At 44.8% G+C, this 72089-nt stretch overlaps 1 protein-coding gene across 1 annotated transcript; it reads left to right on the top strand.

The window, feature by feature from the left end:
• The first annotated feature begins 21323 nt into the window (after nucleotides 1-21323).
• Nucleotides 21324-33525, top strand: LOC127293934 (probable beta-D-xylosidase 7). The gene is made up of 5 exons (XM_051323654.2): nucleotides 21324-21807; nucleotides 29908-30189; nucleotides 30279-30448; nucleotides 30541-30638; nucleotides 32022-33525. The coding sequence occupies exons 1-5, from the start codon at nucleotides 21388-21390 to the stop codon at nucleotides 33377-33379; spliced, it is 2328 nt and encodes a 775-aa protein (XP_051179614.1). The 5' UTR covers nucleotides 21324-21387; the 3' UTR covers nucleotides 33380-33525.
• The last annotated feature ends 38564 nt before the right edge of the window (nucleotides 33526-72089 follow it).

The following is a 72089-nucleotide window of genomic DNA, read 5'->3' as shown; positions in this document are numbered from 1 at the left end:
CTTGGAGCGTCTGTTTGCTTTTGTTTTTGTTTTTGTTTGAATAAAATCGGATCCTAGCATTCCTTGTTTGGGAGAGACACACGCTCCGCTATTTCGTATGAACACATATGTTCTTAGCTTTATTCCTAATGTTCATTACGAAGGTTGAACTACTTCGTTCATTGTTATATGGTTGGAAACAGAAAATGATGCATGTGGTAATTGGTATAATGTCTTGAATAAATTGATACTTGGCAATTGTTGTGCTCATATAGATCATGTTTAAGCTCTTGCATCATGTACTTTTCACCTATTAATGAAGAACTACATAGAGCTTGTTAAAATTTGGTTTGCATGATTGGTCTCTAGAGTCTAGATATTTTTTGGTTAAGGTGTTTGAACAACAAGGAGACGATGTAAAGTCTTATAATGCTTACAATATGTTCATATGTGAGTCTTGCTGCACCGTTTTATACTTGAGTTTGCTTCAAACAACCTTGCTAGCCTAGCCTTGTATTGAGAGGGAATACTTCTCGTGCATCCAAATCCTTGAGCCAAAATCCATGCCATTTGTGTCCACCATACCTACCTACTACATGATATTTGTCTTCCATTCCAAAGTACATTACTTGAGTGCTACCTTTAAAATTCTATTCTTTGCCTTTACAATATATAGCTCATGGGAAAAAAGCCTTAAAAACTATTGTGGTGAAGAATATGTACTTATGTATCTTATTTCTTAATAAGTTGCTTGTTGAGAGGTAACCATTGGGGATGCCATCAACTTTTACACCTTTGTTGAATATCATGTGAGTTGCTATACATGTTCGTCTTGTCTGAAGTAAGGGCAATTTTCATGATCAAATGGTTTGAGTATGCATATTGTTAGAGAAGAACATTGGGCCGCTAACTAAAGCCATGAATCATGGTGGAAGTTTCAGTTTGGACACAAATCCTCAATCTCTTATGAGAATATTATCTGTTGTTGAATGCTTAAGCATTAAAAGAGGAGTCCATTATCTGTTGTCTATGTTGTCCCGGTATGGATGTCTAAGTTGAGAATAATTAAAAGCGAGAAATCCAATGCGAACTTTCTCCTTAGACCTCTGTACAGGCGGCATAGAGGTACCCCTTTGTGACACTTGGTTGAAACATATGTTATGCAATGATAATCCATGTTAATCCAAGCTAATTAGGACAAGGTGCGAGCACTATTGGTATACTATGCATGAGGCTTGCAACTTATAGGATATCTTATACATAACACATATGATTTATTACTACCGTTGACAAAATTGTTTCTATGTTTTCAAAATGAAAAGCTCTAGCACAAAAATAGTAATCCATGCTTCCCTCTGCGAAGGGCTATTCTTTTACTTTATTGTTGAGTCAGTTTACCTACTTCTTTCTATCTCAGAAGAAAACACTTGTGTAAACTGTGTGCATTGATTCTTACATGTTTACCTATTGCACTTGTTATATTGCTTTATGTTGACAATTATCCATGAGATATACATGTTGAAGTTGAAAGCAACCGCTGAAACTTATATCTTCCTTTGTGTTACTTCAAAGCTTTCTACTAAGAATTTATTGCTTTATGAGTGACTCTTATGCAAGTCTTATTGATGCTTGTCTTGAAAGTATTATTCATGAAAAGTCTTTGCTATATGATTCAGTTGCTTACTCATTGTCTTCATCATTGCTTCGAATCGCTGCATTCATCTCATATGCTTTTACAATAGTATTGATCAAGATTATGATAGCATGTCACTTCAGAAATTATCCTTGTTATCGTTTACCTACTCGAGGGCGAGTAGGAACTAAGCTTGGGGATGCTTGATACGTCTCAAACGTATCCATAATTTCTTATGTTCCATGCTACTTTTATGATGATACTCACATGTTTTATACACATTATATGTCATTATTATGCATTTTCCGGCACTAACCTATTGACAAGATGCCGAAGAGCCAGTTGCTGTTTTCTGCTGTTTTTGGTTTCAGAAATCCTACAAAGGAAATATTCTCGGAATTGAACGAAATCAACGTCCAGGGTCTTATTTTTCCACGAAGCTTCCAGAAGAACGAAAGGATTACGAAGTGGGGCAACGAGGCGCCGCCACACCAGGGCCGCGCGGCCAAGGGTGGGGCCACGTGGCCAAGGGTGGGGCCGCGCCGCCCTAGCGTGTGGGCCCCTTGTGTCGCCCCTAAACCTACCCTTCCGCCTACTTAAAGCCTTCGTCGTGAAACCCCCAGTACCGAGAGCCACGATACGGAAAACCTTCCAGAGATGCAGCCGCCGCCAATCCCATCTCGGGGGATTCAGGAGATCGCCTCCGGCACCCTGCCGGAGAGGGGAATCATCTCCCGGAGGGCTCTTCATCGCCATGATCGCCTCCGGATTGATGTGTGAGTAGTTCACCCCTGGACTATGGGTCCATAGCAGTAGCTAGATGGTTGTCTTCTCCTCATTGTGCTATCATGTTAGATCTTGTGAGCTGCCTATCATGATCAAGATCATCTATTTGTTATGCTACAAGTTGATTATCAATCTATCATATATGTTGTTTATGTTCTTGCATGCCCTCCGTTGCTAGTAGAGGCTCTGGCCAAGTTGATACTTGTAACGCCAAGAGGGAGTATTTATGCTCGATAGTGGGTTCATGCCTCCATTGAATCTGGGATAGTGACAGAAAGTTCTAAGGTTGTGGATGTGCTGTTGCCACTAGGGATAAAACATCGATGCTTTGTCTAAGGATATTTGTGTTGATTACATTACGCACCATACTTAATGCAATTGTCTGTTGTTTGCAACTTAATACTGGAAGGGGTTCGGATGATAACCTGAAAGTGGACTTTTTAGGCATAGATGCATGCTGGATAGCGGTCTATGTACTTTGTCGTAATGCCCTGATTAAATCTCATAGTACTCATCATGATATATGTATGTGCATTGTTATGCCTTCTTTATTTGTCAATTGCCCAACTGTAATTTGTTCACCCAAAATGCTATTTATCTTATGGGAGAGACACCACTAGTGAACTGTGGACCCCGGTCCATTCTTTACATCTGAAATACAATCTACTGCAATTGTTCTTTACTGTTCTTTGCAAACAAACATCATCATCCACACTATACATCTAATCCTTTCTTTACAGCAAGCCGGTGAGATTGACAACCTCACTGTTACGTTGGGGCAAAGTACTTTGATTGTGTTGTGCAGGTTCCACGTTGGCGCCGGAATCCCTGGTGTTGCGCCGCACTACACTCCGTCACCAACGACCTTCACGTGATCCTTGACTCCTACTGGTTCGATAAACCTTGGTTTCTTACTGAGGGAAAAATTGCTACTGTACGCATCACACCTTCCTCTTGGGGTTCCCAACGGACGTGTGTTAACTGCACGCATCACCATAGTGGTCTTGTGATAGGTGAGGTAAGATCACCATGTTACCATATAGGTGAGGCTACGAAAATCATGCGACCAACCAATCAAAGTATCACTTGAGTGCCACCCGGTGCAACACAGCCTACCAAACGATGTGCCATTCGTGAATCAGAGCTCGGCCGGAACGAGATGGGAGTCCCATCTCGCTGACACAGTGAGCCATGATTCTTGTGCATGCTACCAAATGCGCCCTAAGCTGTTGTAGACCGTGTAAGGGCATCTCCAACGGGGCGACGCATTTCGGACGCCCAAAAGTGGTCGCGAGCGTCCGTTTGCGTCGCCCCGCGGACATATTTTGTCTGCGCGTCCGTTTGTGTCTAGGTGTGCTCCCACCGGGGTGACCTATTTTTTTTAGATTTGCAACATATTTAAAAATATAAAAAGTAGTACATTTAAATGCATAAAAACTATACAATGTAGATCTAGAAGCCTAGACTACTTGCTTCCGGATGGGCCGGCCCCGTCGTTGCGTCGCTCCATCGCCTGCTTCTCCGCCGCCTCCCGTGCGGCTGCTATGGCTCGGTGCGCCGCCGCGTCCTCTTGCAAGCGCTGCTCTAGCCTCGCGTTCGCGGCGTCGTCCTTGAGCGTCTCGAAAGACTCGGCAATAGCCCTCTGCTCAGCCGCCCTCTCCTCCGGTGTAGGCGCATCAGGGTCATCGGAAGACCAAGATATCTCGGAGTCGGAGTCCTCTGCGGCTGCGGCGGCCGCCAGCCTACGCTGTTCCAGCTCGGCGTCGACCGCCGCATGGGCCGCTCGCTCCTCCTCTGCTTCCTTCTCTGCTTCAGCTAGGGCCGCGGCGTCCCTGACAGGGTGGAGGAGGTCGATGCTGTCTTCGGAGTCGACCTCCTCGTCGGAGCTCGAGGCCGGGGGAGGTGGAGTGGGAGGTGAAGGTGGAGGTGGAGGCGCGGTAGCCTGGCCGCGTCCGGCGCTGCTCATGGTGGATCTGCTAGGGCTGAGCGGAAGCGGCGCTACGGCAGCGGAGGCTAGGGTTTAGTGGGGAGGAGATGAGATGCTCGCGCCCCTGTTTTTATAGGTTGGAGGCAGGGCGACGGCCGCGCCACGCGGGGCATCGCCATTACTACGTGCGCAGAGGTAGGCGACGCCCGCGCGCCACGCGAGGCATCGCCATTTACGCTGCCGCAGACTGCCGAAGCGACGCCTCGGCGCCAGTACTGGCGGAGAAGACGCATCGACGCTGGGTCACTGCCTGGCGGGCCAGACAAAACGTCCGCCAGACGCGAGCGGACACTTTCCGCGTCCGCGCAACGTCCGCAGAGATGCATCGAGGCGCATATTTGGGCCAGGTTTGCGTCTCCGCGGACGGCCCGGTCACTTTGCGTTGTCCCGCTGGAGGTGGTGCGAGACGCATTTCCGATCACGGCGGACGAAAACGGTCGCTCAGCATTCGTTTGCGTCACCCCTCTGGAGATGCCCTAAAATGAATCGATCTCTAGTTGGGCATTAGGTGCATAGTGTACGGAATAGAGATCCATGATCGATCTATCTAATGGGCCATTATGGACTTCACAAGTGGGCTTGGGCTGTTCAGTCGCTGGCTCTTTAGAGGGGAGGAATGGGCGGAGACTAAGAGCATCTCCACTCGTCTCCCCGAGATGTCCCCCACAAGCTGTTTTTTACATCCGGACGGCGAAATCCGGCCCAGTCGCGCCCCCGGTTCCTCGATTTCGTCCGGATTTGGGCCTAAATTCATCCGGCGATCCCACGCCATCCCCAGCCCCCCGGGGAGCGCTCGGGGACTCCGGATGGAGCAAAACCAACCGCCCACGCCCACGTGTCTCCTCTTTCGTCCGGACTCCCTGGGCCATCCTCTTTTTCCCCGAGAAACGCCGCTTGGGGAGCACACGACTGGAAATATACTGCCCCCCATGCCAAAAATTGATCCAATCCGGACGAAAATTTCGCCGGATTTGAGCGTGGGGAGCGCCAACGAGTGGGGATGCTCTAAATACAGTGGCTAGCCAAGCTGCAAATTCATATCTGGGAGACCTAAACCTCTGTGCCTTTCGTCTTGAAATCCACAGCAATTGATCTAAGCCCTATAAAAAATAAATGTATTAGGAGTACCATGGTTTCAATTCCTCCACACTTGTCATGAAAGTCTATTTAATTATTTTCCTCAAAAATAATTTAAATAAACATGTTTTCTACTAACTCATTAGTAAAATGACCACTGACATAGCTATTATTGTTGGAAGGCTATGCCTAGGATAGTTATTTCCCTAATTGTTCCCATAAGTTGTCAAAAAAAATTACCTAAGAAATGAACGTCAACCATTTCTTGGTTTTTTTTGGAGCAAGTCATCAACATAAATATTTTCAATATATGAAGTACTTCAATGAGAGTAAACAGATAATAATGTCATTTTTATAATTAATGCCTCAAACTTCATCTTCTCAAATCACTGGTAGAAAAATGGCCTTTAGTCGCGGTTCGCAACTGCCATTAGTCGCGGTTGCGCAACCGCGACCAATTAGGCGCGACTAAAGGCCCCCCCTTTAGTCGCGGTTCCTTACTAAAGGCCCGTCCACGTGGGCGGCAGGCGAGCGCCAGGGCGGAGGACCTTTAGTCGCGGTTCTTCTGGCCAACCGCGACTAAAGGCCTCCGCAGGGTTTAGGGTTTAGCCCCCCCTCCCCCTAAATCTGGTTTCTTTTTAATTTGTATTGTTTTAATTCTTTTGGGTTTTAATTTTGAAGGAGTTTCACATATTCTACGGTACTACATACATGCATATGAATGTACAATTTCAAACAAATTTGAAATTAGAACCAAAAAGAATTCAAGAGGAATATACAATATATATTCAATATCGGATGACCATATACAATTTTGAACAAGTTTCCATCCATAATTTAGTGCATATGAAGTTCTACGTCCTCTACATAGTGTTCTCCTCTAGGATCGATGACTTCCCTCGCGAACCATCCAGCTAGTTCCTCTTGAAGTGGTCGGAAGCGAGCTTCTGGACTAAGCGTCTTCCGGAGGTTATTCCTCTTGATGTTGTTCTCACACTGCTGGTCCCGCTCATTGGTGTATCTCCGGATCCTCTCACAAACATAGTATCCACATAGATTGGTCCCCGGTGGCTGAATATCCCCAGTCGTCCGCACTGCCCTTTTAAATTGTAGCTCTTTTTTGAATTCACCGACCTTTTCATCTATGAACCGTCTCCAAACCCTACGAGGCAAAGAAAATTAAATGAACAAGAGAGTTATTAATTAGTTACTTGATATTAGGAAATGATGAACGAAATAGGCCGATCGATATAGAGCGCAAATGAATGAAAATAATTACTTTTGCATCATTTTTCTCATGTCGGCCCAAAGCGCCGCATCCATATTCAGAGAGTCGTGGACGAGAACTGTGGAGGTGTGAAATTGAATTACCATCAGAATCCAGTGGAACCTGCGGACACGATACATGCACAGTCATGCATAACTCATCGATTAGCCACATACCATGCATGGAGTAAACAAAAGAGAATGTGCTCAAGACAGAAACACTCACCCAAAATGGTAAGGAAATAGAATATCACTTTTGAGTTCCTGTTTTCTAAGAAATCGCGACAGGTCTTCCTCCACGTCGGCGGGGTGGTGTTCTAACACATATGAATTAACGATGTGTGGGTCAATGAACCCAACATCATGGATGTTCCTTATTCGCATTTCCCGCTTCTTCATTCTGCATAATAGCGTACACAACAAGATAGTTAGGACAATATATATATATATATATATATATATATATATATATAGTGCAGGCAATGAACGAGATGGGGTAGAAATTAATAAATCACTTACAGAACGTAGCAACTGATGATAGATTTGTCGAGCTCGCGCAGATTGAACAGATGGAACAATTCACTCCGATGAATTGTTATATAGTAATGTTTGAAGTGATGCTCATATCTAACTTCCGCATAAATATAGTCTTTGGCGTTTTTAAGTTTTATGTAACCCTTGTACCAATTTAGCAGACCTTTCATTTGTCGAGGTAGATCCTCTTCCTGCGCAGGCTCGACGAGAGGGCCATTCTTCACATATGTAAATACTACGTCCTTCATTGGCGCCTCATCAACGCCTAACAGTGCACGAAGAGTGATACCTAAGTCGGCCGCTTGTTCTCTGGCACTCGTTACAGTAAATCCATGTGCTGCCGCAGCTGCTATGATATCGGGGGCATCCGGACCGGCGGCTTGCACTATGAGTGGGGCGATCGATTGTTTACTTTGTTCCCCGAGCTGGGCAACTTCTTTCCCCCTTTCTAATTTTTTCTCGGCCTCCTCCAAGGCTTTCTTCTCCTGCTTCTCCGCCAACTCTTGGTTCCTCTTGAACGCGAGTGCTTGCCTATGAAGTTCACGTGCATAGTCGTCAGGCAGATTCTTCGCGGCTTGGGACGGTGTGTTCAAAAATGACTTAGCCCAGCTCTTTTCCTTCTCAGAAAATACTTGCTTGGGCTCGCCCTCTCTTTTCTTCTTGCAGTCCGCCTTCCATTTCTCATGCTGAGCAGCCACGGCCGCTGCATTTTCCTCGACACTAAGTTCCCAAGGTCTCGGGATGAGAGGCTTCAGTGATCGCTCTGGTATCTTTGTGGTTCTAGGTACATAAGGGTCCGGGTTAATAACCCAGGACTGCTTCTGCTTCTTCGCCGGAGGTGGATTGGGGGGCGGCGTCTGATCACCCGCCGGACGAGGACTGGGGGGCGGCGTCTGCTTACCCGCCGGAGGTGAATTGGGGGGCGGCGTCGGCTGACGTGAAGGAGGTGTAGGTGAAGCACCACCACCACCACCGCCACCGCCACCGCCACCACCACCACCGTAGGGGGGTGGACTTGTTGGCGCCTCGCCTGGAAACTTGATAAACTTCTTTTGCCATAGAATGAAGTGGCGCTTGACATCTCCAAGTCATCTCGCCCCTTCAGGTGTAGCAATGTCAATGTCCAGGTCCTCAAACCCTTGGACTATGTCCTCCACCGTGACACGAGCATAGCCATCTTGAATGGGGTTGTTGTGGTGGAGTGCTCCAGGTAAACATGGTAAAGCACTGCCGATGGCTACCTTCATGGACATGTTCCCGATAGGATAATACAGATGACATTCTTTCATCTCCTTTATATCGTCCACGGGGTAGCGAGGAGGCTCTGGTGCAGTAATTTCGACCACCAGAGGCTCCGGTGCAGTAATTTCGATCGTCGGTGCACCAGCCGGTGGCGCCTCCGTGGAAGCCACGCTGCTTCTTCTCTGCTGCTGGCTTCCAAGATCCATTGGATGATCTTCATGCTGCGCCCGAGCTGCATCTCTTTCGGCTACTAGTACACTCACGGTTTTCTTCATCACATCCATTTCCGATACCAACTGCGCCACAACATCTGCATCCCGATCCATCTTTCTCTTACGGCTTCTGTAACTGTACGGGTCATCGTTCTGGGGGAACCCTATTTTCCACGGAATGGGCCTCATGCCTCATACACGTCCTCCATGTTCAGGATTCCCGAGGGCTTTTGTCAGCGCGTCGTTCTCTCTGTTGAACTTGATCTTCCCCTCTTGAGCATCCCTCATTGCCTCAATAAGCTTTTCGGTGGGTTTAATTATTTTGCCCCGGTAAACACACTCCCCTGTCTCCGGGTTCAGCGATCCCCCATGCCCGTACCACCAGCTTTTGGCCCTTGGGTCCCATCCCTCCGTACCTGGACGGATTCCTCGCGCCCTCAGCTCGTTCTCCATCTTCTCCCACCTAGGCTCCCAAAGGCGATACCCTCCTGGCCCCATAATATGATTGTACTCCCTCTTAGCCGCATTTTCCTTATTTTTTTTCGATAGTTCAAGGAACTGCTCCGATTTCTTTTGCTTCACAAATTCTGGCCAATCATGTTTCAGTTTCTCATATTGTCCTTTGAAATCCGGAGTCTTGTTCTGGTTGACATAGTCACGGGCTAGATTTTGCTTGAATTTCCGGAATGCATTGGCCATCTTTTGAAGAGCGAACTGTTTGAGTAGCTTCCTCCTCTTCTTGTTTTCCTCAATCTTGTTACCCTCCTCATCGAATTTGTGGTATTCCGGAGGTAGGACGACATGTTCCATAAGCTTTTGCAAGCAATCTTTTTTTGTTCTCTTCTCGACAAAAGTGAAACCAAGACGTGCCTTCTTTGGCTCATTCCACTCCTGGACGGTGATCGAGACGTTGTCTCTAACAACGGCTCCGCATTGGTTGATAAACTTGGTGGCGTTCTTCTCGGGCTCCAGCGGCTTGCCGGTTGCACTGTCGACAACCTCGATGGTATATATTTCTCCTTGTTTCAGCGTCTTGGTTGCGCCACGCTTTGACGACGTACTCGATTGTTTCGATGATCCGGCCGAGGGCTAAAATAAGAAAGAGAGTCGCGCGCGTTAGTACACACATATTTATTCAAATCAGTTAGTTTGTATCACCAGAGGCTCAATGTATATATATACCTCGGCGCCGGAGGTGGTTGCTACTTCCAATTGAAGATCGTCGTTTATCGACGTTTCTTCGGCATCATCTTGCTGACGGCGCCCTTCATCTTCACCGTCAAGGTTCAGATAAGAAGAGAAATCATCTTCTTCTTGTCCGGTCGGCACATATAGAATATCGCCGTTTATGATGCTGAACATATGGTCTTCAGCGTCCGGATCATAGTTGTCCATAATCGGGTCAGCTCTATCGTCCGCCATATGTCAGTCCTGAAAACATGTAGTAAAAACAAATTAATTGTGTATATGCATTATCACATCTCTTCTACATATAAAGAGAGAGACCGGTGGCGGTGACCGAGAGGGCGGTGGCGAAAGGGGGGACGCAGTGACCGCGCGCGTGACCGAGAGACCGGTGGCGGTGACCGAGAGGGCGGTGGCGGTGCCGAGGACACATAACCCTCGCCGCCCCCTCTCGATCCCAAAATAAAATAATTCTTGTTAATTAAGTTAAAAAATTTGTTAAGTTAAAATTTTGTTAAGTCAAGATTTTGTTAAGTATACAAAATTTTGTTAGTATACAAAATTTTAGTTACAAATTTTTGTTAAGTATACAAAATTTTAGTTACAAATTTTTGTTAAGTATACAAAATTTTAGTTACAAATTATCAAGTTTTACTTTTTTTTGTTAATTTACCGTTTTTGTTAAACTAATTAACTAGTTAAAATTAAAAAGAACAAAAAAACACAAAAAAAGAAAAAAATCTGGCCCGGCCCTCTCTCCTTTCTGGCGCGCGGGCGGCGTCTGGCGGGCGGCGTCTGGCGCGTGCGTGCGGGCGGCGGCAGCGGCGCGTCTGGCGGCACGGCGGCGCGTGCGGGAGGCGCGTAGGGCGGCGTCGCGGCGGTGGGGAAGAACACGGCGCGCGGCCGCGCGCGCGCGACAGTACGGTAGGGGCGGGGCGGCGACATACGGGAGATGGCGCGACGAGAGGGCGGCGGCGACGGCGTCTGAGGCGACGGCGAGAGTGCGGCGGCGACGGCGTCTGCGGCGACGGCGAGGCGCGGCAGCCTGACGGCGCTCGGCAGAGAGACGGAGGCGATGGAGACGCGGAGAAGATCGATGCGGAGAAGACGATGTGGAGGCGACGGTTCGCGCGGAGTATTTATAGCCCCCCCCTTTAGTCGCGGTTGGGGAGGCGACCCGCGACTAAAGGGTACCCTTTAGTCGCGGTTGGCCAGACCAACCGCGACTAAAGGCTTTTTTCGTCGGGTTTTTCTTTCCCGCGCGCACAGACCTTTAGTCGCGGTTGGCGAGGCCAGCCGCGACTAAAGGTATTTTTCAAATTACTTTTTGTTATTCAGAATCATAAAATACAAATAATATATCAAAAAATTCAGAAAAATAAAACTAATTCAATTCAAAATGTTTAAAATACATATAATATATCAATAAATTCAGAAAAATAAAACTAATTCATTTCAAAATCATAAAATACAAATAATATATCAAACAATTCAGAAAAAAAACTAATTCAATTCAAAATGTTAAAAATACAAATAATATATCAAAAAAATCAGAAAAATAAAACTTATTCAATTAAAAATGTTAAAAATACAAATAGTATATCAAAAAATTAAGAAAAGTAAAACTAATTCAATTCAAAATGTTAAAAATACAAATAATATATCAAAAAAATCAGAAAAATAAAACTAATTCAATTCAAAATGTTAAAAATACAAATAGTAGCCCGCCTCTTTCTTCCCGCCACTTTCTTCCCGCCACTTTCTTCCCGCCTCTTTCTTCCCGCCACTTTCTTCCCGCCTCCTGTCTTCCCGCTCCCATTTTTCCCGCCATTTGTCACTACATATATGTAGCCCGGCTTGGCCAGCATTATAATCTCTACAATCTCTCATCAATCTCTCATGGCTTCCACCGCACCCACTCTAACCTACCAGCAGGTGGAGGAGCTTTGCGCCTCGAACTACCCTTGCCCACCGGGCTACCGCGTTCCCGCCGGCTGGAGCCTAAGCGCCGGCGGCGTGCCGGTCCCTCCCGTCCCTCAGGGTACTGCGCGCCGGGCGGCCATCACGAACCACTACTACCTCGACCTCACGCCGGAGCAGCGGATGAATCCCCGCTGGCATCCCGATAACCAGCATACTTGGGACGCCTTCTTCATCAATCGGCGTGAGAGGGCGCTCGCCAGGTATGAGGAGGACGGTCTGCCTCCTGGGAACTTCCACGAGGCCGGCCGTCGGCTATAGTGGTACGGCCGGACTCTGCAGAGCGTCATGGACTACATCACGGCCGGCGATATCCCCCGCCTGCACTACCCTCAGTTCGAGCCACGAGCGCCGCCCGACGACAGCGACGACAGCAGCGACGACGACGGCGGCAACCTAGAAGGCGACGACTACCAGTACAACGGCGGCGACTATGAAGACTACGAGTATGCATATTATACGCCTAGGCAGGAGTATGACTAAATCACTCCAAATTTCATGTATCATCAGTGCTATCTCGAATCAATCAAATCATTCGAAAATGGACACCAGAACACATCACGGATAATATAATTCACATGATCCATTCAACAAAGTTTGGTAAAATAAATTATTACACATCATTTCTTCCCTTGTGTCCCTGCTTGCTTACGATTGGGCCGTATCCATGGAGCATCCTCATCATTTAACTTAATGCTTGGGTCGGTGTTCACTTTGAAGGGCGGAATTTCACCAAACATATTATAATCTTCTGACATGTCTGTCTTGTCCTCCACTCCCACGATGTTTCTTTTCCCTGAAAGAACAATGCGGCGCTTTGGATCATCGCATGATGTACTGATCGTTTTCTTATTTTTCCGTTTCCTCTGTTTGCTACTCATGTCCTTCACATAGAAAACCTGAGTGATATCTTTCGCTAGGACGAATGGTTCGTCAAGGTAACCAAGATTGTTGAAATCCACCATTGTCATTCTGTATTGCTGGTCCACCTTTACCCCACCTCCTGTTAGCTTGAACCATTTGCACCAGAACAAAGGGACCTTAAAGGAGGGTCCATAGTCAAGTTCCCATATCTCCTCTATGTAACCATAATATGTGACCTTTTGCCCATTCTCGGTTGCTGCATCAAAGCGGACACCACTGTTTTGGTTGGTTCTCTTTTTATCTTGGGCGATCATGTAAAATGTATTCCCATTTATCTCGTACCCTTGAAAAGTCGTTATAGTCGAAGATGGTGTCTTGGCCAACATGTACAGCTGATTTACAACCTTATTGTCATTCATTAAATGTTTTCTCAACCAACTGCCGAAAGTCTCCATGTGGGCCTTCCTAATCCAGGATTCAGGCTTCCCCGGGTTGTCCGAGCGTAAAATATTCTTGTGTTTCTCAAAGTACGGAGCCACCAAGCTGGAATTGGTCAGAACTGTGTGGTGTGCTTCAGTCAGAGAATGGCCATCCATACATATCGTTGATTTCCTTCCGATCGTGCCTTTTCCACTTAGTCTCCCCTCGTGCCGCGATCGAGGAAGACCAATCAGCTTAAGGTCAGGAACAAAGTCAACACAAAACTCAATTACCTCCTCATTTCCATAGCCCTTGGCGATGCTTCCTTCTGGCCTAGCACGGTTACGAACATATTTCTTTAATATTCCCATGAACCTCTCGAAGGGGAACATCTTGTGTAGAAATACAGGACCGAGAATGGAAATCTCTTCGACTAGGTGAACCAGGAGGTGCGTCATAATGTTGAAGAAGGATGGCGGGAACACCAACTCGAAACTGACAAGACATTGGACCACACCGTTCTGTAACCGTGGTAGAACTTCTGGATTGATTACCTTCTGAGAGATTGCATTGAGGAATGCACATAGCTTCACAATGGCTACTCGAACATTTTCCGGCAGGAGCCCCCTCAAAGCAATCGGAAGCAATTGCGTCATAATCACGTGGCAGTCGTGAGACTTCAGGTTTTGGAACTTTTTCTCCGCCATGTTTATTATTCCCTTTATATTGGACAAGAATCCAGACGGGACCTTCATACTGCTCAGGCATTCAAAAAAGATGACCTTCTCTTCTTTGGTCAGAGCGTAGCTGGCACGACCTTGAAACCATTCCGGATGCCGGTTATCAGGGTCTTTCAAACGTTGCTGGTCCTGCCGTGCTTCCTTTGTATCATTTAAGCAGTGCGTGCATTCATTGTATCCCTTATTTGACAGTCCCGAAAGGTTACTAAGAGCAGGCCAATCGTTGATGGTTACGAAAAGCAACGCTCGTAGGTCAAATTCCTCTTCTTTGTGCTCATCCCACACACGGACACAAGGTCTGCCCCACAGCTGTAAAATTTCATCAACTAATGGCCTTAGGTACACATCGATATCGTTGCCGGGTTGCTTCGGACCTTGGATGAGCACTGACATCATAATGAACTTCCGCTTCATGCACAACCAAGGAGGAAGGTTGTAGATGCATAGAGTCACGGGCCAGGTGCTATGGCTGGAGCTCTGCTCGCCAAAAGGATTCATGCCATCTGTACTTAGACCAAATCTTATGTTCCTTGCGTCAGCTGCAAAATCTTTGAACTCTCTATCGATCTTTCTCCATTGCGTTCCATCTGCGGGGTGTCTCAACTCCCCGTCCGACTTACGGTCCTCTTTGTGCCATCGCAACAACTTGGCATGCTCTTTGTTCCTGAACAGACGTTTCAACCGTGGTATTATAGGAGCATACCACATCACCTTGGCGGGAACCCTCTTCCTGGGTTTCTGGCCCTCAACATCGTCACCAGGGTCATCGCCTCTGATCTTATAACGCAATGCAGTGCATACCGGGCATTCATTCAAATTCTCGTATTCACCGCGGTAGAGGATGCAGTCGTTGATGCATGCATGTATCTTCAGAACCTCTAAACCTAGAGGGCAGACAACCTTCTTTGCTTCGTACGTACTGGCGGGCAACTCGTTATTCTTTGGAAACATATTCTTCAACATTTTCAGCAAGTTTTCAAATGCCGAGTCAGCTACACCTGCATGTGCCTTCCATTTCAGCAAATCCAGTGTGCAGCCCAGCTTTTTCAGACCATCATCGCATCCGGGGTACAGCGCCTTTCTGTGATCCTCTAACATGCGATCCAAATTCTCCCTCTCCTTTTCAGTTTCGCAGCGTCTCCGTGCATCAGCAATGTTCCGACCAAGATCATCAACGGACTCATCACGTGCCTCTTCTTCAGCTTCCCCTTCACCTTCCCCTTCACCTTCAGCATCCTCCATGAAAGTATCACCGAAATGAGCAAGATAGCTTTCATCGATGAAATCATCCCCTTCTTCATCTTCTTCCATTATAACCCCTCTTTCTCCATGCTTGGTCCAACAATTATAGCTTGGCATGAAACCGTGCCGAAGCAGGTGCATGTGAACATCTCTTGAGGAAGAGTAACCCTTCTGATTCTTACAGTTAACACATGGACAGATAACAAAACCCCCCTGCTTGTTCGCATTAGCCACTACGAGGAAATCTTTCAAACCCGTAGTGAACTCGCCGGAGAGTCGGTTACCGTACATCCATTGCCGATTCATCTGCATTATTATAATATAAAATATATAATTAACCATCATGCATTTGTTAAACTAACTAGCTACAAACAATATAAATTAAACACTGAACTACACACATGCATATTTTATCAATGACACATGAAAGGTTCAAGTTGCTAACCGCGATCGAGGAGGAAAAAATAACTAAGGAAGCTCAAGTGTGGCTCCAACACTTCATATCATGTTTGTTTCATGCTCTTGGGGCATTTTTATCAAACACCTTGTGTGCATAAGGAGGAACCAAAAGCAAACCTACACCCCCTTGTGAAGCTTGTGAAGAGAAGTGGCACCAAATGGCTAAGTGCTGTGAGCTGAGGCCCTTTTATAGGGATGGGCCTTTAGTCCCGGTTGGCCTGGCCAACCGCGACTAAAGGCCTTCGGGCCAGGCCTGAGGACCTTTAGTCGCGGTTGGCCTGGCCAACCGCGACTAAAGCCCATCCCGTCCACCAGCTGGCCAGCGAGCGCGCTGGGCCCAGCTCTTTAGTCGCGGTTCGCCACCAGAACCGCGACTAAAGACCCCATTAGTCGCGGTTCCTATATTTTGGCGACTAATGGGGCTGGACGGAAGGCCATTTTTCTACCAGTGAATTACCCATTTTGTTGATGGCGTGCTCTAAGTGTAGATGGCGCGCTCTGAACGTTTATGCACCTCCTTTATGGATAAGTCTGTCTGGATCACAAATAACTGAAAAGGATCTTGACACTGCATATAGCACAAAAAATAAAGAGGAAAGAAAAAAAATCTCTTGTAATTTATGCTCTATAAAATAAAGAAAAAGTGAAGCAAATACTCAAAGTAAAAATAGCTAGTTGTAAAGCAGTTTGACTAATAATGAAAAAAAAAAAAAACAAGCAAATGAAAACAAGATGTCGTGATAGCCTGGAGTCGGAGCCTCGGAGGTGTAGATATTAGGTACGTGTCCTCTTCCCGACCTCCTCTTTGGACAGATCTGAAATAACCATTCACACGAGAATAAGAAGACATGTTGTATCTGTTTCCATATAGGCCATACAAGAATGGAGAATAAGAATGCACACAATGGCCGCAAAAGCACATACACACAGAAACATGCAAAGCACATGGTCACTCACCATCCATGTTGGGTAAAACTTATTTGTTACCTGCTCCATGTAAGAGCATCTCTAGCACAAGTACAAAAACGACTTAGAGGAGGAAATATGCTCCGCTAACGGCCGAATTTGACTCTAGCCGAAGCCCAAAAATAGTTAGAGGAGTAAAGATAGGATATTGATCCGTAAAAATCGAGGTGCGTCTCTCATCTTTCCTCCCAGCCGCAACCCCTCCCCAAAAATTGAGCTCCCGCCCAACCGGCCGCCACTCCCGCTCAAAACCGCCGCCCATCATCGGCGGCGACACCTTTCTCCCACGACGCGGCCGGAATGGCACCGGAGCTCGTCGCCGCATGCCCGCTGGAGTTTTTGGGCGGCGAAATTGGCGCCCGATTCGACCCCCGCGACGCCGCTGATGCCCCAAAAGAGGTTGGGCAACACCGGATCGGTGCGGCCGGCGGGAGCAACCAAAAAGGCCATCGGCAAGCCCACGGCCGTTGGTAAGCCGCCTCTAGCGCCGGTGTTTAGAGGCATGCGGCCAGGGAAGCCAACGGCGGCGATGCAAGCTGTCACTGAATCAGCGGCGGAGAAGAGGAAAAGGAAGGTCACATCAGCATCGACCTCGATGCGTATGCGCAAGGCCAAGGATTCCTGGACGACCACTGTTTCTCTCTCGGCTGGTTCTGCCCGTCCTCGAGTGGCCGCTAGCGACGTGCTCGACGAAATGACCGAGAGTCAAGCAAGTGCCACCAAGATTGGGGTGGCCGAATTCATGTCTCAATTGGATTCTTCACACACCCAAGGCCTCGATGAGCTCAACTTCGGCTGTTGGTGATAGCTACGCCGCGGAGGATTAAGAAGCCGAAGAACAGGTGACCAAGGTGGCGGCGACAAAAGAGAAGGGCAATAAGCCAAACAAGAGATCCGACAACTATAGTGAAGAAGAAAAAGATGTTGCATTGTGCCATGCTTGGATGAACGTTTCGCTTGATGCATCGGTTGGCACCAATCAATGCAAGGACAAGTTTTGGCAAAGAATTGAAGAGCACTACCTCAATGTTGTCAAGATATCGTCCTACCGTGCCCAAGGCTCTCTTAGTCATCGTTGGGGTGCAATACTTGATTGTTGCAATCGGTGGTCCGGCGCCTATGAGACGGTGAATAATTCACCACCAAGTGGTGTGCCAATCACCCAATATACTCCATTGCAAGAAGAAGTGTACAAGCATCACAACAATAAGGGTGGACACAAAGCTTTTACATTGTTTCATTTCTACAAGGAATTAGAGGGCAATGAGAGGTGGCCAAGAAGAAACTATGAGATCACTACACCCAAGAGGTCAAGAATCACCACGGCCATTGATGCCGATGATGATGACGAAGAAGAAGACCTCAACGATAGGCCGGAAGGTGGAGAGATAGCAAAGGAAAAGAAAAAGAGGGGAGGTGCGGCCGCATACAAAGATGAGTTCAATGCTATCATTGAGACCAAGAAGGCATTGTAGGCTGAACGCAAAGAGGAGAAGGAGGCAAGGTGGAAGGAGCTCAAATCTCTTGAGGATTAGAAGTGGTGGTCCAAGTTGGCGGTGGAGCAAAGAATGATAGCACTAGATGAAGAAAGAATGGCCAAGAAGAAGATGCTAGAAGAGCAAAGGCTTGCACTTGAGGCGGAGAAGTTCGCGAATGATAGGGAGGATGCCGACCGCACCATCATGTTCATGGACCCTAGCTCAATGGATGACAAAGTTAGGGCATAATGGGAGATCACTCACGCGAAGATCTTGGCCGAAGAGAGTGGTGGTAGTGGTGTTTAAGCTCGTCGAGGTGGTGGTGCCTGAAGAAGAAGATGCTGAGGTGGTGGTGGGGTCCACAACATATACATGGTATGTTGTGCTTTTGGATCAAACTTCATCAATATGTCATTTTTTGGATAATATGTATGCATGTTTAAACTTCCTATGTTTGAGATATTTGCAAAACCATGTCAAATTGTTTTTGCTCCTTTATATATAGGGGATCGGATCAAGCGGCCACCCTTTAGAGGAGAAATTTATCCTCCTCTATTTTGCAGCGCGGTTTCCTCCTATAAATGTTAGGGGATTTGCTAGAGATGCTTTAAGAAAGCGTATATCAGGAGAGCCTCGGCCATTTTCAGTCTAGTACACCCGATATCTAGGGTCCCGAACTTTTTTAGACATGTATACATGGAAACTCATACAGCCTTAGAGCATCTCCACCGGCGTCCCCCAAATAGGCGCCGGCAGGGGCGCCGGCACTGCCGTATGGGGGGCGCCGGCAGAGCATCCTCTATTTGGGGATGCTGCTCCCACGCCGGCGCCCCCATAGTGTAGCCCAATAGAAATTTATATTTAAAATGACATTTAAGAACCGAAATTTATACGAAATTCAAACAAAATTTATACAAAAGTAACTTTAAACCTAAATAAAACTTAAACTTCACCCTTATATAATGGCCGTCGGTTGGGGCGCGCGACGGGCCTGCCTCGTCGTCGTTCTTCGCCTTTGCCCCTGCGTCCGTGCCCGCTTCTCGTCCCTTGCTTCACGCATCTGGCGGTGGAGCATGGCGCCGGCGTCGCAGGAGCTTGCCGGCAGCGCTGTCCCCGCGCTTCCAGCCTTTGCCGAGAAGCCTTGTTCTCGGCGCGCCTCGCTTGCTCGCGGGAAAACGCCTCATAATGATGATGAGCGTTGAGCTCGTAGAGCTTCTGTCGCTCCGCCTCCATGAGGAGGCGTCCCGCCTCCTCCATGGCCACTCGCTGGCGCGAGATCTCGAGGGCGTGCTCGAGGTTTGCGTCGTTGACGAACTCCCGCTCCTCCTCCTTCAACCTTTGGAAGCATTGCACGTTCAACGACGCGAGGATCGCCGCCTGCTCTGGGTCGGCGGGGGCCGGTGGCTGCTCGCCCCACCGCGCCGCCTCCTCCGCCTCCTCAGCTTCCGCGTCTGCGACGTAGGCCTTGTGCCACGCCGCGAACCGTGGGTCCTTGTCGTCGTCAGAGCTATACTCCGCGTCGGGCTGCGGCTGCGGTGGTGGTGGAGGCAGCGCGCGGTCGTTGAGACCAAGCATGGAGTACGTCATCTTCAGACGGCGCGACATTTTTGAGGTCAAGATGAGAGAATGGAGCGGCAGCGGTGGTGGAGATGAGATGATAGCACCGCGGTAGTGGACAGCGTACGTACTATATAGCGGTGGCAACTACCCGCATTTACGACGGTGTAGACGACTAGACGCCGCGTGACCAGTCGCTGCCCTCGTGGCCGCCTCGGTTTCCGCACGGGAGACCATTAAACGCCGATGACCAACCTTCCCGCGTCGCGGCCGATGCGAACCGTCGTGTTCTCTCGCTGACAAGGCGTCCCACACATGAAAACCGTCCTACGCGAAGGGGCAGGTACGGGGATGCCGACGATTCTATTGGGCTTGAAAACTAGCCGACACCGTTTGGGGCGCACCGATGCGAGCCCAAAAACCACGCCGGCTCCCAAAACGCTATTGGGACCGCCGGTGGAGATGCTCTTAGTGGTGGTCCGCCGTGTTTTCCCAACACATTCCGGTAGCTTTGTCCAGTTAGTTAGTTAGTTAGTACATATAAAGCGCCGAATGCGTTTTGTCGAAGGAAGCAACTGCAGGCATGCCATGCCGTAGCACTGCTGTACTGTTTTATTTTCAAGTTCAATGGATGAATCGGTTGTTAGTGACACCTAACGAACTAGCCCGCGCAATCAATTATTGGCATCTTCAAGTTGATTCTGCGGCCCCTCCACTGAACTTAATCATCATTCTATCCATAGAACAAAGCTAGCGGAGATCATAGAAGAAATCGATCGGTCTAGAGAAAGATTAAATCGATCTGCGGCACACGTGGCTCTGTCGAGGAGGATCTTGTCCGAGAAGCTACGCCGACGGTGGTCTTCGGCGTAGCATACACCGACGGACTTTTAAGGCTACGCTGAGGGCCCGTGGCCGTCGTCACCTCTGCAGATTCCTGTAGTGTCTGATTATATATGACGTTACAGGTGTGGAAGAACGGTTGATGCTGATACGTGTGACACGCACGGCGCTGTTCATCAGAGTGCAACCCCGCTTTCTTAGTTAGTTAAGCTGGTCTCTGAATGCTGCAACCTTACTCCTGGTGACCTTTATGCCTGTGCTCTGAATCATTTCCCTCAAAAGACGTAGGCATGATCGAAAAGGGATATAATCCTAAAAGTCTATCGTCCACTCGGGAAAGATCCTATGCTACTGATTGAAACCTCTGGCGTCTCCTCTTGTCTGCACTCTTATCCTCTGGTGGTTATAGTGGATTTCAGGACATGAGAGGCTACCTGCAGCCAAGGCCGGATAACACTGTGGACGTGTGCGTGGCCCCTCTTCACATGCTACCGTCGTCTCTGCTTGCGTGAAAAGAATGTGGCAACGGCGCCTCATCGCATCGAAAGAAACCTGCACCACCGCCGTTGCATCGAAACGAAACGGTTTTCACAAAGTCTGGAATTGTTGGATTCACATTTGGAGTTGGAGGTTGGTTTTAAGTAATATTTTTTGAACAGAAGTTGAAGCCAATTTTTCAACCCGTGTCAAATAAAAAGGAGCTGTGTAAAGAAACTAAGCAGGGTGGGAAATGGCGACAACTTCAACTCTAGGGCGTTGATCCTTAGAAATGCATCAAAAGAAACTACTTCCCGACTATCATCAACATAGTCAGGCCAAGGGACGTGGCGCAACATCATTAGCCAGGAACGTCTATTTAAGGAACCGCCCTTAACCTCATGGATGCTCACGTCCCTTCCCTCATGTACGTTTGTACATCGTCCTTCTAAAACTCGCCATGGGCGCCTTCTCCTCCCACAACGTTGGCATTGGCATGGCTCTAGTCATAATGCTGTTGACTATACCTTCCTTGCTGCGAACGGCGGTCGCTGGCAACCCGCCGTTCTCATGCGGCCCGGGGGCGACGACGAAGGGGTACGCGTTCTGCGACTCGCGGCTGCCACTGGAGCGGCGCGCGGCGGACCTGGTGGCGCGGCTAACGCTGGCGGAGGAGGTGTCGCAGCTGGGCGACGAGGCGGCCGGGGTGCCGCGGCTAGGCGTGCCGCCGTACAAGTGGTGGTCGGAAGGGCTGCACGGCGTCTCTTTCTGGGGCCACGGCATGCACTTCGACGGCGTCGTCAGCCGCATCACCAGCTTCCCGCAGGTGCTGCTCACCGCCGCCTCCTTCGACGACGACCTGTGGTACCGTATCGGGCAGGTATGAAACGTATTTTTTCACGTATCTACTACAGTATTTCTGCACGTACTGGCACCGTTGGGCGGGTACGTAGCATGCACGTACGCTTAGCTGCTTTGAAACTGTCCATGCATATACGGTCCTGTACGCTTAACTAACTTGAAATTGCACGTACATATATGGTCGTATGCTTAACCACTTAGCTTACGATCTGCTCCTTGATGTTTCGTTGACTTCGGTGCATAATGTACGTGGTTAAGGGAATAAATTTTCAACAATTATGATAAGTTTATAAAGTGAATATTTGTAGGGCCAAAATAGAGGTAAAATTTTCTTCCTTCATTTTCTCCACCTTTCGCATTGTGAAAATGAAGTATTGGTGTGTATCTGTGTCAAATATAATATTTGGTAATGTGTGTAGCGCTATGTATGGAAAAGCAGCGTAAACCAATTAAGTTAAAGCTCTTTTTCACAAAAAAAGAGATAGAGTTAAAGCTCATACAACTTAAGAACCATCGGAATTTAAATTCTGATTCGTGCCTCCATGAGTTGCAACTCACATGTGATTTTTTTTGTTGCAAGTGAGATTGCGACTGAGATTGTTTAATTTCAAGTGATGTTGCAATTATGATTTTGTAGTTTCAGGAAAGGTTGTAATTGTGGAAAATAATTCACATAGTACAAAATTGGGATCACATCACTTGAGCTCATAGAAGTTAGCCACTCCAAAAATAGTTGTAAAATTCTTGTGAAACTAGCTAGATAAGGCATAATCTTGGAAACGCTAATATTTCCAATAATATAGTGCATACCTCAGTGAGTCCTACAAAAAAAAGTAGTACTTCCTCCCATTTTAAATAAATTTCACATGTTCAATGAATCTAGGCATATTATGACCTACATTTTGTCTAAATTTGGATAAGTATTTAGGATCGGAGGGTGTAGAAACTATTGAAGAAAATTAAAAATAAACGAAATTATACATGAACTTTGAATATAAATATAATGATTCTCAAAAAAATATATAAATATAGTGCCTAGTCCCTTTCCATTAGTTCAGACTTCTGGGATAGTTGGCTAGTGTGTCAATCCTATATGGTATCATAGCAAAACGGTCTCAAGTTCTAGACCCTGGTCACATAGTATTAAGGGAAAAAAATTATGCGGCTTGCACTGCGGCTCACATAGGCCTGCGGTCTCAAGTTCTAGACCCTGCTTACAAAGTGGTGTGTTGAATATAAATATGATGCCTATAAATTTTGCATTAGTTTGGAATTCTGGGATAGTTGGTTAGTGCACCACTCCTATTTTTTCGAAATGGCGAATGCCCCGTCCACTGCATCAGTTGACGCACACAACCTTTTATTATGAAATTAGTGTTTACATCTCATGGATCAGAGAGGGTCGATACAAAAATCAACCATCATCAAAAAAGAAAGGGCGATTGTCTAGTCCTAAACATCGTCCAATCTATTAGTGCATCACTCCTATGTTGTATCAAAGCCAAGGGGTGTCAAGTTCAAGACATTGAAAAAAGATTCAGCGTCTATATTAAAAGTAAATAAAAATAATTTTGCGGCCTACCACGAATCCATGCTAAAGACTAAAATAGCCTACATGTGAGGGTAAGTGTTGATTATAAATATAATAGATAGCCTCTTTCTATCCTTCGGACTTTTAAGATAGTTGGCTAGTGCATAGATCCTCTAATAACAATGCAATTTGGATAAAGGTCTATGTAAGGGTCAAATCAAACTAAAAGCATCCATGCATAACAGCTCAAATTATATAAGAGCGGCGATTGTCCTTTGCATATGGTTGCCGTTGGATTCATACTGTTTTATACTGTTTCATGCTTCATGATTCATTCTGGCAAGTATCATTAAGTTTCATTATTTCTGGAAATATAAGACATATTGGTCTACAGTGAAACATTGTGATTTTGCACGGGAGAAATTAAGTCATTTCTCCAGGTTACATGCACGAACTGCACTACATGAGAAGGCTACTTAGCAAATTGTGCAATAACTTGATTGGTTAAGAAACCGAGAATGACGCATAGCGGGACCTCATACATCAGATCACTACCTATCGGTCGGTAGGAAAATCAATGAGCGCACATGTAGGTCTATATGTCCAGCTAGCCTTTTGTGCATAACCAACAACACTACGTTCATTCGTCTGCCGGCGCCTGTGGCTATGCTATACCTTCCGGGGAATTGCTCCACACACGACGATCTCTGTACGATCTCTATCCGATGATGCTTTCTCAGAGTGCTACTTTTTCATTGGGTCCGCCACCACTACTAATTAATCATCAGCCACAGCCAAAACCAGGACCCGCAATAACGTAATAGTCTTCCTTGGCTTCTTGAGCATCAGGGCATTTCCAACGAAACTGACGCTAAAATGGACGCGAAAATCTGCTTACGTCGGGCTAAATGGTCGAAATCAACCGTGCATCCATTTACGTCTAGGGATGTCCTAGCAGCCCGACGCATAATCTATTTTCCCATTTAAAAACCATAATTTACATATTTGTAAAAATACATTAAAATGCTCTAGAAAATAAAAAAGGGCCAGCAAGGCCTGCTAAAACCGAGGTACAGACTACCGCTCTTCGTAGTTGACGAGGTCGATGAACTCCGGCTTCTGCCATGGGAGTTGGTACGTCGGCGGTGGAGGAGGAAGGGCAGTCTGCGGTGAGGGAGGCCACAAATCCCAGGTTGTCGAAGGATCCTCATCCTCGTCCTGGCGGTGGAGCGTAGTTGCCCCTCCTCGCTCACATCGCTATTGTGAGATGTCCATGCGCCACTTCCCTCCCTAACCACAACCCGTCGCCTCCCCTCCTCCCCCACCGTCGACACCTGATAAGGGGTGGCCCGATCTTCTCAGTAAGCAACGGTGGTGATGATGATCACGGGGTGATGTCAGCGGAGAAACACGACGATGTAGTGGATGATAACTTGTATGACGCAACGAGATCTCTCGATTGGTCCCTGCCGCCAATGCAACAGCTCTCAACCCTGCAAGATATTCACAACTCCACACACTTGTGCACGTAGCCGCCGACCACGAAGCGGTAAGTTGCAACCGTCTAATTCCCAATGGAATAGCAGATCACACAAGACTTTTTCAGGATCTACACAATATCAAGCAATATGGTGTAGGGATTCAATAGTTTTGCTAGAGCAAACAACTAAGAACTAGGGTTTATCTTAAACGTGGTCTAAAGCATCCGGTCAACCCGGCGGCAACCGGAAAGTTCGCAAAACTTCGTCCGGTTTGGCCCCGGTACGATGCATCCGGTTGGCGCCTGATACGCGTACAGCACGCGTCCGTTGGGAACCCCAAGAGGAAGGTGTGATGCGTACAGCAGGAAGTTTTCCCTCAGTAAGAAACCAAGGTTTATCGAACCAGTAGGAGCCAACAGGGGCGGAGCCAGGATTTGACAATAGGGGGGGCGAACAAGACGACAACTACTGACTCGTCGAAGATTTTTTTTTTACAGGGTTGAAAGGCATAGAAAATAATGTAACAGGGTGGATGACATCTTAAATATAGTGTCAAAATCAAAATATGAAATACGTAGTATGACAAAACGTTGGTCTCTTTCTCATCATTTTTTAAGCAAGTTTTTTTGAGAAAAATAAATTGTACTTTCAATTCTTTTCTTGCTTTTGTGTATCAACTAGTGATGGTAGTATATATTCGATCTAACAAGAAACAAATAGTGGTATATACGGATTAAATATTAATAGTAATACAGATACATTAGGTACCTTGAGGCTGAGACATACCACCAGTCGTACTATGCAGTAATGCAGATGCTCGGCGAGCGATGAGGCGGCCAAGCCGTATCCATGTCAGATCCTTTGGCCGGCGCAGTGTCGTAAGGCGGCGAGCGGCGGCGGCGGCTAGTGGCGGCTAGTAGCGTATGTAGAGGGCGCTGATGACATCGATCAAGGAAATCAATTGATCTGCTAAGCCCAAAAGTGTCGATTGACTTTTGATTAGGGAAGACAGCGCCATAACGGGATGGGCTGCTGGGCTTCTGTTGCCTGGACTAGAACGGAAGCAATTAAGCAAGCGTGGACAATTAATCATGTGTTTAGCCCGGCCATTAGCACGCATATGCTGTATACTAGTACCAGTAGCTACTGCGACATGTTGAGGGGGGCGATCCATTGGGGGGGTCTAGCCCCTGCTCGCCCCCCCCTGTCTCCGCCCCTGGGAGCCAAGAAGCATGTTGAAGGTTGATGGCGGCGGAGTGTAGTGCGACGCAACACCAGGGATTCCGGCGCCAACGTGGAACCTGCACAACACAACCAAAGTACTTTGTCCCAACGTAACAGTGAGGTTGTCAATCTCACCGGCTTGCTGTAACAAAGGATTAGATGTATAGTGTGGATGATGATGTTTGCAGAAAACAGTAGAACGAGTATTGCAGTAGATTGTATTCGATGTAAAAGAATGGACCGGGGTCCACAGTTCACTAGAGGTGTCTCTCCGATAAGAATAAACATGTTGGCGTGTAGTAGGGATGTCCTCATCAACACCAGTGAGAGCCGTCGGGCAAAGCCTGCGCAGTGCCGACGGCGGCAGACCTCCTCTTCTCCATGTGCTGCGAGGCCCAAGGGGGGGACCCTGTCCTAGCGGTGTCTGCTCCGCTCGTTGTCGCGAGCGGCTTGGCGTGCAGTCGTGGCGGCGCCTCATCGCGCCTATCGCCATCCTCCTCCCGTGCGTCAGGCAAGCCCGTCGGGGCGGATCTTGGCCTCAGGATGGGGGCTGGGGGTGGCGCCGGTTCCGGTCGGCGCTGCTATGGCTTTGCCCGGCGGCATGGTTGTTGGTGGTGGCGGGTGCGCCCCTTGCGGTGCTGCTTTTGCCGCGACCAGACTAGGACGACGAGATATAAAAGGTGCACTCAAGGGAGAGCAGATTTGGTGCACCCGGGTTCGAGTGCTCCTTGTTTTTGTAATTTTTTAAAATTATACGAGTATGTTTCAAAAAATCATAAATGTTATTCAATGAATACATACACATGTTCCGAATACTCATGCAACTTTTTGGTAGAAATTATGTTGTATTTTGAGCAAAGGAAAAAATAACAAGTTTATAGGGATGGAAAATTCAGATTTTTATCCGAAATTTGCCTTTTTCGTATAGCTCAAAATACAACAAATTTTCATCCAAAATTTACACCGCACCTTTGAAATGTTTATATGCATGTATGGGATTAATTTCAGATTTTTAAAAATCACAAAAATGTGTTTTCCAAATGCTGAGCACTTGTGCTCACGTGCCACACTCAAGGTCGCAGTGAAGGAACAATAGAGAGGAAGGAGATGATTTTGTCGGCTTGACTTGAATTTCTGGGTAGGCAACGGGACACAGACAGTCACACAGAGAGTCATCCAGATGAGACAAGACACCCACACGTAAAGCATTACTGCCACATATGATCGTACAGTTTTCGGATGTAAAACGTCGTGTGTATAGCAGGGCTCTTCCTTCCGTATCTTGAACAGACTGTGTGTCCATGCTGGTAACGTGACTTGCCTTGGGCCTGCTCCAATATTTATTGACAATAAAATGCAACTACCAAATCTCAGTACAGATCTATCGAATGTCTTGTTGTTTATGATGTTTAATTGTATATGTCGTCATCGCCTAACTTATAAATTCTTGATGAAATTCCTTGCATTTTATTCTGAAGATATTTAAAATTTTGAAAGGCTTTACAATGGTAATGGTGTTGTGCTTCAGAAATGGCAGTGCGTGTCGTAGTATTATTACCTCTATACTCCTTCCGTCCCAAACTATAAAGCGTCTAAGGATTAGTTAAAAGTCAATGTTTTAAAAGTTGGAGCAAGTTTATACACAAAAATATAAATATTTACAATACTAAATCATTATCAATAGATTCACCGTAAAGTATATTTTCTTAATATGTCAATTTGATATTGTAGATGTAAATATTTTTTTCTCTAATTATTTGGTCAAAGTTTGTAAGGATTGACTTTTAACCAATCCTTAGACGCCTTACATTTTGGGACGGAAGGAGTACTAAAAAAGGGACTGAAAAAGAAGATGTACTAACTTGGCATTTGCTACACAATCATTGTCCTAGTTACCAAATGATCATACAGATGGTGCATTCACGCCACACGTGCCCGTCTTGTTCAGTCGTCACTGTGTGAAGCGGGCCTATATTTGAAAATTGAAAGAAACTATACAACCCCCGTTTAATTGGTAGGTACTTTTGTACTGCAAAACTGATCAACTTAGCAGGGCACTGAATGCCCTCTCGTATTTGGAAGCATCGGTCCCATCAGCTGGTAGACCTGTGTACCTCACTATCTAGAGTCTAAATTGTCTGGCATGTGCAACAATACTGTTGCCGAATGCCCAAATTGTCTTATCATTTTTTTCGATAAAGGGAATATATTAATATCAAAAGATATCAATTACACCCAGCCTCTGCAACAACACACCACGCTAATGGCACTACGGATGCACACAGCCAAAAAAAGAAAAGAAAACTAAGAAACAAAAGTCCCGCTACAGTATCTCGGGCCTAACAACAGCAATACATCCACCGCCAAGACAACACCTGAAGTACAGACTCTCCAAAAACGACGCCTTCAAGAAGGGAACAGTGTTCTAACACCGTCGTCGCCCGATCAAAGATCTTAGGTTCTCACCCTGAAGATAGTCCCCGCTCTCAAAACAATGCCTCCAACAAGGTCATTGTCAGGCACAACCAGTTAAGGCCAGACCTTGGGTTTTCACCCTGAAAGGTAGGACTCTGAACTTCACCTGTGTTGTTGCCCCCACTTTCATTCCGTTGCTGTGAAGTCTGGAATATCAAGCCAGTTCCATCTCACCACCAAGATCCGACCACCATTGCGCTTCCACCAATCTTGACTTTCATGACCTTCTCCGCCAGCACCATGGAAAGAAAATAAGCTCCATGATATTAACAGCCAGCAGAGCTTCGAAGCACTCCCTCTGAAACCAAACGGTCAGATAAAAAACATGGGTGCGCTCGACCGAAAACACCCAAACCAGCAATCTTCAGGCATTGATCGCACAATGAATTTCACCGGCAGGACCTTCCGAAACACGACAATCTAGCAAGCTCGGTGGGAAGAAGCTTCCGAACGATCTTCACTTGGCGCGAGAAGAACCCTAGGCCTGCCACCTTTATTAGGCAGAACGGCAGGTCCCCCTCGCCATCGCCCGCCGGCAACCTGCTCCGCCACGGAGGTCGCACTCTACCAGCGGCCATGAGACAGCAAAGAGAACGGCGACGACCAAGCAGGGTCGACCCCGACCAGACCGGCCCAACCATGCAGCGAAGAAGACCGGATAGGCAGCACTGGAATCACCCAGATCAAGATCTGGAGTTTTCCCCAACGCCACCCAATCTGGCCCAGATCTTCACCGCGGGTCAAGGCGCCGCTGGAGGAGAGTCTCCGCCACCACCCCGACCAGGGGCGCCGCCCTGGTCGCTGCATGCAGATGAGCCACCACCACCGCCCTAGCAGCCATGGCGCAGATCTCCGGCGTCCACCACCCCAGTCCACCTTCGGGGGCTGGGCCCGCTGCCACCGCGGCAAGGGCCGGCGGCAGCGGCGACTAGCGGAGCAGGCGAGGGGGGGGGGGGGGCTGTAGGCGGCGGCGCGGTATCGCCCTAGGGAGCGACACGGGAGCGGGCCGGCTACTTGCACCAAAATGATATCCCCAACTTCAATCCGTTACAACACAGATATCTTGCTCCTGGAATTCATAGTGGGTGCACGAACATCACACTGAAACTCAGAGATCTTGCTATAAATCAGGAGTATTTCTACAGGAGCCGGTGCTCCCCGTCCTTAACCTGTCTCGCCAAGCCTACACGATACAGAGACAACGCCACGCCGCCGCTAGGAGGACATCGCACCAGCCGATCTCCAGACCAATCAACCTCGCTCTGGCTCTGCGACTGACGACTGGGCAGTCGCCGGGCGATGGAACCCTGCGACGGCGAGTTCCCGGCCACACAATCTGGGTGTTAAAAAAAATTAATTGTCTTATCATATGATGATTATTACTGATGCTTGCTTGTTCGTCATGTAGGCGATCGGCACGGAGGCCAGGGCGTTGTACAACCTCGGCCAGGCGGAGGGACTCACCATCTGGTCTCCCAACGTGAACATCTATCGTGATCCCCGGTGGGGCCGTGGCCAGGAGACCCCCGGCGAGGACCCCACCACTGCCAGTAAGTATGCCGTGGCTTTCGTCAAAGGCTTGCAGGGCACCTCGGCGACGACTCTGCAGACTTCAGCGTGCTGCAAGCATGCCTCGGCGTACGATCTAGAGAACTGGAATGGCGTTGTACGGTACAACTTCAATGCAAAGGTGAGTCTATTGAAACAGCCGTTGTAGAAAGAAAAGAAGGATCAATGATCTAATCGATCGTGCCTGACTTTCGATCGGCATTTGGTCAGGTAACACCCCAGGACATGGAGGATACGTTCAACCCTCCGTTCAAGAGCTGTGTGGTCGAAGGGAAGGCGACGTGCGTCATGTGCGCTTACACCACCATCAACGGCGTCCCTGCCTGCGCCAACTCTGACCTCATCACTAAAACCTTCAAGGGAGAATGGGGATTAAATGGGTAGGAAGGATATAGTCATGTAGATAGTGCTACAGAAAATTTAATTGGGCTTCAAGTTGGTTTATTATTGAGTTGTGCCTTCACTTATGCAGGTACGTCTCTTCTGACTGTGATGCGGTTGCACTAATGCGTGATGCCCAACGCTATAGCCCCACGCCAGAGGATACTGTCGCTGCTGCGCTCAAGGCTGGTATGTATCCTTCACTTCCTGTTTCATTTTTTGAGACTAGGATTGTAATAAGTGATAGCACGAAAACCTGTTCATTGATTGACTTTCATAAACAACTACCTCCGTCCCAGTTTATAGGGCTTGTACGTATCTCTAGGTTCTCAATTTGGCAACTAAAAACCTTACTTATTACATTGATAACATGGATATTGCATTTCAAGCAACACATTACTTACTGCACAATGGTCTAGAGTCTAGACAACTACCATCTGTACCACATCTCCACGTCAGATGCAGACTCTAATGTAGACGTTTGTACACCAAGGCTCTCTGTTTAGGTGTCTGAACAAGAAACCGTCAATTGCATGAACAAGAAATTGCACCAAACAAATTTGCAATCAAAAAACGATATAAAACATGGCACATCGGTATGATACTATGATCCATCCTGCCACTGCTGCCATCCATACATCACGAACGCGACTCTGTCCTGCAGTAGAAAGTGCTGGTCTGTGTTGGCCTTGCCCTGGCTGGCGGCGACGCAGCACTGATGTGCACATGGCCGTTGTCATATCCCTTCCATGCATGATCCGTGTGTTGTAGTTCCTGATCGGTCCCGATGCCTCCATGCCATGGCGAAGGAGACCCTGAGGACGATGACGACGCAGCGGCTTGGCCTCGTTCAGATCCGACGACGGCAAAGAAATTGAAATAATTTCAGGATTACGTTCCTGCTGAGATCTATGGCGCTTTGACAGAAGAAACTGCAAATTACAAATAGCTACGAATACAACAGGAAAAAGACTGGCTATAGCTAGAGATTTTCCAGAGTACTGACAGTCTGAAGATGTACAAACGAGATTCTTCTCTCTTCTCTTTCAACCGCTTCCACGTCAAACAAAATCAAAGGTTGCACTTGATACAGACGGCTGCGGTGGACGATTGTACATGCCCTTAGCAAGGACTAGTCGCACTCCGTTCCAAAAACAAGCAAATTGAAGGCCTATTATATTTAGTCAAAATTAAAATATTAATTTGACCAATTTTTTAGATGAAATTATGAACATCATCTACAATACCGAAGAAATATAAAAGAATCCAACATAGAATATATTTATTTAGAGTATTTACTCACTATTGCATTTACATTTTTTCTAAAACTCGTTAAACTTAAAAAATGTTGATTTTTGATTAAAATCTATAAGACTTTTTTTTTTGGAATGGAGGTACTTGTAATTTTTACCGCCCCAAAGATTTCTGTTAAGACTTGTACTTATTGAGATGTAGTAAACACGTACAGTTTTTTTTTTTTTTGCGAAATAGTAAACACGTACAGTTTAGAACTACACAATGCCAATTTGTTTGGATAAAAAGATACTAACGAAAATTGCAACTTAATTTCAGGGCTGGACTTGAACTGCGGGAACTACACGCAGGTGCACGGCATGGCGGCGCTCCAGCGGGGAAAGATGACGGAGCAGGACGTGGATAAGGCCCTCAAGAACCTCTTCGCTGTCAGGATGCGGCTCGGACACTTCGACGGTGACCCCAGGAATAACGCATTGTACGGGAGCCTTGGCGCCAAGGACGTGTGCTCTCGTGCACACAAGGACCTCGCCCTCGAGGCGGCGCAGAATGGCATCGTCCTACTCAAGAACGACGCCAACATCCTCCCCCTTGACCGGTTGGCGGTCGAATCCGTCGCCGTCATTGGTCCCAACGCCGACGATCCTGCTGCGCTCAACGGCAACTACTTCGGCCCCCCGTGCGAAACCACGACGCCTCGCCAGGGATTGCAGCGGTACGTGAAGGACATCAGATTCCACGCCGGGTGCAGCTCGGCGGCGTGCGACTTTGCGGCGACAGACCAGGCGGTCAGGATAGCGGGCTCGTCGGACTACGTGATCCTGTTCATGGGGCTGAGCCAGAAGCAGGAGCAGGAAGGGCTCGACAGGACAAGCCTCCTCCTCCCCGGGAAGCAGCAGAGCCTCATAACCGCCATCGCCAGCGCTGCGAAGCGGCCAGTGATACTGGTGATCCTGTCCGGCGGCCCGGTTGACGTAACATTCGCCAAATCAAACCCGAAGATCGGTGCAATCCTTTGGGCCGGCTACCCTGGTCAGGCCGGCGGGCTTGCTATCGCCAACGTCCTCTTCGGAGACCACAACCCCAGTGGCAGGCTGCCGGTGACCTGGTACCCTGAGGAGTTCACCAAGGTGCCCATGACGGACATGCGGATGCGCGCCGACCCGGCGACCGGCTACCCCGGCCGGAGCTACCGCTTCTACAAGGGCAAGACCGTCTACAAGTTCGGTTATGGCCTTAGCTACTCCCATTTCTCTCGCCGACTAGTAGTCTCAGGAACCAGCAAACAAACACCAATCACGAATCTACTCTCCGGACTGACGGTGAAGCCAACTGCAAAAGGCGGCGCAAGCTACGATGTCGAGGAGCTTGGCGTTGACGGGTGCGAACAACTCAAGTTCCCAGCAATGGTCGAGGTGCAGAACCACGGCCCCCTGGACGGAAAGCACTCAGTGCTAATGTTCCTCCGGTGGCCCAACGTCACGGGTGGGCGTCCGGTGAGTCAGCTGGTTGGGTTCCGAAGCCAGCATCTCAAGGCCGGTGAGAAGGCCAGCCTGAGGTTTGATGTCAGCCCATGCGAGCACTTCAGTACGGCGGGAGAGGACGGCAGGAAGGTGATCGATACAGAGTCACATTTCCTTATGGTTGACAAGGATGAGAGCGAGATCAGTCTATAGGCGTAAATTGATATGATCTGCACGGGTTAAAGCTCCATGCAACGACAATACTTATGATTTGTTACACAATTTAAGCTTAACTTATGGTAATTCTTTATATTGCCTTAAAATTAGCATTGTTCATGCAACAAGAACGTTTATTATCATCTTTGTCACGCAAGCAGGCTTAACTTTGTTTGGAGTTCTGATGGAAAAGCTGGTGTAATCGCAGCCAGTGTGTTCCCTTACGCCCTACGCAGACCCGGTCCTGAGGTTTTGGGGGCCCCGGGCAAAAAAATAGAAAATGGGGCCCCTTGAAACATCTATTATCTATGGATGCAAATTTACTACAAGTCATGGTTAATTAGTTGAGTTCAATTAACTCTATTTTTTACGATTGAGGTGTTTCTCTTGACAGAACAATCCATGAAGGACAAAATAAAATTATGCGCATCATTTTCTTGAGATGCCTCAAATCCTTTTTCTCTCAAGCAAGGGGCATTGCCCTTAAAATCCTACGGTGGATTGAATCTAGATCTAAGCGCGCATCTTTATCCGGCATACTGCTCGACTGCAACTATTTGTATGAATTTCTTTATTAGTCTACACTAGTTTCTTTCATTCCACTCAATGTTTCTCTTTTCCTTTTGTATCTAATAATTTGAATTTTTGGGAAAAGGGTCGCCATAAGAACTTGGTCTCAATCTCCTTGGCTATTCGAGAAGTTGACATCGCCGGTCTCAGTCTCAAGAATGATCATACCAAAATTGCTTTTACTTTACAGCGAGCCAAGCCGGAGACGGAGGACTTATTATAATTTTGGTATGATTAAACTGATAGCATGAAGCCAATCCTATGACATCAAATTAATTTATTATGATCAAGGTTGGATTTAGAAAAATATACATCACTACTAATTAAATATAGAACAATCAACTATCAAACTAAAAAAAAAGTTCTAGAACAAGCAAGTGTCAATTAATAATAGGTCATAACATCAACCATTTAAAAATGAACCCACGCTATTTTTTTACATCTTTTTTGAGACTCTTTTTTTTTACATCTGCAAACACGCTAATACATCAATTGGTCGCTAATTCCATCTTGGAAAATAAAACGAGAATTCCAGCCTAATCCTCCGGTGTGGCCCACCATAACTTAACCATCAAACGCAAACAGACGAAAGCCCGGATGCCCAGTTCACTATAGGAAAAGACTCACATAAGAAAGAAAGGCCCAAGTATCGTGATCCTATGTTTAGCATTTCTTCTTCGTGGAGAACTTGAAAAACTTCCGGCAGTTCGCTAATGGCACCTTCGGAGATTCCTCTGCTGCTCGAACATACCTAGACTGGGCCCCCCTCAGTTTTGGGGGCCCGGGGTGGCCGCCCCTCCCCCGTTAGGCCCGGCCTTGCTCCTACGGCTTCTTCTCTTTCCTCCAAAACTATTCTACCATATCCTCCACTTTACCATGCGCACCGTCGTTTTACCATTACAAAAGACCAAGCCCGACTGGCAAAAAAAATGTCCCGACTTCAGTATGACTGTCATCATGTGACGCAAAAAGTAGGCATGCAACACTATAAATTAAGGAGCTCACCCTTGTAGTACTACTCTCATCCAAACATGCTTAACTTCGAAGTTTAATGGGATCTAGTGCTTTAGTGCAGGTATAATCGTATCCAACATGTTCTGCACTCCCTTTTCCTACTGCTTTCCCCTCCCGCTCATTCTCTTGCAAACACACGGATTTTACCATGTCCATCTCACTTTGCCATGCGTACCCACGGTTTAGCATTACCTAAAGCAGAGCAGGAGTGGCCACAACAAAAATTATCGCCCCAACTTCACCATGATTGTCGCCGCGTGACACGAAAAGGAGATGCAACAGTAGCTAGGAGTTCCCAAGAGGTCACCCATCCTAATAATACTCTTGCCAAAGGATGCTTGACTTCAGAATTCTGATGGGATTTGGTGCTTAGTGTTGGTATGATCGCATCTGACATGTTCTGCACGACTTTTTCCCTTATGCTTGCCCCTACCGCTCCTTTCCTCGCCTACACAACTATTTTACCATGCTCATCCCACTTTGCAATGCGCACCACCGTTTCTCCATTACCAAAAGCCGAGCACAAGTGGGCGTAAAAAAAAATTGTCGTCCTGACTTCACCATGACCATCGCGACGTGACACAAAAAGAAGGATGTGACACAAGGACATCCCAAGAGGTCACCAATCCAAGTACTACTCTTGCCCAAGCACGCTTAACTTTGGATTTATGATCAGATTCGATGCCTTAGTGCTAGTATGATCGCACTCGACATGTTTTGCACACCTTTTTCCCTCATGCTTGCCCCTCTCGCGCCTTCTCTTACCTACACAACTATTTTACCAAGGTCATCCCACTTTGCCATGCGCACCACCATTTTTCATTACACCAAGAACGAGTGCCACAAAACAAAATTATTGCCCTGACTTTGTTGGGAATATGACCTAGAGGCAATCATAGATGATGTATTTGCCAATGTATCCATAAAGTAAAGATGTCCCTATATGAACTCTTATATGTATCATCGAATACATGATTCGGTTGTGGAACTATATATCCATGTTGTTCATACTGAATTATCTTTAGTCATTAAGGTTGTGCTGGACACAAGACTTATACTAATGTGGAAGTCGGTTGATGAATCGGTTTGACTTGTCATGGTGATGCATGTAAAATGCATACATTAGCTTTGTCCTTTATCATATTAAATTCACACATATTTGCAACCTATATAATGATAATATCATGTTTTACATTAATTTATGAGGATTTACCAATGATCCTCTTTATTTGGTTTATAACTCCGCAGAATAGGAAATCCTTGTTTCGCCTATTTTTCACTTTCAGAGATCTATACGGAGTCAAATTGACCTGTGATTTTTGGAGCGTCACTTTTTCATCGGAAGAATCACCATTGAACTTTGAAGCAGGCCTGGATGGGCCTGAGGCCCAAAAGAGAACAGGTGGCGCGCCCACACATGGTGGGCATGCAACCCTCCTCTTTCAGCCGTCAATCGTCCAATTGACCTGATTCTTTTGCCCACCAACGTATTTTGACCTAAAAATCACTATATATATGGCCCGAAGAGTTCTTGGGAGGAGAGTGTTGCAGAAGACAGAAACATGAAAGAAGAGGTTGTAGTAGCGAAGATTGGAGCAGGAAACTCCACCGGGATCACCACCGGAGGGACCTCTGATACGTTTCAAACGTATCTATAATTTTTTATGCTACATGCTTATTTTACAACAATTCATATATGTTTTGTTTAAACTTCGTTGCACTTTTACATGATTTCCGGCACAAACCTATTAACGAGATGCCATAGTGTCAGTTCCCTGTTTTCTGCTGTTTTTGTATTTCAGAAAAGTTGTACTGGAAATATTCTCGGAATTGGACGAAACAAAAGCCGAAGTCAATATTTTACCGAAAGGAAGACGAAGTCCATAGGGGGTTGAAGAGACGCAGCAGGTCGGCCAGATCACCCCTAGGTGCGGCCTTGACTTGGCCCGCGCCTAGGGTAGGTCTGGGCCCACCTGGCGCCCAACCGACCTAAATCATCCACCTATTTATACATCTTTTCGGGAAAACACTGGATACCCGAGCCTCCATCCACGAAAATTTCCATCGCGACCACCATCGCCGAACCCATTGATGTCTACGCACACTCCTTTTCTTGTAGACAGTGTTGGGCCTCCAAGAGCAGAGGTTTGTAGAATAGCAGCAAGTTTTCCCTTAAGTGGATCACCCAAGGTTTATCGAACTCAGGGAGAAAGAGGTCAAAGATATCCCTCTCAAGCAACCCTGCAATCACGATACAAGAAGTCTCTTGTGTCCCCAACACACCTAATACACTTGTCAGATGTATAGGTGCACTAGTTCTACAAAGAGACAGTGAAATACAAGTGGTATAGATGAATATGTGTGGTAATAGCAACCTGAATAAAATATGGCAGCGAGTAAACATGCAACAAAACAGTAAACAAACGGAGATTCGATGCTTGGAAGCAAGGCCTAGGGATCCTGCTTTCACTAGTGGACACTCTCAACAATGATCACATAATAGAACCACTCTACACTCTCTTGTTGGATGATGAACACCACTAATTGTGTAGGATTACACGAACCCTCAATGCCGGAGTTAACAAGCTCCACAATATTCGATATTCATGTTTAAATAACCTTAGAGTGCATGATAGATCATTGCAATTACACCAAGTACTAACATAGCATGCACACTGTCACCATCACACTATGAAGGAGGCATAGATCACATCAATACTATCATAGCAATAATTAACTTCATAATCTACAAGAGATTACAATCATAACCTACGCCAAGTACTACACGATGCACACACTGTCACCATTACACCGTGGAGGAGGAATAGACTACTTTAATAACATCACTAGAGTAGCACATAGATGAATAGTGATACAAACCACATTGCAATCATAAAGGGATATAAATAAGCACTTCACTATGCTATTCATAACAGTGAATAAGTATTCTGTGAAATATAGCCTAAGAGACCCACACGGTGCACACACTGTCACCTTTACACACGTGGGACAAGGAGTCTCCGGAGATCACATAAGTAAAATTCACTTGACTAGCATAACGATATCTAGATTACAAGCATCATCATATGGATCTCAATCATGTAAGGCAGCTCATGAGATCATTGTATTGAAGTACATAGGGAGAGAGATGAACCACATAGCTACCGGTACAGCCCTTAGCCTCGATGGAGAACTACTCCCTCCTCATGGGAGACAGCAGCGGTGATGAAGATGGCGGTGGAGATGGCAGCGGTGTCGATGGAGAAGCCTTCCGGGGGCACTTCCCTGTCCCGGCAGCGTGCCAGAACAGAGAGTCCTGTCCCCCAGATCTTGGCTTCGCGATGGCGGTGGCTCTGGAAGGTTTCACGTACCGTGGCTTTTTTGTCTCGAAGATTTAGGTCAGGGACCTTTATATAGGCGAAGAGGCGGAGTCGGAGGGCTGACGAGGCGGCGACACAACAGGGGGGCGCGGCCCACACCCTGGCCGCGCCAGGCTGGCGTGTGGGGCCCCCAGGGCTCCCCTCTGGTGGCTCTCGGGTGTTCTGGAAGCTTCGTGGGATTTTAAGATTCTGGGCGTTGATTTTGTCCAATTCCGAGAATATTTCCTTACTAGGATTTCCGAAACCAAAAACAGCAGAAAACAGGAACTGGCACTTCGGCATCTCGGCAATAGGTTAGTTCCAGAAAATGCATAAAATCATCATAAAGTGTGAACAAAACATGTAGGTATTGTCATAAAACAAGCATGGAACATCAGAAATTATAGATACGTTGGAGACGTATCAGCATCCCCAAGCTTAGTTCCTACTTGTCCCGAGTAGGTAAATGATAACAAAGATAATTTCTGAAGTGACATGCTACCAACATGATCTTAATCATACTATTGTAAAGCATATGAGATGAATGCAGCGATTCAAAGCAATGGTAAAGACAATGATTAAACAACCGAATCATATAGCAAAGACTTTTCATGAATAGTACTTTCAAAACAAGCATCAATAAGTCTTGCATAAGAGTTAACTCATAAAGCAATAGATTCTTAGTAAAGGCATTGAAGCAACACAAAGGAAGATTAAGTTTCAGCGGTTGCTTTCAACTTAACATGTATATCTTATGGATATTGTCAACATAAAGTAATATAATGAATGCAAATATGCAAGTATGTAGGAATCAATGCACAGTTAACACGAGTGTTTGCTTCTAAGATAGAAAGAAGTAAGTAAACTGACTCAACATAAAATTAGAAGAATGGCCCTTCGCAGAGGGAAGCATGGATTGCTATATTTGTGCTAGAGCTTTGATTTTGAAAACAAGAAACAATTTTGTCAACGGTAGTAATAAAGCATATGTGTTATGTAAATTATATCCTACAAGTTGCAAGCCTCATGCATAGTGTACTAATAGTGCCCGCACCTTGTCCTAATTAGCTCGGATTACCTGGATTATCATCGCAATACATATGTTTTAACCAAGTGTCACAAAGGGGTACCTCTATGCCGCCTGTACAAAGGTCTAAGGAGAAAGTTCGCATTGGATTTCTCGCTTTTGATTATTCTCAACTTAGACATCCATACCGAGACAACATAGACAACAGATAATGGACTCTTCTTTAATGCATAAGCATTTAGCAACAATTAATGTTCTCATATGAGATTGAGGATATTTGTCCAAAACTGAAACTTCCACCATGAATCATGGCTTTAGTTAGCGGCCCAATGTTCTTCTCTAACAGTATGCATGCTCAAACCATTCAACTCATGGTAAATCGCCCTTACTTCAGACAAGACGGACATGCATAGCAACTCACATGATATTCAACAAAATGTTATAGTTGATGGCGTCCCCAGGAACATGGTTATCGCTCAACAAGCAACTTAATAAGAAATAAGGTACATAAGTACATATTCAATACCACAATAGTTTTTAGGCTATTTGTCCCATGAGCTATATATTGCAAAGACAAAGAATATAAATTTTAAAGGTAGCACTCAAGCAATTTACTTTGGAATGGCGGAGAAATACCATGTAGTAGGTAGGTATGGTGGACACAAATCGCATAATGTTTGGCTCAAGGATTTTGGATGCACGAGAAGTATTCCCTCTCAGTACAAGGCTTAGGCTAGCAAGGTTGTTTGAAACAAACACAAGTATGAACCGGTACAGAAAAACTCACATAAAAACATATTGCAAGCATTATAAGACTCTACATCGTCTTCCTTGTTGTTCAAACACCTTTACCAGAAAATATCTAGACCTTAGAGAGACCAATCATGCAAACCAAATTTTAGCAAGCTCTATGTATTCTTCACTAATAGGTGCAAAGTATATGATGCAAGAGCTTAATCATGAGCACAACAATTGCCAAGTATCACATTGTTCAAGACATTATACCAATTACCACATGTAGCATTTTCTGTTTCCAACCATACAACAATTAATGAAGCAGTTTCAACCTTCGCCATGAACATTAAAAGCTAAGAACACATGTGTTCATATGAACCAGCGGAGCGTGTCTCTCTCCCACACAAGCATTTATTCAAACAAAAACAAAAACGAAAGCAAACAGACGCTCCAAGTAAAGTACATAAGATGTGACCGAATAAAAATATAGTTTCAAGAGAAGGAACCTGATAATTTGTCGATGAAGAAGGGGATGCCTTGGGCATCCCCAAGCTTAGATGCTTGAGTCTTCTTGAAATATGCAGGTATGAACCACCGGGGGCATCCCCAAGCTTAGAGCTTTCACTCTTCTTGATCATATTGTATCATCCTTCTCTCTTGACCCTTGAAAACTTCCTCCACACCAAACTCGAAACAAACTCATTAGAGGGTTAGTGCATAATCAAAAATTCAAATGTTCAGAGGTGACACAATCATTTTTAACACTTCTGGACATTGCTCAAAGCTACTGGAAGTTAATGGAACAAAGAAATCCATTCAACATAGCAAAAGAGGCAATGCGAAATAAAAGGCAGAATCTATCAAAACAGAACAGTCCGTAAAGACGAATTTTATTGAGGCACCAGACTTGCTCAAATGAAAATGCTCAAATTGAATGAAAGTTGCGTACATATCTGAGGATCACTCACGTAAATTGGCAGATTTTTCTGAGTTACCTACAGAGAATTAAACCCAAATTCGTGACAGACAGAAATCTGTTTTTGCGCAGTAATCCAAATCTAGTATGAACCTTGCTATCAAAGACTTTACTTGGCACAACAATGCAATAAAATAAAGATAAGGAGAGGTTGCTACAGTAGTAACAACTTCCAAGACACAAATATAAAACAAAGTACTGTAGTAAAATAAACACATGGGTTATCTCCCAAGAAGTTCTTTCTTTATAGCCATTAAGATGGGCTCAGCAGTTTTAATGATGCACTCGCAAGAAATAGTATTTGAAGCAAAAGAGAGCATCAAGAGGCAAATTCAAAAAAAAATTAAGCCTAACATGCTTCCTATGAAAAGGAATCTTGTAAATAAACAAGTTCATGAAGCATAATGCAACAAGCATAGAAAGATAAAACAAGTGCAGCTTCAAGATTTTCAGCAAAAAGAGAGGTGTTTTAGTAACATGAAAATTTCTACAACCATATTTTCCTCTCTCATAATAACTTTTAGTAGCATCATGAGCGGCAACAATATAACTATCACATAAAGCATTCTCATCATGAGTCTCGTGCATAAAATTATTACTCTCCACATAAGCATACTCAATTTTATTAGTTGTAGTGGGAGCAAATTCAACAAAGTAGCTATCATTATTATTCTCATCATCGAATATAGGAGGCATATTGTAATCATAATCAAATTTATCCTCCATAACAGGCGGCACCAAAAGACTACTATCATTATAATCATCATAAATAGGAGGTAAAGTATCATCAAAGTAAATTTTCTCCTCAATGCTTGGGGGACTAAAAAGATCATGCTCATCAAAACCAGCTTCCCCAAGCTTAGAATTTTCCATATCATTAGCAACAATGGTGTTCAAAGTGTTCATACTAATATGTTCCATGGGTTTTTTAATTTTCGGATCAAACCATCCATGTCTTAACTCAGGAAAAAGAATAAAAAGCTCCATGTTGCTTTCCATTATGCAGAACTAGTGTAAAACAAGAAACAAAAAAGATGCAATTGCAGGATCTAAAGGAAATAGCTTCGAGTACTTACAACGGCGCCGGAAGATAGCTTAGTAGCCGAGATCCGGAGTGTGAGTACCTTTTACCTTTCCTCCCCGGCAACGGCGCCAGAAAAGTGCTTTGCTGTCCAGGACTGGCGCGTTGTTGACGAGGGAGGAAATGGTGTAGCTTTCCTTCATTCCCCGGCAACGGCGCTAGAAAAGTGCTTGATGTCTACGCACACTCCTTTTCCTGTAGACAGTGTTGGGCCTCCAAGAGCAGAGGTTTGTAGAACAGCAGCAAGTTTTCCCTTAAGTGGATCACCCAAGGTTTATCGAACTCAGGGAGGAAGAGGTCAAAGATATCCCTCTCAAGCAACCCTGCAATCACGATACAAGAAGTCTCTTGTGTCCCCAACACACCTAATACACTTGTCAGATGTATAGGTGCACTAGTTCGGCGAAGAGATAGTGAAATACAAGTGGTATAGATGAATATGTGTGGTAATAGCAATCTGAATAAAATATGGCAGCGAGTAAACATGCAACAAAACAGTAAACAAACGGAGATTCGATGCTTGGAAGCAAAGCCTAGGGATCCTACTTTCACTAGTGGACACTCTCAACAATGATCACATAATAGAACCACTCTACACTCTCTTGTTGGATGATGAACACCACTAATTGTGTAGGATTACACGAACCCTCAATGCCGGAGTTAACAAGCTCCAGAATATTCGATATTCATGTTTAAATAACCTTACAGTGCATGATAGATCATTGCAATTACACCAAGTACTAACATAGCATGCACACTGTCACAATCACACTATGAAGGAGGCATAGATCACATCAATACTATCATAGCAATAATTAACTTCATAATCTACAAGAGATTACAATCATAACCTACGCCAAGTACTACACGATGCACACACTGTCACCATTACACCGTGGAGGAGGAATAGACTACTTTAATAACATCACTAGAGTAGCACATAGAAGAATAGTGATACAAAACACATTGCAATCATAAAGGGATATAAATAAGCACTTCACTATGCTATTCATAACAGTGAATAAGTATTCTGTGAAATATAGCCTAAGAGACCCACACGGTGCACACACTGTCACCTTTACACACGTGGGACAAGGAGTCTCCGGAGATCACATAAGTAAAATTCACTTGACTAGCATAACGACATCTAGATTACAAGCATCATCATATGGATCTCAATCATGTAAGGCAGCTCATGAGATCATTGTATTGAAGTACATAGGGAGAGAGATGAACCACATAGCTACCGGTACAGCCCTTAGCCTCGATGGAGAACTACTCCCTCCTCATGGGAGACATCAGCGGTGATGAAGATGGCGGTGGAGATGGCAGCGGTGTCGATGGAGAAGCCTTCCGGGGGCACTTCCCCGTCTCGGCGGCGTGCCGGAACAGAGACTCCTGTCCCCCAGATCTTGGCTTCGCGATGGCGGCAGCTCTGGAAGGTTTCTCGTACCGTGGCTTTTTTGTCTCGAAGATTTAGGTCAGGGACCTTTATATAGGCGAAGAGGCGGAGTCGGAGGGCTGACGAGGCGACGACACAACAGGGGGGCGCGGCCCACACCCTGGCCGCGCCAGGCTGGCGTGTGGGGCCCCCAGGGCTCCCCTCTGGTGGCTCTCGGGTGTTCTGGAAGCTTCGTGGGATTTTAATATTCTGGGCGTTGATTTCGTCCAATTCCGAGAATATTTCCTTACTGGGATTTCTGAAACCAAAAACAGCAGAAAACAGGAACTGGCACTTCGGCATCTCGTCAATAGGTTAGTTCCGGAAAATGCATAAAATCATCATAAAGTGTGAACAAAACATGTAGGTATTGTCATAAAACAAGCATGGAACATCAGAAATTATAGATACGTTGGAGACGTATCACCCATCAAGATCATCCTTACGTAATCCTATATGTTTGGTTTGCTGGAATTGGATGAATATTGAATACTATGTTGAGATTGATTATATATTCATGTCATATGTTATTTGTGATCTTGCATGCTCTCCATTGCTAGTAGAAACTCTAGCCAGGTGGATACTTGTGACTCCAAGAGGGGATATTTATGCTTGATAGTAGCTTCATGCCTCTAGTTTTCTAGGAGAGTGACTTTATAACCTCTAAGATTTTAGATGTGTTATTGCTACTAGGGAGAAAACAACAATGTTTTATCTAAGGGTAATTCTATTATTTACGTTACACACATTGCTTAATGCGATAGTCTATTGCTTGGAACTTTATACTGGAAGGGGTGTGAACGGTAACCTGAAGGTGGATTATGGTCTATATATTATGTTGTAATGTCCAATACTAAATCTCATAGTAATCATCTTATCATGTATGGTCGATATTCTGTTCATTGTCCAGCTGTAATTTGTTCACCCAACATGCTATTTCTTTATGGAGAGACACCTCTAGTGAACTGTGGACCCCGGTACTTCTTCCTTTACTGATAAATTCAACTGCAATCATGTTCTGTTTACTTTCTGCAAACATCTCCTTGCATTCGATACGTCTAATCCTTTGTATTCAACAAGCCAGTGAGATTGACAACCTCACTGTAAGTTGGGGCAGAGTACTTTGGTTGTGTTGTGTGCAGGTTCCACGTTGTTGCTGACGCCGGTAGTGCGCCCTGCCTAGCCAGCAACACCTTCAGAAGTCACACCTTTCTCCTACTGGTCGATTAAGCCTTGGTTTCATACAGAGGGAAAACTTGTTGTTGTGCTCATCACACCTTCCTATTGGGGTTCCCCAACAGTGTGTCTGCGTACGACGAGCACACGCCATCAATCTCCACCTTCTCTAACGTCTTCATCATCATCACCATGATCAACGGGGGGTAGTCCACCTTTGGACTACGAGTTTGTGGCAGTAGCTTGATCTATTTCTCTCATGTTCTTCATAGTTCTTAGTGCCATATGAGCTCCCTACATGATTTTGGCCATATTTGTAATACCTATTTGGTGGATAACGAAGGATCGCAAATGCCTAGGGATTGTAGATTTGGCTTTCGAGGAAGAACGACGATGGAGATTTCGGGAGCGAGATTAGACACACGATATACCCAGCTTCGGGTCCCCTCGGTGGAGGATCCATTTGTACTGCTAGCAATCTAGTATATCATCACTAGTATGTTTACCGGGGGCCGCTGTAGATAGAACTATGTTATCTATTTTGTATCTATTGCTCTCCCTCCCTATGTGGGTGCCCTGGCTAGCTTTATATATGCAACCACTTAGGGTTTTACAAGAGTTCTAATCGACTACTTCTTCGGGTTGCCTTCTTGGACCTTCTCCATATTAGGCCGAGCCGGGTATGGTAATAATGGGTACCCGAAAGGTATGCCCATGACAGTAGCCCTCCGAGTGTCTAGGGAAGTCGAAGACTTGCATAGAGAATCCAATCACAATCATCTCCAAAGTCGAAGAAATACAAGGTGAGGCCATTGATCCGGAAATACATCAGGTCAATGTCATAGATCATGTGTAATGTAGACGCTGTCGATGATTTTCGAAGTTGTTTTTCTATCGGGTGCGCGATCAGCACTCCCGATGGGAGTAGCATCCCCCGAGTCTATGGGCAGGTGTTTGCACCTGGGCATAGACTCAAGTTGTACTACTCGATGAAGAACTTGACTATATTCCTGGATGCATCCCCTCTTTTTATCGACTCCTGCTGGATGGCTTGATATAATTGTCGAGTCCTGTTTGGAAGACTTGATGAAATCCATGTGCTCCCGATGGGAGTAGGCTCCACTTGAGTCACAGAGTCGAGTTGAGTCTACAAACCTTAATATATTTACCATGGAGATATTGGATTGAAGAATCGGGTTGAATTTCTGAACCCTGACTTTTCTTCTTGATTTTTTCGACTCGAGGCCATTGCTATTTTTATTCGACATCTATATTACGGGGATATTGGTAAATGAGGTTGGTTCATTTGAAGGACCAGGTACCCGTTAATTGATCTTGTGGCAAATCCGCATAAACCTACTTCATATTTGAGTCCCCGGAGTTGAACCTGGGATACTAGCCTAATTCAGGACGTGCTGCTTTAGGACTTATCGAATACTGAATTCCAGCTAAGTATTCGGGAACCCAACACGTCCGTTGGGATTTTCTTCACATATGTTGATGTGGATAAAGTGGGAGAGCACATTCGGGTGCGATGCCATGCCACACATGATGGATCCTGGGGTCTTACCTTCGTGACCCTTTTACAAGTCAGGACATTCAGAGTTTTTACCTCGGCGGACACGTTCTGAGAATATATTATCGGGTGCCTTTGTTCGGCTGATGGAACGACCTATTTTTCGGGTTCTTCTATATTTTTCTCGGGCGTGATGAAATAGCCGAATGTGTTGGGTTCTTCTATATTGTCATCGGGTACACTCCCGATGCTGTCGATGGGAATAAATGACAAGTCTGCGGACTCGAAGATTTTTCCATCTCTATTTTTTCGTCTTCTTTCTTTGAAGAATTTTTTCGTCGACTTCCTTGAAGTAATTTTTCAGAAAATATTGGAGTCAAAGATTTTTCAATCTCTATTATGTCACCTCCTTTCTTTGAAGAAAATTATTTGGTGCAGCCCTCGAGTGTCGATGAAGTCGTCGGGCACAACGAAGAAGTAGTGTCGAACTAGAAACTATCGAGTAACGTATATGAAGGCCACCAAGTCGTTGATGAAGAAACCGGCGAACCCCCGAGTACTGCTGAGAACGTTGCGTCGAAGTAGTATTCGCCTGGAATATTATGTTGTAGCTACGCTCAAGGGCGAAGTCGTAGTCGAGCTCCCGAGTACCGGCTCCATGGATACGTGACCAGTTTTTTTGTTTCGCCCAAAGAATCATGACCACACACGCCTGGATCACGACAAAAGTTGCGACATCTTCTATTCATTGTTTATTTTCACTAGAGAATTCGATGAAATTGTCGACCCCATTGAAGCTGAAGCCATTTGAATATTAAGCCATTGAAGATTACGCCATGAGAGATAAAGTATTGAAGATGAATCCAAGATGAAGTATTTGAGATGAATCCACATTGAAGATTACGCCATTAAATATGAAACATATATTGAAGATGAATCCGCTGATATCATGGAGGATGAATTCATTGACCCAAAGAAAATAAATCAAATTATAATCATCTACTATTAAGAGCAAACTGGTGAATGTCTGGTGTCACATTTTCAGGATGGACAATAATACCCCCTGATACGCGTACAGCACGCGTCCGTTGGGAACCCCAAGAGGAAGGTGTGATGCGTACAGTGGCAAGTTTTCCCTCAGTATGAAACCAAGGTTTATCGAACCAGTAGGAGCCAAGAAGCACGTTGAAGGTTGATGGTGGCGAGATGTAGTGCGGCGCAACACCAGGGATTCCGGCGCCAACGTGGAACCTGCACAACACAAACCAAGTACTTTGCCCCAACGAAACAGTGAGGTTGTCAATCTCACCGGCTTGCTGTAACAAAGGATTAGATGTATAGTGTGGATGATGATTGTTTGCGTAAAAACAAGAGAACAAGATTGCAAGAGATTGTATTTCAGTAAAGAGCATTGGACTGGGGTCCACAGTTCACTAGAGGTGTCTCTCCCATAAGATAAACAGCATGTTGGGTGAACAAATTACTAGGATTTCTGAAACCAAAACCAGCAGAAAACAGCAACTGGCACTTCGGCATCTTGTTAATAGGTTAGTTCCAGAAAATACACGAATATGACATAAAGTGTGCATAAAACATGCAGATATCATCAATAATGTGGCATGGAACATAAGAAATTATCGATACGTCGGAGACGTATCAGCATCCCCAAGCTTAGTTCCTGCTCGTCCCGAGCAGGTAAACGATAAACAAAGGTAATTTCTGGAGTGACATGCCATCATAACCTTGATCATACTATTTGTAAGCATATGTAGTGAATGCAGCGATCAAAACAATGTATTTGACATGAGTAAACAAGTGAATCATATAGCAAAGACTTTTCATGAATAGTACTTCAAGACAAGCATCAATAAGTCTTGCATAAGGGTTAACTCATAAAGCAATAATTCATAGCAGAGGCATTGAAGCAACACATAGGAAGATTAAGTTTCAGCGGTTGCTTTCAACTTGTAACATGTATATCTCATGGATATTGTCAACATAGAGTAATATAACAAGTGCAATATGCAAGTATGTAGGAATCAATGCACAGTTCACACAAGTGTTTGCTTCTTGAGGTGGAGAGAAATAGGTGAACTGACTCAACAATAAAAGTAAAAGAATGGTCCTTCAAAGAGGAAAGCATCGATTGCTATATTTGTGCTAGAGCTTTGATTTTGAAAACAAGAAACAATTTTGTCAATGGTAGTAATAAAGCATATGTATCATGTAAATTATATCTTACAAGTTGCAAGCCTCATGCATAGTATACTAATAGTGCCCGCACCTTGTCCTAATTAGCTTGGACTACCGGGATCATCGCAATGCACATGTTTTAACCAAGTGTCACAAAGGGGTACCTCTATGCCACTTGTACAAAGGTCTAAGGAGAAAGCTCGCATCGGATTTCTCGCTATTGATTATTCTCAACTTAGACATCCATACCGGGACAACATAGACAACAGATAATGGACTCCTCTTTTATGCATAAGCATGTAACAACAATTAATTTTTCTCATTTGAGATTGAGGATATATGTCCAAAACTGAAACTTCCACCATGGATCATGGCTTTAGTTAGCGGCCCAATGTTCTTCTCTAACAATATGCATGCTCTAACCATAAGGTGGTAGATCTCCCTTACTTCAGACAAGACGAACATGCATAGCAACTCACATGATATTCAACAAGGAGTAGTTGATGGCGTCCCCAGTGAACATGGTTATCGCACAACAAGCAACTTAATAAGAGATAAAGTGCAAAAGTACATATTCAATACCACAATAGTTTTTAAGCTATTTGTCCCATGAGCTATATATTGTAAAGGTGGAGAATGGAAATTTAAAGGTAGCACTCAAGCAATTTACTTTGGAATGGCGGAGAAATACCATGTAGTAGGTAGGTATGGTGGACACAAATGGCAGAGTGGTTGGCTCAAGTATTTTGGATGCATGAGAAGTATTCCCTCTCGATACAAGGTTTAGGCTAGCAAGGCTATTTGAAACAAACACAAGGATGAACCGGTGCAGCAAAACTCACATAAAAGACATATTGAAAACATTATAAGACTCTACACCGTCTTCCTTGTTGTTCAAACTCAATACTAGAAATTATCTAGACCTTAGAGAGACCAAATATGCAAACCAAATTTTAGCATGCTCTATGTATTTCTTCATTAATGGGTGCAAAGTATATGATGCAAGAGCTTAAACATGAGCACAACAATTGCCAAGTATCACATTATCCAAGACATTTTAGCAAATTACTACATGTATCATTTTCCAATTCCAACCATATAACAATTTAACGAAGAAGAAACTTCGCCATGAATATTATGAGTAGAGCCTAAGGACATATTTGTCCATATGCAACAGCGGAGCGTGTCTCTCTCCCACACAGTGAATGCTAGGATCCATTTTATTCAAACAAAACAAAAACGAAAACAAACCGACGCTCCAAGAAAAGCACATAAGATGTGATGGAATAAAAATATAGTTTCAGGGGAGGAACCTGATAATGTTGTCGATGAAGAAGGGGATGCCTTGGGCATCCCCAAGCTTAGACGCTTGAGTCTTCTTGATATATGCAGGGGTGAACCACCGGGGCATCCCCAAGCTTAGAGCTTTCACTCTCCTTGATCATGTTGTATCATCTCCCTCTCTTGATCCTTGAAAACTTCCTCCACACCAAACTTAGAACAACTCATTAGAGGGTTAGTGCACAATCAAAATATACATGTTCAGAGGTGACATAATCATTCTTAACACTTCTGGACATTGCACAAAGCTACTGAAGGTCAATGGAATCGAAATATCCATCGAACATAACAAAACTGGCAATGCGAAATAAAAGGCAGAATCTGTCAAAACAGAACAGTTCGTATTGACGAATTTTATTGAGGCACCAGACTTGCTCAAATGAAAATGCTCATATTGAATGAAAGTTGCGTACATATCTGAGGATTACTCACGTAAATTGGCATAATTTTCTGAGTTACCTACAGAGAATTTTGCCCAGATCCGTCACAGCAAAGAAATCTGTTTCTGCGCAGTAATCCAAATCTAGTATGAACTTTACTATCAACGACTTTACTTGGCACAATAAAACACTAAACTAAGATAGGGAGAGGTTGCTACAGTAGTAAACAACTTCTAAGACACAAAATAAAAACAAAGGTACTGTAGTAAAAACATGGGTTGTCTCCCATAAGCGCTTTTCTTTTACGCCTTTCAGCTAGGCGCAGAAAGTGTGTATCAAGTATTATCGAGAGATGGAGCATCGTTATCATAAGCTCCCCCATCCGCAGTGGTACTAAGGGCTTTGTCAATTTTAGGCCTATAATAATACTTCTTTGGTTTAGGCACTTTAGAGACATACATAAACTTTTGCTCCTTACCCACATAAGCTTTCTCCTTATATTTAAGAGAAGAAAAAGTTGAACTCAGGGTTCCTATAGCTTTTTCATGTTCGTCAATCCTATTGGTTTGATTATCATGGACAACACAAGTTCCTAGGACACTAATTTTTTCATCAATTCCTCCTAAGGATTTATCAAGTTCATCAGTTTTATCAAGTAACATTTCCAATTTAGTTTCAATACTTGGAAAAAATTTCTCTATGGTTTCCAATTTTTTCATAACATCTTCAAGAGAGATTTCAGTTTTAACTTCATTAACAGGGGGTATTCCAAATAGACTCTCAATAATGCAGCTAGCTTCTAATGCAGGAGTACTTAGTAAGTTACCTCCCGCGAGATAATCAAGAACATACCTATTCCAGCTAGAGATACCAACATAAAAATTCCTGAGTAAAATAGTGGTGGAGTGTTTCTTAGTGCACCTATTATGGGCATTACTAATTCTATACCAAGCATCTCTTAAACATTTTCCCCTTGTTGCTTAAACGAACGAACTTCGACTTCAGGATTACTCATTTTAGCATTAGTAAATAAAGCAAACTAGATAAAGTAAATGCAAGTAACTAATTTTTGTGTGTTTTCGATATAGCAAACAAGATAGCAAATAAAGTAAAACTAGCAACTAATTTTTTTGTATTTTGATATAGTGCAGCAAACAAAGTAGTAAATAAAACTAAGCAAGACAAAAACAAAGTAAAGAGATTGCGATGTGGAGACTCCCCTTAGAGCGTGTCTTGATCTCCCCGGCAACGGCGCCAGAAAAAGAGCTTGATACGCGTACAGCACGCGTCCGTTGGGAACCCCAAGAGGAAGGTGTGATGCGTACAGCGGCAAGTTTTCCCTCAGTATGAAACCAAGGTTTATCGAACCAGTAGGAACCAAGAAGCACGTTGAAGGTTGATGGCGGCGAGATGTAGTGCGGCGCAACACCAGGGATTCCGGCGCCAACGTTGAACCTGCACAACACAAACCAAGTACTTTGCCCCAACGAAACAGTGAGGTTGTCAATCTCACCGGCTTGCTGTAACAAAGGATTAGATGTATAGTGTGGATGATGATTGTTTGCAGAAAACAGTAGAACAGTATTGCAGTAGATTGTATTTCAGTAAAGAGCATTGGACCGGGGTCCACAGTTCACTAGAGGTGTCTCTCCCATAAGATAAACAGCATGTTGGGTGAACAAATTACAGTTGGGCAATTGACAAATAAAGAGGGCATGACCATGCACATACATATTATGATGAGTATTGTGAGATTTAATTGGGCATTACGACAAAGTACATAGACCGCTATCCAGCATGCATCTATGCCTAAAAAGTCCACCTTCAAAGTTATCATCCGAACCCTCCAGTATTAAGTTGCTAACAACAGACAATTGCATTAAGTATTGCGCGTAATGAAATCATTAAATACATACTCGAACATAGCACCAATGTTTTATCCCTAGTGGCAACAAGACATCCATAATCTTAGAGATTTCTGTCACTTCCCGCATTCACGGAGACATGAACCCACTATCGAGCATAAATACCCCCTCTTGGAGTTACAAGCATCTACTTGGCCAGAGCATCTACTAGTAACGGAGAGCATGCAAGATCATAAACAACACATAGATATAAATTGATAATCAACATAACAAGTATTCTCTATTCATCGGATCCCAACAAACACAGCATATAGAATTACAGATAGATGATCTTGATCATGTTCGGCAGCTCACAAGACCCGACAATTAAGCACAATGGGGAGAAGACAATCTTCTAGCTACTGCTATGGACCCATAGTCCAGGGGTAGACTACTCACACATCACTCCGGAGGCGACCATGGCGGCGTAGAGTCCTCCGGGAGATGATTCCCCTCTCCGGCAGGGTGCCGGAGGCGATCTCATGAATCCCCCGAGATGGGATTGGCGGCGGCGGCGTCTTTGGAAGGTTTTCCGTATCGTGGCTCTCGGTACTGGGGGTTTCGTGACGAAGGCTATTTGTAGGCGGAAGGGCAGGTCAAGGGGCGTCACGAGGGGCCCACACCATAGGTCAGCGCGGCCAGGGCTTGGGCCGCGCCGCCCTATGGTTTGGCCACCTCGTGGCCCCACTTCGTTGACTCTTCGGTCTTCTGGAAGCTTCGTGGCAAAATAGGACCCTGGGCGTTGATTTCGTCCAATTCCGAGAATATTTCCTTACTAGGATTTCTGAAACCAAAAACAGCAGAACAAGAATCGCACTTCGGCATCTTGTTAATAGGTTAGTTCCAGAAAATGCACGAATATGACATAAAGTGTGCATAAAACATGTAGATATCATCAATAATGTGGCATGGAACATAAGAAATTATCGATACGTCGGAGACGTATCACCCCCCACGTCACAAAGAAAACACAACTAATAGTGGCCAGAGTAGATAAAATGAGGACGTACTTATCCAGTCCCAAAAAAATCGCTAACAGCACTTTTTTTGGACCTGTAGCTAACAACACCTTGACGACCAGTCCTCTGTCTAAATTGGAGGAAAGCTTTAAATCCGCTAACCGATCAGGGCCAACCTTTTCTCTGCCAACTCCTGCCCGCGTCTAGCGTGTTCACTCCATGTCTATAGGCCACCGAGCATGCACGCTCAGCAGGTCAGCAGCACATTACCACATACAAATGCATGAACCAAATTCTTCCATCCATCAAGTTGCTTAGCTAGCTAGCTTTGGCTCGCTTTTTTTTGTTGAACAGTGTAAAATATATTTGTATATTTTTTACGGGGTAGAAATATAAATTATGTATTTTTGCTAATAAAATATAGATTATGTTAAAGCACATACTACAGGTTACACTAGGTTTTCTTGCCTTTATGTCTACTAGCTCGACCACTCCGTCGCGCTTCCCACTCCGCTTTTACTCCACCGCACCACCCCGCGGACAGTAGAGAGGGGGTCACCGATGTTGCCGATGACGCATGCGATGGTAGGTACGGCGATGTTGATCGACCATGTCACCGACTATAGGGATGACACCACCACCGATACGAACAATGCGCCGACATGCCACCATTGTGGGATTGGCTCCACCAAATGGTCCCGACTACTAGAGAGATGGCACCGATGATGGAACAACATGAGCAAGAGAGAATTCCTTATTTGACACTACCTTAAATTTCGCTTCCCTATTTGACACCGGAAAATATTTTTTTCCTTGTTTGCCTCTAGGTATAAATTTGTTTCCTTATTTTCCACTACCGTCCATTACGTTAGTCTATACCGCTGGTTTGCTTATGTTGGACCAAATTGTCCTCAATCGATATGCAAACATGGAAAAGGAAAAAAGAGGTAACCAACCCCGATAACGGCGGGGGCGTGTGTTGTTGTGCCGGACGAGGAACCCGAGCGTGGAGCTCATCTCCATCCTCTACCACGGCGCATGCCTCGTGCCTCAACGCTAGGGCATGCTTGTGTATTCTTTTAGAGAAGGAATTAGTCTCATGCAAAATTTGATATATTGAATTTCTTAGTCGTACTGACTTATAATATAGTTGTATCAATACTACTATGTGTTTGTTACCTCCATACGAAAGATCAAGGTGTGTATATTATATGCACTATCTACTTACCAAAATATTTTTGGAAGTAAAATTACATGAAAACCACGGTGGTGTTGCGTTTGTCTTATGTGAAGTATACTTTATGACTCTTTAACCAATATTTGTTGATTTTATATGTGCAAATTGTTTCGTAACAACCATGGGTGTGTAGATAACAAATAATTAAAGTTTAATTAAAGAAAATGTTTCTTGGGCTGTAGGAAGTCAACTTTTGAGCCATATACGTTTGCAAGTAATGTAATGTGAAGTTTTACTTGGTAAATGTATTTTAAATACAAATGACCTCGTTTGACATATTTTCAAGATGAGATTCTACAAGATTTAACTCGGAGACTGCATATGTCATTGTCGTTGTGCTAGAATGTACATCTTTTAAACAAAATGCTACTATTAGACATGAATTTTTGTTTGATGTGCTTTTCACACATTAGTGATTGTGTATGTGTTAATCAAGCCATAAGTATGAAGAAATCCGTTCAACCATTTATGATTTAATTTATTCATATTTTTTGCAGATAATGAACTTTTGGTGGTACCAGCTTGCAAGGAGCTAATGTGACACGAACCAAAAAAAAAAAATCTCTTGTCAGGTAGCTGTGGAACCCTTGCTGGAGGCGGTGAACCTACAAATAAAGCAGTACCTGATTCCGTACGGAAGTGTATGCAAGCTTCTTCAGCAATAAGCCTTTGGTTTTAGATTGCACATGTGTGATCCTCGATAGCAATTAGTAGATTCTTATATCAAATTGGAATGGTGTGACTAAAATATACTACTCCCTCCGTCCATAAATGGATGTCTCAACTTTGTTAAAATTTAAATGTATCTAGACCTATTTTAGTATTTAGATACATCCAAATATATCCAAAGTTGAGACATCTTTCTATAGACAGATGAAGTATTTGAGAGCTCATCCAACATTAGAATTGAACAATGTACATGCTACTTCGGTTTTTTACCAACGGTGGGCACTGTGCATATATGATACACACAACAGCCCATGGGAGGGAGAGAGGAGAGGGTGAGTGGACAGACTGGACGAGTTATAAGGAAAGCTCATGTCATTTGTTGCAAGCAAAGCATATAGATAGGCTGGAAGACACTAAAGTTTGAGAGCTGAGAGTATATTTCCACAAGTAACAAAGAAGTAATTGCTCATTTGCTTTCTATGCATATGAGTACACGACATTCCAGGGCGATGTGACATCCAGGTGCTGACTCAATTGGACGTCATGCATCCACTTCAAGGTCTGGTTTAGGCGGGTGCCATCTCATCTTCTCCCTCCCGGTCAGCGGGCAAAAATGGAGGGTCTTCTACATCCTTGCCATGGCGATCATTGAGCTCGTATAAATCAACGGTAGAGAAGGACTCGATGGAATTCAACACTTGTTATGCAGGGTATTATGTAAAAGTATGGGATTGTGTTGTAATTTCTCTTATTGGGTGTTGTGTGTGTGGGGGAGGGGGGGGGGGTTCTGTATTATTTTTGGGATTTTAGCAAGCATAATTAAAAAAAAGTGGGATCTTAAGTTTTGCATTATTGTAGAACTATATTTACATACACATGAATTTTGAAATTCGCATGTGCAATCAGGATTAAAATTAGAGGAGCCGTTGCGATCTTATGTTTGCAGCGTGAGTACTCTATATTCACAATCTTATATTTTTTTGTGGGAAGAAAACTTCATGTTAACATGATATACCAATTGTGCAGGATGGTTACGAGCTAAGGAAAAAGTTTTTGATACACATACTCAAGTGTCTGGCTAATGAAGTTGAAGACAACATTCCTGAGATCGTGCGAGAATACCTTAGACGCGCCAACGGACCATGGCTTTAATAAATAGTGTATTCAGTCATTTCTCTTCTACAAAATGAATTGTGCGAAGTGGATCTTTAAATATTTTAAGTATTATATATTTATTTTATATACTTTAATATTTGCATGCATTATTTACATGTTTATGCATTTGACACTACGTTAAAGGGCCGTGGCGAAGCACGGGCATTCTACTAGTAGATGATAAATTCGCTTACACGGAAATGTGTCGAGTAGTATTATATTAGAGGAAACCAATAATAACCTTATATGATGAATCCACTCACCAGGAAGTGCACCAGTATTATAAGAAGAAATCAATGATAACCATATAGATGAACCCACTGATCCGGAGATATAAATCCACTAAGCTGAAGAAAATACTGACCCCAAGAAGACAAATATAGTAAGCCGGAAAACATAAATTCACTGAGCCAAACAAGATAAATCCACTAAGGTGAAGAAAATAAATCCACTGAGTCAAGGAAGATATATCCAGAGCCAAAAAAGATAAATCCACGAAGATGAAAAAAATAAATCCACTGAGCCAGGGAAGATATATCCACTAAGCCGAAGAAGATAAATTCACTAACCCGAAAGTGCATCAGGTCAGTATTATATAACTTGCCGCAAAATCTATGCAAACAATGGTAATGTTTCTTGCCCTCACGCATAGTAGTGCTTGGTATTATCGCATAAATGCACAACTTTTCCAATATCATAATTGAAGTCAAAGTAAATGGTCTTACCTATCGTAAACAAAAAATTCTCGTATAGTAGAAAACAAATTTACGAAGATAAATTACAGTAATAGATTAGCATCATAGACAAATTATTGTTGAAATATTCTTATGAGGAAAAATATGTGTTCATGTACTTGATAATTAGGCATTTCAATGCTATATCGATTAGATAATTGCATATATGAATGAAATAATACGTAAAAAGAACGGGTTACTGGTCGGTCGATGGATTTATAATTATTGCTGACTTTTGATCCGGCGATTCAGTCAATGTACCGAGTCATCGGGTGGAGTCGACTTAATCGCGGCGATGAAGTCATGCAGAGCTTAGCCGAAGGTTGTTGATGCACATGGATGTCAAGGTTAATGCTGAGGACGTAATCGATGAAGAGGACACAGTCGATTTTGTTGGATCCTCAATGGGCGAGCCCCCGGGTGTGTCGAGTCAGTTATGATGAGTATACGATGGATGAGTATACGATGACGAATAGGGTCGTCGAAACAAAGTATTCGAAGCTTATTCCGATATGCAGTTATATTGCGGTGCAAAAAAAACTGCGTGCAAATAGCCGTACAAGCCGCAAAAATATTTTGCTAAATAAATTTTATGAATAGTAATTAATTGAAAATATAGCACCTTATAAAATTCGATGCCGCAACGGATCCTCAATTGAAAATATGGCGATATCGGCTCGTTCGGACCCATAGTTGAAATCGTTGGTGGCCGCAACGAAGTTAACGGATTGTTTTTGAGTTGTCTGCGCCCCTGATAACTCAGGTGATGCACCCGCGGAGTCGCGTAAAGTATATATACTAGTGGTTGGGGCGCCCCATGGGGCGCCTCCTCGCTGGCCCTCTGCGCCCCAATCCATCCCATAGATAGGTAGGCTTCCAATGCAAATGCCAAGTTCACCCAATACAAAAAATTAGAAGGGGTGGACCACAACATAAGAAAAAAAAATGCAATGTCATTTCCATTCATTTGAAATTCTGTTTTCTCAGAAACAAGGTGTTCAGAAATCTGAACTGGTGAACATCAACTTTCAGTACCGAATTCAAGTGGAACCCTAAACACAATACCCAAAATTGAAATGGTGAAATACCAAAAGGAAAAAAAAACAAGAAACACACAAAAGGGCATGCGGCCCTGACATATACAGGTAGCCATGAGAAGAAAATAATGGATCAGGAACTAATGTTTGTCATTAGCTCAAGGACATCATGACTGCAACTTCGCCTTTATCTCCCCTTCTCCATTCCAGTAATTGTGCAGACAATCCTGCAAATAAAAAAGTTGAAGGAGTCCAAAGGTTTACTTTATGCATTCATCGCCTAGAAAGAGAAAAATTACACACTAATATTCCTATCATGATATTAACCTGACAATAGACAAATAGACAAACTAATTTGGCCGCAAATCAAGAATACGGATATCCAGAAATGATGGATCAGGGTGAGAATGTTTGATTGGAGCAGAAATATACCTTTTTCATGCATATTCACATTGTTTTGCGGCTTTACTGAGCACTTTGTAGGCATGAATAAGATTATAGCAGGTTATGCATGCGTACATCAGGCCACCAAATCAGGGCAACCAGAACCAAAACTTGAGTTATGACTTACATTATTCAGATGAACTTCCATGGAGCTAATTTTCCTCATTTCTTCCAAAAAAAACTGCACAATGATCAGAAAAACACTTAGATCACTTCAAGAGGCAAAATAGTGATGGTAATAGGGAATATAACAACGGAGAGGTAAGGTTTCTTTACCTTAGTGATACGCATTGAGGACCAATCTGCATTCCCTCCATCATGTCTCTGTCTTTATACTCTTCTCATGATTAGATCCATATCAATCGCCCTTTTGACATTGAAGAAAGTAATATCAGCACATCCCAGCCAACTGAAAAATATTAGGACTACCAAGTTACAAGAAAAAATGTCTAACAATAAACTGTAAAGCAGGTTGAGCTTACATATTGCATGATAGGTAGTGGCCATGTGGTCACTTAGGCTTATACAACATCTCCCACTCCAACCTGTTAATACCCAAGATCAAAGTCATCAGTCTCGCCACAACATAACACGATGTAGATGATATGAAGCTAAATAATGTTGCAGTGATGACCTATCCACCAGTTTCAAAATCATAAATGGCTTATTATCATTCAATGCATATGAGCATGGTAATATAGCTACCCTACCTTCTTTTTACTCTGAGGACTGTTTCCTCCTTTCATCTTCTCAACATTCAATTGTTCTGCGGGTTTGCGAGATAACTGTGGTTGAATATATTTCCTTACGTAGCTTATGTATGCAACCTCTTCACTCTAACTCTTGCGTTATTGGATTTTCCAGGTATTTTGAATTTCCATTCGTATCTCTTTTAGATCACTTAAGCTTATGTATAGAGCTAGAAAACTGTAGTTAAATGCATGTTACAAATTAATATGGTGATGAAAATGAGGAAAGAAAACAGTCAAGGTAAGTAATTTAATATAAATCATAATTGTAGCAAGATGTATATGCAAGCAATATATTAGTACACAGCAGAAGTGGAGAGTAAATGCCTTCCATATTACATAGAAACTACATACTGTAGAAGTGGCAATGTTCATGTGAGTTCACAGGATTCAATACAACAAAACATGGTAGAAAGAATCACAGTAACCAAATATATTTAACAGTATTTTATAAGAAGGTTGCCTCAAATATGTATACTTTCTGTAGAAGATTGAACTTACAAACAAAACTCACTCACCATTGTTGGGATCATCATAGGCCGTGTAGTTTATAGGACAAGAACTGCATGCTACTTGTAACGCGTCAATAAATTCCTGCAAACATGATTATCATGACAAATGTTCATTAAGATTGATAGTTCGATATTCAAAAGGAGCAGATAAAACATATGAAATTAACATGGTACTAAGCAAAGCAATAGTAGAATGGGTGCTAAACAAGTTTGCCAAAGATTCCTGAGCAAAAAGAAATGGATATGGACAGACACAGTTCATCAAATTTTTCAGTCCCTACATTCTAAAGTTGTCCCCATACCAACTTGCCAATGAATAAAATATATACAAAAAAAATTACTTTCTATAGCAAAAAAATAAAGTACTGTTTCTTACAAAAAAAAAATGAAGATACACTTCGTATTTCACGCAAGACAGCCGGTGTCAGCATATAATGGCTCTTTGTCTAGAAAGTTCTTCTAATTCTCTCTAGATGTATGTGTTCATAATACATTACCCACGGGATAAGTTATAAGACACCAACCTGTTCAGAGAAAGAATAGGTATCTGAAAGGAAGCAGCAAACCCCTAGGTAGCATTTTTTTTTGCCTCCCTACAAAGCAAGTAAACAAGCAGCTAAGCATACAACTTCTAGATGTTGCGGATGTTCAAGAGCTCATAAGTATCACATGTTGCATGACCTAGTTATATCCATTAATAGATAAGGAAGCACGGCTGGAGAAGGCTATGCTTACCTTGAGCCTCCATTGCATGATGTAGTTGAATCGCAATAGGAAAAAACACACCCACTGAATGCAGTATCGACATCTTCAAGTCTAATATCTCGATTTTGCTCGAAATTTGGTGTCCTACAATACCTTTTAAACAATTCACGTGTTAAGGATTTGCCTCTTGCCAGGACAAAATTATACTTTGAAAAGGCCATGAAGAGGAACAAAATCAGATCAATTAAGTTTCTTAACCATACATTATAATATTGCTTTTAAAGTTTGATGCCTCTTTAGAAGCCAATCAGCTCCTAGTTCATGGGCACTGATGAAGCTTTATTCGCTTCAGCAAGAAGAACTTATCAAAACAAAAAATAATCACTTCAATCTATATATGCAGAAGTGTCACTATTGCTTTGATCTGAACTAAAACAAACAGAAAAAACAGCGGAGAAGACAAGAAGTGAATAAGAAGTTGAACACTGCTAGGTCAGATTGTCATGTAGATCATCCCAACCTCCTATAGAAAGTAACACCGTCAGTTAGCTAACATTCCATAGCTAATGAGGAGAAAACGTCAAAGAAAGAAAATGAGAGCAGAAATCTACCTTGTTTTTCTCCCTGCCGGTCATTGTCTACGTTCAGCCGCATCCTTCCTCCATGTTCAAGAAAAAGCCGTGAGGGGAGGAAGCGCAGGGCAAGGCTACCGGTGGGAGGAGATGAACGGTGTCGGCTGACTCCCGGTCACCGGCACTGGAGAAGACGGCCAAAAGCAGGCGGCGCTAGGGTTTGAGAAGCCGGAGAGAGGGAGAGGAGAGAGTGCCTACCTATCCGGCCGCTGTCGCCATCGATGCTGAGCTATCGCTTTCTCCAGAGGTCCTTCCGCCAGCGACCATGGCTGGCGTAGCATCTCCCGCATCAGACCGCCGGTAATCAACTGTATACACCCAAAGATATGGGACATGATCAGAGTAGGAAGCTGCAGGCGAGAAACATGGTGCCACCTTTCGGGCCACGCCACCACGAACACCAGCTGAAACCACCCTCTGCTTTCAATCGCTGGTGTATTTTGAAAATACTGATGTAAAGCTTACTATTACATACAGGTTTACAATTAGCACCAAATAAAAATAAGCACACATTGGCCATCTAAACTATGCAGGGGGATTTATACAAAGGTAAAGTAAAACATTATTGTATGGTTGTCTGGATAAATAGTAAGGAGATTGAATTATCTGGATGGACCTTTTGCAATTTCTAACATTCTCGTGTTTGATTATGTTAGTCGCGTTAATCTGATGAAAGGTAAGTTAAATAAATATAAATATGCATAATAATCAATAAGCTTTGGGAAAGGAATAAGCTTTACCACCTTGGGAACCATCCAAAGTTGCAGATGACCGATACCCTCCTACTTCTCACTCATGACCCGAGTTGTGCTTCTCGCCTCCTCGGTACTCACTCGAGTAAATATTCGAAGTCTGTCACTTATTGGGTATTATTAGTGAAAGAGGCTGCACTCCAAACATAGTATTACCAATGCTAATCTTTACGGATGATGATCTGCATATCCAAGATACTTACAGAAAAATTGGAAAACTCATCGTTTGATCCAATCAAAAAATGCTTTGTCCTGACACATTGTTGTCGTCATAGGCCAGACAAGTCTGTAACTCAAACAGAAAAATATAAAGCCTCGGTTCATATTGGAAAGAACTGAAATGAGTAAGTATATCAAAATTCCTAATTCCTCATGGGAGAAAGGAAGGTCATATATCAAATTCCTTATCCAAACTATGCACAAGTATTTTATACCCTCAAATGATAAAAGGGTAGGAAGAAAAACTATTTAACAAAAAACCATATCAAAGGACGTCGATCATATGCAGAATTTCAATTGTGTCATGCACAGTCATAGCTCCGATGGTGGCAAACAACCACCACAAATCCACTATACATAAGAGGGGAATAGGTAAAATACCTTGATTGAGGACTAATTCCTATGGTGCTGCTGCATGTGAAAGCCAATTTAGAAAGACAATTTAAACATGATTGACCTCCTTTTAAGTTGTGGCGAACATCCTTCAACCTGGTGAATCAGATATACATCCCATTCAAATGAATAACATGGATGCAAAACTGATGTCTTCTATAGAAAGAAATAGCTGATGCAAAACAACATAACTATCAACACGGGCAAAGTGCAAACCCAAACCAGGAACCTCTATTTTAATCAGACCTTAAGGTATATACTTTAAACAGAAAAAGAGTATACCTATGCCAAGTAGCAAACAATACATTATCCTGAACCATGAGCAATTGTCCTTTCAAGTAAATCTCGTATTGCATTTTAAGATTAAAATATCTTATTACTGAAGTGATTGAATATCTGAAAGCTAATTATATACTGAAAAGTTTGTCCCAAAAATATGCATCTCAGTTTCTTTACTGCCAAAAGATTAACAATCAAATTTTGGTAATTTCATCAAGCAGTATATGTTAGCATGAACCATAAGCCGATGTACTTTTCAAACATATAGAGGTACATCAAAAAAATAAAATCATTCGATAATTTCATCAAGCACAATATTAAAAGAAAATCTATCATACACAAAATAGTACCATATTTGTTTCCTCCAAAAGATAAACGAAATTTTGGTGGGGATAAGAAGGGAGATTTCTGGCATCCAAAAGATAAAAGGAATTTTGGTGGGGATAAGAAGGGAGATGATCTATGACCTGGGGACGAAGATACCAAAAATATGAGCACATCAAGGGGAGGTACGTAAGGAGGATGAAGATGTGAAGAGATTATGGAAAGAGTAGAAGAAAACATACCGTGATGCGTCCGTCCCATTCAAATCCATCCACACATCAAACAGCCTTCTTTTTCCCGTCCTTGATCACCGACAGAGTAGCATCCCATCGTGGTCTTCACTACTACTCCCGCTTTCTGGAAGAGGAGATGAGATGGCGGCGGCCCCGTCGATCTAGGGTTAGGGAAGGCTGCAGGGGAAGGACGAGGTAGGGTAGAAATTACAGAGGAGGGCAGAGAGAGAGTGCCAGGGAGGAGGACGAAGCACAGAGGAGGAGGAGCTTACCTGTGGCGCCGCCGGAGTGTGATGGACGCGGGTTGAGCCTCTCCACCCGAGAGCTCTCTGTTCGGGAGGGGAAGAGAGGAGGCACGGGTGAGCGGATAGGGTTTTCGTCGGCGGTTTTGTCTGATGAATGAATGACTAAGATCGACGCGGAGCTCGTTTCCAGATCGGACGGCGCGGGATGGTCTTTTCCTCGCTGCGTATCATGGAGCGCCCTCGCATAGGGCAAGGGTACACGCACTTGCTTGTTCTCAATGGCAGTCTTCGTTTGAACCATCATAGCTCGGCTTAATCCGACTAAGTTGCCGTGAAATCTGATAACTGTTGGACGGCAAGCACGTAATATCTAGCTTAGCTCTCTCAAACGCGTTCTTGATTTTCCTCTCAATACTTGATCGGCTGTGAAGTAGTAATACACTGGTGGAAAAAGGGCCTTTGGTCGCGGTTCGCAATTGCCATTAGTCGCGGTTGCGCAACCGCGACCAAAGTAGCGCGACTAAAGGCCCCCCCTTTAGTCGCGGTTCCTTACGAACCGCGACTAAAGGCCCGTCCACGTGGGCCGCAGGCGAGCGCCAGGGCAGAGGACCTTTAGTCGCGGTTCTTCTGGCCAACCGCGACTAAAGGCCTCCGCAGGGTTTAGGGTTTAGCCCCCCTCCCCCTAAATCTGGTTTCTTTTTAATTTGTATTGTTTTATTTCTTTTGGGTTTTAATTTTGAAGGAGTTTCACATATTCTATGGCACTACATACATGCATATGAATGTACAATTTCAAACAAATTTGAAATTAGAACCAAAAAGAATTCAAGAGGAATATACAATATATATTCAATATCGGATGACCATATACAATTTTGAACAAGTTTCCATCCATAATTTAGTGCATATAAAGTTCTACGTCATCGTAATGGTGTTCTCCTCTAGGATCGATGACTTCCCTCGCCAACCATCCAGCTAGTTCCTCTTGAAGTGGTCGGAAGCGAGCTTCTGGACTAAGCGTCTTCCGGAGGTTATTCCTCATGATGTTATTCTCACACTTCTGGTCCCGCTCATTGCAGTATCTCCGGATCCTCTCACAAACATAGTATCCACATAGATTGGACCCCGGTGGCTGAATATCCCCAGTCGTCCGCACTGCCATTTTAAAATGTAGCTCTTTTTTGAATTCACCGACCTTGGTATCTACGAACCGTCTCCAAACCCTACGAGGCAAAGAAAATTAAATGAACAAGAGAGTTATTAATTAGTTACTTGATATTAGGAAATGATGAACGAAATAGGCCGATCGATATAGAGCGCAAATGAATGAAAATAATTACTTTTGCATCATTTTTCTCATGTCGGCCCAAAGCGCTTGATCCATATTCAGAGTCGTGGACGAGAACCGAGGAGGTTTGAAATTGAATTACCATAAGAATCCAGTGGAACTCGGACACGATACATGCACAGTCATGCATAACTCATCGATTAGCCACATACCATGCATGGAGTAAACAAAAGAGAATGTGCTCAAGACAAACACTCACCCAAAATGGTAAGGAAATAGAATATCACTTTTGAGTTTCTGTTTTCTAATAAACCGCCACAGGTCATCCTCCACGTCGGCGGGGTGGTGTTCTAACACATATGAATTAACGATTTGTGGGTCAATGAACCCAACATCATAGATGTTCCTTATTCGCATTTCCCGCTTCTTCATTCTGCATAATAGCGTACACAACAAGATAGTTAGGACAATATATATATATATATATATATATATATATAGTGCAATGAACGAGATGGGGTAGAAATTAATAAATCACTTACGTAACGTAGCAACCGATGATAGATTTGTCGAGATCGCGCAGATTGAAAAGTCGGAACAATTCACTCGGATGAATTTGTACATAGCAATGTTTGAAGTGATGCTCATATCTAACTTCCGCATAAATATAGTCTTTGGCGTTTTTATGTTTTATGTAACCCTTGTACCAATTTAGCAGACCTTTCATTTGTCGAGGTAGATCCTCTTCCTGCGCAAGCTCGACGAGAGGGCCATTCTTCACATATGTAAATACTACGTCCTTCATTGGCGCCTCATCAAGGCCTAACAAAGGCACGAAGAGTGATACCTAAGTCGGCCGCTTGTTCTCTCGGCACTCGTTACGGTCAATCCATGTCTGCCGCAATGCTATGATATCGGGGCATCCGGACCGGCGGCTTGCACTATGAGCGGGCGATCGATTGTTTACTTTGTTCCCCGAGCTGGGCAACTTCTTTCCCCCTTTCTAATTTTTCTCGGCCTCCTCCAAGGCTTTCTTCTCCGCCAACTCTTGGTTCCTCTTGAACGCGAGTGCTTGCCTACGAAGTTCACGTAAATAGTCGTCGTGCATTCTTCGCGGCTTGGGACGGTGTGTTCAAAAATGACTTAGCCCAGCTCTTTTCCTTGTCGAAAATACTTGCTTGGGCTCGGGCTCTCTTTTCTTCTTGCAGTCCGCCTTCCATTTCTCATATTCAGCAGCCGCGTGTGCGTCGACTTCCTCGGCACTACGTTCCCAAGGCCTTGTGGGGAGAGGCTTCGTTGATGGCTCGGTATCTTTGTGGTTCTAGGTACATAAGGGTCCGGGTTAATAACCCAGACCGCTTCGCTTCTTCGCCGAGGTGGATTGGGGGCGGTGTCCGATCACCCACCGACGAGGATCGGGGGCGGCGTCGCTACCCGCCGGAGGTGAATTGGGGGCGGCGTCGGCCGACGTGGAAGGAGGTGTAGGTGAAGCACCACCACCACCACCGCCACCGCCACCGTCACCGCCACCGCCACCGCCACCGCCACCGCCACCACCACCACCGTAGGGGGTGGACTTGTTGGCGCCTCGCCCGGAAACTTGATAAATTTCTTCTCGCCATAGAATGAATCGGGCGCTTGACATCTCCAAGTCTTTTCACCCCTTCAGGTGTAGCAATGTCAATGTCCAGGTCCTCAAACCCTTGGACTATCTCCTCCACCGTGACACGAGCATAGCCATCTTGAATGGGGTTGTTGTGGTGGAGTGCTCCAGTGGTAAAGCATCGCCGATGGCTACCTTCATGGACATGTTCCCGATAGGATAATACGATGACATGCTTTCATCTCCTTTATATCGTCCACGGGGTAGCGAGGAGGCTCCGTTGCAATAATTTCGACCACCGTAGGCTCCGGTGCAGTAATTTCGATCGTCGGTGCACCAGCCGGTGAGGCCTCCGTGGAAGCCACGCCGCTTCTTCTCCGCCGCCGGCTTCCGAGATCCATTGGATGATCTTCATGCCGCGCCCGAGCCGCATCTCTTTCGGCTACTAGTACACTCACGGTTTTCTTCATCACATCCATTTCCGTTACCAACTTCGCCACAACATCTCGCATCCCGATCCATCTTTCTCTTACGGCTTCAGAACCGTACGGTTCATCGTTCGGGGAACCCTACTTTCCACGAAATGGGCCCCATGCCTCGTACACGTCCTCCGTGTTCGGGATTCCCGAGGGCTTTTGTCGGGCGTCGTTCTCTCTGTTGAACTTGATCCTCCTCTTGAGCCTCCCTCATTGCCTCAATAAGCTTTTGGGTGGGTTTAATTATTTTGCCCCGATAAACACACTCCCCTGTCTCCGGTTCGCCGATCCCCCATGCCCGTACCACCAGCTTTTGGCCCTTGGGTCCCATCCCTCCGTACACTGACGGATTCCTCGCGCCCTCAGCTCGTTCTCCATCTTCTCCCACTTAGGCTGCCAAAGCGATACCCTCCTGGCCCCATAATATGATTGTACTCCTTCTTGGCCGCATTCTCCTTATTTTTTCGATATTTCAAGGAACTGCTCCGATTTCTTTTGCTTCACAAATTCTGGCCAATCATGTTGCGTTTCTCATATTGTCCTTTGAAATCCGGAGTCTTGCCCTGCTTGACAAAGTCATGGGATAGATTTTGCTTGTATTTCCGAATGCGTTGGCCATCTTAGAAAGAGCGAACTGTTTGACTAGCTTGCACCTCTCCTTGTTTTCCGAATCTTGTTACCCGCCTCATCGTATTTGCGGTATTCCTGAGGTAGAACGAAATGTTCCATAAGCTTGTTGAAGCAATCTTTTTTTGTTCTCTTATCGACAAAAGTGAAACCAAGACGTGCCTTCTTTGGCTCATTCCACTCCTGGACGGTGATCGAGACGTTGTCTCTAACAACGGCTCCGCATTGGCTGATAAACTTGGTGGCGTTCTTGTTGGCTCCAGCGGCCGTCGGTTTCTTCATCGACAACCTCGATGGTGCATGTTTCGTTTGGTTTCATCGTCTTGGTTGCGCCACGCTTTGACGACGTACTCGATTTTTTCGACGATCCGGCCAAGGGCTAAAATAAGAAAGAGAGTCGCGCGCGTTAGTACACACACATTTATTCAAATCAGTTAGTTTGTATCACCAGACGCTCAATATGTATATATATACCTCGGCGCCGGAGGTGGTTGCTACTTCCAATTGAAGATCGTCGTTTATCGACGTTTCTTCGGCATCATCTTGTCGACGGCGCCCTTCATCTTCACCCTCAAGGTTCAGATAAGAAGAGATAACATCTTCTTCTTGTCCGGTCGGCACATATAGAATATCGCCTTTTATGATGCCGAACATATGTTCTTCAAGGTCCGGATCATAGTTGTCCGTAATCGGGTCAGCTCTTTCGTCCGCAATATGTCTGTCCTGAAAACTTGTAGTAAACACAAATTAATTAAGTGATGAAGGGGGGCGGTGGCGGTGGCGAAAGGGCGGTGGCAAAAGGAGGGGGCGAGGAAGGGGTGCGCGCGGAGTCGGAGTCGAGACACAACACATGCATATATGCGGGGTCGCGGTGGCGAAAGGGGGGCGGTGGAAGGTGGGCGCGCGGTGGCGGGGGCGAACGGGGGGCGGCGGTGGCGGTGGCGCCGCCCCCTCGCCGCGAACACCGGCGGCCGGCGCGTATAAGGAGGGGGAGGCGAGGGCCTCGCCGCCCTCCGTATACACGCGGGGTCGGTGACGAAAGGGCGGTGGCGAAAGGGCGGCGGTGGCGAAAAGGCGATGGTGGTGCCGCCCCTCTCGACCCAAAAAAAACACCGCTCAGATACGGACGGGCGACGAGGTCGCTGCCCCCTCCGTATACGCGCGGTTAGTTTTTTTTTACACAATCTTTTTTAAGTCAAATTTTAGTTTTTTTACACAATCTTTTTAAGTCAATTTTAATTTTTTAAGTCAAATTTTAGTTTTCTTTACACAATCTTTTTTTAAGTCAAATTTTAGTGTACAATTTTAATTAACAAATTGTGAGATAATTAATAAAAACAAAAAACAAAAAAAAAAAGGGGCCGGCGCCACGGCTCCCTTCGTCTCGATCTCCTCATCTCTCAGACACCGCCGCCGCGCGCGCGTGGGCGAGCGAGGCGGCGCCGTTGAGGGCGGGCGAGCGAGGCGGCGGGCGCGGTGGCGAGGGCGGCCGGTGATAGCGGCCGGCGGTGATAGTGGCGGCGGCGTGGGCGAGAGGGGGCGGCGCGCGAGGATGACGACGGGGCGGCGGGCGACGGGGCGACGGCGGGCGGCGTTGTCGAGGGCGAGGGCGACACGGCGGCAGGCCTTCGGCGCGAAGAGGCGAAGAGGCGACGAGTACTGCGAAGAAGATGAAGTGCGCGGGCGAGGGCGCGAGTTTTTATACCAGTCGCGGTTGGTGACCCCAACCGCGACTAAAGCCCATTTTTCGCCCCATTTGCGGTTCCCGCGGAAAACGACCTTTAGTCGCGGTTGGCCAGGCCAACCGCGACTAAAGGCCTTTTTCGAAATTATTTCGAAATTAAATGTGAAAAATAAAACTAATTCAATTCAAAATCTTAAAAATACAAATAATATATCAAAAAATTCAGAAAAAAAACTAATTCAATTCAAAATCTTAAAAATACAAATAATATATCAAAAAATTCAGAAAAATAAAACTAATTCAATTCAAAATGTTAAAAATACAAATTATCAAAAATTCATAAAAATAAAACTAATTCAATTCAAAAGTTCGTTGGCCCCCTCTTCCCGCCTCTTTCCGCCGACCCCCTCTTCCCTCCTCGTCTTCCCGCCATTTCTTCCCTGTCTTCCCGCCTCTTTCTTCCCGCCAATTGTTTCCCGCCAATTTCTTCCGGCCTCTTTCTTCCCACCAATTTTCTCCCGCCAATTTCTTCCCACCACTTTCTCCCCGCCTCTTTCTTCCCGCCTCCTGTCTTCCCGCTCCCATTTTTCCCGCCATTTGTCACTACATATAGGTAGCCCGGCTTGGCCAGCATTATCACATCTCTACAATCTCTCATCACTCTCTCATGGCTTCCACCGCACCCACTCTAACCTACCAGCAGGTGGAGGAGCTTTGCGCCTCGAACTACCCTTGCCCTCCGGGCTACCGCGTCCCTGCCGGCTGGAGCCTAAGCGCCGGCGGCGTGTCGGTCCCTCCCGTCCCTCGTGGTACTGCGCGCCGGCGGCCATCACGAACCACTACTACCTCGACCTCACGCCGGAGCAATGGATGAATCCCTGCCGGCATCCCGATAACCAGCATACTTGGGACGCCTTCTTCATCAATCGGCGTGAGAGGGCGCTCGCCAGGTATGAGGAGGACGGTCTGCCTCCTGGAAACGTCCACGAGGCCGGCCGTCGGCTATGGTGGTACGGCCGGACTCTGCAGAGCATCATGGACTACATCACGGCCGGCGATATCCCCCGCCTGCGCTACCCTCAGTTCGAGCCACGAGCGCCACCCGACGACAGCGACGACAGCAGCGACGACGACGCCGGCAACTTAGAAGGCGATGACTACCAGTACAACGGTGGCGGCTATGAAGACTACGAGTATGCATATTATGCGCCTAGGCAGGAGTATGACTAAATCACTCCAAATTTCATGTATGCAGGAGTATGACTTAGTCACTCCAAATTTCCTGTATGCAGGAGTATGACTTAGTCACTCCAAATTTCATGTATGCAGGAGTATGACTTAGTCACTCCAAATTTCATGTATCATCAGTGCTATCTCGAGTCAATTGAATCATTCGAAAATGGACACCAAACACATCACGGGTAATATAATTCACATGATTCATTCAACAAAGTTTGGTACAATAAATTATTACACATCATTTCTTCCCTTGTGTCCCTGCTTGCTTACGATTGTGCCGTATCCATGGAGCATCCTCATCATTTAACTTAATGCTTGGGTCGGTGTTCACTTTGAAGGGCGGAATTTCAGCAAACATATTATAATCTTCTGACATGTCTGTCTTGTCCTCCACTCCCACGATGTTTCTTTTCCCTGAAAGAACAATGTGGCGCTTTGGATCATCGCATGATGTACTGATCATTTTCTTATCTTTCCGTTTCCTCGGTTTGCTACTCATGTCCTTCACATAGAAAACTTGAGCGACATCTTTCGCTAGGACGAATGGTTCGTCAAGGTAACCAAGATTGTTGAAATCCACCATTGTCATTCCGTATTGCTGGTCCACCTTTACCCCACCTCCTGTTAGCTTGAACCATTTGCACCGGAACAAAGGGACCCTCAAGGAGGGTCCATAGTCAAGTTCCCATATCTCCTCTATGTAACCATAATATGTGATCTTTTGCCCATTCTCGGTTGCTGCATCAAAGCGGACACCACTATTTTGGTTGGTGCTCTTTTTATCTTGGGCGATCGTGTAAAATGTATTCCCATTTATCTTGTACCCTTGGAAAGTCGTTATAGTCGAAGATGGTGTCTTGGCCAACATGTACAGCTGATCTACAACATGATCGTCACTCATTAAATGTTTTTTCAACCAACTGCCGAAAGTCTCCATGTGGGCCTTCCTAATCCAGGATTCAAAGCTTCTCGTGGTTGTCCGAGCGTAAAATATTCTTGTGTTTCTCAAAGTACGGAGCCACCAAGCTGGAATTGGTCAGAACTGTGTGGTGTGCTTCAGTCAGAGAATGACCATCCATACATATCGTTGATTTCCTTCCGATCGTGCCTTTTCCACTTAGTCTCCCCTCGTGCCGCGATTGAGGAAAACCAATCGGCTTAAGGTCAGGAACAAAGTCAACACAAAACTCAATTACCTCCTCATTTCCATAGCCCTTGGCGATGCTTCCTTCTGGCCTAGCACGGTTACGAACATATTTCTTTAATATTCCCATGAACCTCTCGAAGGGGAACATATTGTGTAGAAATACAGGACCGAGAATGGAAATCTCATCAACTAGGTGAACCAGGAGGTGCGTCATAATATTGAAGAAGGATGGCGGGAACACCAACTCGAAACTGACAAGACATTGGATCACATCGTTCTGTAACCGTGGTAGAACTTCTGGATTGATTACCTTCTGAGAGATTGCATTGAGGAATGCACATAGCTTCACAATGGCTACTCGAACATTTTCCGGCAGGAGCCCCCTCAAAGCAATCGGAAGCAATTGCGTCATAATCACGTGGCAGTCGTGAGACTTCAGGTTTTGGAACTTTTTCTCCGCCATGTTTATTATTCCCTTTATATTGCACGAGAATCCTGACGGGACCTTCATACTGCTCAGGCATTCAAAAAAGATGACTGATGTCTACGTTCCCCCTCCTTTCCTGTAGACAGTGTTGGGCCTCCAAGAGCAGAGGTTTGCAGAACAGCAGCAAGTTTTCCCTTAAGTGGATACCCAAGGTTTATCGAACTC

Source organism: Lolium perenne, chromosome 4 (genome assembly GCF_019359855.2).
Source record: "Lolium perenne isolate Kyuss_39 chromosome 4, Kyuss_2.0, whole genome shotgun sequence".
NCBI lineage: Eukaryota > Viridiplantae > Streptophyta > Magnoliopsida > Poales > Poaceae > Lolium > Lolium perenne.
The sequence above is the reverse complement of the archived record's forward strand: the minus strand, read 5'-3'. Positions and strand labels throughout refer to the sequence as shown.

Bases quoted from the DNA above. Each gene is read 5' to 3' on its own strand.
- LOC127293934 (XM_051323654.2), top strand. From the start codon at position 21,388: ATGGGCGCCTTCTCCTCCCACAACGTTGGCATTGGCATGGCTCTAGTC. The intron at 21,808-29,907 runs GTATGAAACGTA...TTCGTCATGTAG, and splicing joins TGTGGTACCGTATCGGGCAG to GCGATCGGCACGGAGGCCAG. The intron at 30,639-32,021 runs GTATGTATCCTT...ACTTAATTTCAG, and splicing joins CGCTGCTGCGCTCAAGGCTG to GGCTGGACTTGAACTGCGGG.